The sequence below is a fragment of the Hemiscyllium ocellatum genome, chromosome 1, assembly GCF_020745735.1.
Source record: "Hemiscyllium ocellatum isolate sHemOce1 chromosome 1, sHemOce1.pat.X.cur, whole genome shotgun sequence".
In the NCBI taxonomy this organism is placed as follows: Eukaryota; Metazoa; Chordata; class Chondrichthyes; order Orectolobiformes; family Hemiscylliidae; genus Hemiscyllium; species Hemiscyllium ocellatum.
This window is the reverse complement of record NC_083401.1, coordinates 77072151-77144239: the sequence shown is the minus strand read 5'-3', so window position 1 is coordinate 77144239 and position 72089 is coordinate 77072151. Positions and strand designations below refer to the sequence as shown.

Genomic DNA, 72089 nt, shown 5'->3' with positions numbered 1-72089 from the left:
CTCAAAATCTGACCCAAATCTTACAGGGGTGGGGCAATGTGAGCTTATGCTGAGAGGTCAGGTGAGAAGTCCAGTTACACCTGTCTCAACATCGGGAGTTTCTCACACCACCTTCATTCAAGGCAGTGGCAGATTGCCAGTTCAAGGGGATTATTGCTTGTTAAACACTTTGGCCAAACCCACATCATTGATATTCAGCTTTCTTCCTTCCCAAGCTCGCTAAACGTTGAGGAAACTCAATGTGGAAGCCAGAGTGTGTCCCTGGCGGATGCAGCTCACTGCCTGCCCCAGATGGCCTCCATGTTGCATTGATCAAACTGCAGGTCAATCTACCAGCACCAGCCTCATGCCTCCTTCATTCACAGACATTGGCATCTGCCAGCCCACCAAGACCATCACGACACTTCTCCGAAGCATTGGCAGGGTGCACTGGGGGCCCTAACCACCAGCATTTAAAGGTTGCTGCAAGGACATTGTGTCCGCAGGGAAGGACACTCAACTCACGGGCCAGCCTGCATCTCAGGACTGTTCACTTGCTGTCATCGTGCTCACTCAGTTACCTACTTACTCTCAACATCCGTTTTTGGTCCCGCCACCCACTTCCTCTGTGTGTTGCATCTCCCCTGCCACAGACATTGCTGAACAGGTTGTGGACAGCTAGACAGAGGCTCCAAAAGAATACAGATGTTATAAGGGGAAGGCCACAAGAGTCTGCACAAAGGCTATAATGGGTTAGTGATGTGAGAGAGGAGTATGCGAGTGGGTGGAGGAAGATGATGAAGGATGTAGTGAGAGAGGTAGAGTGTGAGTCTTGGTGGGAGGTGGGTGTATTAGCGCAGATGGAGAGAGTATGAGATGGCAGACTGCGGCTCTTATCCTATCAGAGTGGAGAAGGTTATTAATGTTCTTATGCCAGTCGTGGCTGTATTTTCACAAGGTGGAGATGACACTGATCGGAGTGGTAGCCTCAGACCAGGCTGCCAGGGTCTAGTGGTGTGATCTCCTCTGCCTATCCTTCAGGAAGACAATGACCCTCCTTTGCACCACCCACTGTGTCAGAGGATCACAGTGCCATTTTCCCCTTCTCTGCCATAATCAGAATCTGTCCCTCAACAAGCAAGCCAGCTTTGGAATGCCAGAGTTCATCCACATACACAGTGGATTTTAAAGATGGTACAGATGGATGGGACGCCAGTCTTTGGGGGGTTTTGACTGAGTGGCGAGTCATTCTGGGAACAGTTCATGTTTAGATAGGGCTAGAATCGGAATGAAGGACACCACAGGCAGGGTAGGTATTTAATGTGGTGCAGTTGGTATGATTCGATAAGAGACCTTGCTAGACCCCCTGGTGAAAAAGTAACAAAACACTCAATGCAACTTGGATATTGTGAAATAACATAAGATTCAGCTCTTTAAGTCTACCAGATATGGTGAGCTTTTCCTGTACTTTCCTTTTTACACCAAAATGTTGCACCATTTTTAGAAGAAGACCTAGAAATCCTCTTGGAAGAGGTGGTATGCAAAAGGAATAGTCACTTGAGCATGCAGTCAGAGCACAGTTAGGAGCCAACTTGTACTTAGGCAATGCCTTCACTTCAATGGAAATACAAACTTCATCCAGGGGCTCAGTTCAGGGCAGTTTGGAACACAAAGGATTGAAATTTTGAGACTTTGGCTACTTTTATGTCTCACAGTTGGACAGATTTAGCCAGTTGCCATTATAGAGTCATAGTCTTAGAGATGTACAGGACAGAGATGTATAACTTCTCCAAGCCCATCAGATATCCTCACCTGATCTAATCCCATTTTCCAGCACTTGGTCCGTATCCCTCTAATACCTTCGCATTTATATACCCATCTAGATGCCTCTTAAATGTTGTAATTGTACCAACCTCAGCCACTTCCTCTGGCAGTTCATTGCATACACTCACCACCTCTGCCTGAAAAGGTTGTCTCTCAGGTCCCTTTTATATCTTTCCCCTCTCACCTTAAGCCTGTGCCCTCTAGTTTTGGATTCTCTACCCTGGGGAAAAGACTTTGGCTATTCACCCTGTTCATGCCTCTCATGATTTTATAAACCTCTATAAGGTCACCCCTCAGCCTCCAATGCTCCAGGGAAAACAGCCCCAGCCTATTCAGCCTCTCCCTTAGCTCAAACCATCCAACCTTGTAAATCTTTTTGAACCTTTTCAAGTTTCACAACATCCTTCCTAGAATTGCATGCGGTATCCTAAAAATGGCCTCACATTGTCTTGTACAACCGCAACATGATCTCCCAACTCCTACACTCATTGCACTAACCAATAAAGGCAAGTGTACCGATCGTCTTGTTCCCTACCCTATCTACCTGCGACTCCACTTTCAAGGAACTATGAACTTGCACCCCAAGATCTCTTTGTTGGGCAACTCTCCCCACTTACCATTAAGTGTATAAGTCCTGCCCTGATTTGCCTTTCCAAAATGCAACATCTCACATTTATCTAAACTCCATCTGTTACTTTTCAGCCAATCGGCCCATCTGATCAAGATCCTGTTTTACTCTGAGATATCCCTCTACACTGTTCACTACACCACCAATTTTAGTGTCATCTGCAAACTCACTAACCATACCTCCTATATTCACATTCAAATTATTTATATACATGACAAAAAGCAGTGGACCCAGCACCAATTCTTGTGTCACACTGCTGGTCACAGGTCTCCAGTCTGAAAAGCAAACCTTCACAACCACTCTCCACCTCCTGCCTTCAAGCCAACTTTGTATCCAAATGGCCAGCTCTCCCTGGACTCCATGTGATCTAACCTTGCTAATCAGTCTACCATATGGAGCCATGTTGAACACTTTGCTGAAGTCCATATGGGCAATGTCCATCACTCTCCCTTTAATCAATCTTCTTTGCCATTTCTTCAAAAGATACCAACTATCCAACTGACCAGTGGGGCTGCAGCTCCAGAGTCACTGAAATGGTAACAGCTTGTGGTCTTGTGTTTGATACATCCCACTCTGAGAACAGCAGTTTGTATCAAAACTCTGGCTGGCCCTATCAGCCTTGGTGGGCAGGATCAGGATGCCCAAGACCTCAGTCTAGCCATAGAGCAGCTCCCCAAAACCACCTTTGTCCAAGAATTCAGCAGAAGAGAGAATATAATAAGGTGTAAAATTGGCCATGCCCGAGAAGGGGAACGGCAAACTTATGAATATGTGTAAATGAATGCCCTCGATGTTCGAGAGCTAGTGTTTGTCTTGCCGACTCGTATTATTATTATTGATTAGTTATTATTTATTTATTTATTTAGGGCTTTTTTGTATATAGAAAGATTTATACATTTGTACATGAGTGCAGTTTTTTTTGTTCTTTCTTTGTACTGTTTTGAATTGTATTGCTTTGCATTTGTTGCAATATCAAAAAGTCTATTTTTAAATAAAAATATGTTTAATAAAAAAATTTGCCATGCATTTACTGAGCCATTTTGGATTCTCTGTTGTCCTTTATTGTACTATCATCAAAAGCTAATTTCACACTTTAATTGCAAGTGTAAAATATGTACTGCATTGGAAGGTCCTTCCGAGAAATTATTTCTGTACTCTTATGGTATTTTGTTTTTGTTATTGCACTTTTCCTCCCTAAATATTCAACACTGATTACCTTTGCACAAGATACACTATAGCTGCCAAGTTGAAAATGAAACATGTAGTGCAATTTAATGACTGAACAGAGTTTTGAAATGTCTCAGTCATATCTCCTGAATTACCATCACTGATAGAATAACGCTTGCTTAGATTTAAGCAGGTATAGACATGAAATAGCAAAGTAACATGCAAAATGCCTGAAGCAGAATAAAGCCTTTCAATCTTAATCACAAGCATGGAAGCTACTTTTTGTTACAAACTTCTCTGCTGCTTAACTTGGCAATGACTAAATACCAAGGTCGAGATTTTATGACTGGATTCATGTAAGGGCCAGTTCTGTTAGTTGCATCTAAAATAAAACAAAGAACTGTAGATGTTGGGTTCTTCGAGTTCTGGTGAAGACTCATTGGACTCGAAACATTAACTCTGCTTTCTCCCCAAAGTTGCTTACTGAATTTCACCAATAATTTCTGTTTCTGTTACAGGAAACCCTCTGTATCTGCAAAATCACAAGTTGCAAATTCGCCCATCCATGCTAAAAAGTAAGTAACAACAAAAATCAATGACCACAACTTTCAATCTTTTTTTTAGCAATGCCCACATTCTCAAATTTCATCTTTTGCACGGGGTTCCAGGAATGACAGCAATTGCATATTCAGGCATGTTTCTCCCAGCTTAATATTGAAAGCATAGGCTGCCACTGGCTGTTGTAAGTACATGTAGGTGATTTCCTTACAGCTAACTATTAAAATAAATTGGTATACATCATCCCAAAATATGGTCCAAGTTAACGTGACTGGTAAGCTGTTGGAACACTGTTACAGTCATGTCTGTAAAGTCTGAAGGTAACATGAAATAACATGTATAACCATAATAACTGTCACAAAGTGGATTCTGGAAAGTTAGCTGACTTCTTTTGTACTTTCTAGATGCAGAGCCAAAGGCAAAATCTTCCAAGAGCAGCAATCACCATCACTGCTCTCACATACACATTTTTACCCTCCTTCTGTCCTCTGAATTTCGGGTCTGACACTTGATGCTGAGGGCCTCAGAAAGACAGAGTGTATCTTTAATCCAACTGAATCCTCCCACCGGAGGACACTTCTTAAAGCAGTGATTGCCATATTGTGATAAAATTTATTAATTTCCTAACCCACTGAGACATCAAGCAATGTTTTAATGTGTTTGTGACTAAGTTTGAGATCAATTAAGTGAGCATGGGGATAAGCAAGAAAGTGAGAATTATCTGACCAGCCATGATCTCATTGAATGACGGCATGGACACAGTGGGTCAAATGGCCTTTTTCTGCTCCTATGTCTTACGGTTTAATGGGATGTTTGTTGTAGTAGAGAAAGGAGAGACTGGTAAGGTGGGTTGAGTGGCAAAAGGGTAAGATGGCAAGATGAACAGGGCGGAAAAGGTGGCAGAGTGGGTGCACAGATAGGTAGCTTGGCGTCCAGTCAGATTGGATTAGGGGATGTTAGGGGGTCAGGGAGTTGATGGGCCTGGGGTGATTGTGGTGTCAGTGTGAGTGATGTGGAGGCTGGTCAGTATCATGGTTGAGGAGTTAAAGCTAGTTTCCTAGCTATCAATTCAGGTAAACAATACAAAATCACCTGAAGTCACTGCCTTAGATTTGGGAACTTTGTGGTAGGGTTCCACACATTGGGTACTTGCCCATCAAAAGTTCAAACTTTCCAAATAATCACCTCATAATTTGCTGGTTGGGTCTTCGGAGAGAACCTGCATGCAATTTTCAGGGAATGTCTTGACTCTGACTAACCAGAGGCTGGAAGATGTGGGGCAAAGTGTCTGAGAAATTAAGAAAATACTAATAGATTTTCCAGAAGTTAATTGACTGGTTCTCATTATTTCAGTGGAAGTAGTTTAAAGGACAATGTTGGCTGCCTGCCTTTTAAGATGGATTTTTAATCAAAGACATTCAGTGAGATGATCATAGCTGTGATGTTACAAAAACAGAAATTGCTGGCAAATCTCAGTAGGTCTGGCAGCATATGTGGAGAGAGAAACAGAGTTAATGTTTCAAGTCCAGTTACCCTCCTCCATAACGTATAATGTTGCTGGGCTCTCAGTTGTGCCACCATAATTTTCAATTACATTGCCTCCAATCCATTGTGTGGGGAAGGGAATTAGTTAGAATTTTGTCACCAATCCTTCTTCGTATTTTGATTTTAGGACTTTCTACTTGTTAGTGGTGAAGGATGAGCCATGAATAAGTACTGCAGAAGCGGAACTTATCTTAGATCACAAGATAAAGTTTATTACAACTTAATGGATAGAAACACTATTCAGACAGTAACTTGAAGAGTAGAAGACTTGACCATCTCTAACTACAACTACCCAGAACTCTTCTAGACCCCTTAAGACTACCTGAGTGGCTGAGCGATATATCAGAGAGGCAGAGATTCAGTTTAACTCCCAGATTAATGCTTTTCACAACTACTACTTTGTGCAACACCACATACAGATGTAAGGCTGAGGTGGATTACACCCGAACGTTCTTCCATTAGATCCCAGTGTCAGATGATCTGATACACTGATAAAGCCATCTAATTACTGCTCACCATCCTTCCCCTCCAATTATTTCATTCTGCTCAATAACTTACTTGGATTAATCTCTGTCCACTTCCTCCCAAATCATTGATATAATTCATGAGTAACAGAGATGGGTGCCTGGTCCTGATCTTCTATAAGATTGAGCCAAACTGTCCAAAAGCAAACACGAACACTTATTAATGTAACAGTATTTGGTGGTTTCTTCTTCAACCTGCTGGTTAATCAGAGTGGCATTGACACCACTGCCATCCAGCAGTGCTCTAACCTGATTCTGATCAGATCGAGGCTAAAGATGGTTTGTTACTTGTTGGCTCTGCTGTTTTACTGATCCAGAGCACAGACTGTTCTGCTACCACTATCTTCTGTCAGGGTAAGGAACTGCTCCGCCTTGCAATAAGAGAGGGAAGTTAATTGCTTATCTAAACTCTTTAAACAAGATTTAGTTTGATGAAGATAAGCAATGAAGTACAAGTTACACTGATATGATAGATCTTGTTATAGAGACTAAAGTGCTCTTTCGCCAAGTGTGTATGGGGGCTGTTGCTTAAAGAACTCCTCAGTACTAATTCTTTTAGATCCTTATAGAATATTATATCTCCCACAACACGCTGGAAGCCTTAGTGTTTTCTTACCTTGAGACTTAACGTCTCCAGTGTTCTCTTTACTAGCCTTTGTAACTACTTAACACAGGTGTAAACCTCACAAAACTCCATCTCCCACATTCATTTCTAAATCCCAATCACCCGGCTTTCCAATCGCCAATGGCTTCCCATCTCTCATCTTTTGAATTAAAAATTCTTATTTTTATTCACAAATTTCTGCATATCCACACTTTTCTAACTTCTGCAGCCCTCAATCCTAGATCTTCAATCTTCCAAGCCCCCTATGTATCTCACCTCCTTCCACTCCAACATTAACAGCAACCCATCTAGCAGTCTCAGCCTACTTTCTGGAGCTCCAGTTAACCCGATAATGCAACTTTTAAAAAAAAGTTTTGTCATTTACACATGAAGAAAGTGAAACTATCATGGTATTCGAATAGGTGAAAGACTCAATGAACAATCAAGGTATTTTCCAATGTATAATTTCAGTTACATCGCACTGTAAACTTTTTCTATAAATTCTGTGCCTTACAATTGTGTCCTCCACAACCACCTGATGAAGGAGCGGTGCTCCAAAAGCTAGTGCTTCCAATTAAACCTGCTGGCCTATAACCTGGTGTTGTGTGATTTTTAACTTTGTACACCCCAGTCCAACACGGGCATCTCCAAATCATAGCTTTGACCCAACTGTCTTACTGCAAGATTTCAGAAATCTTCTCTAAATTTATCTCTCTGACCCTGTTTCCAGTTACAAAACTCTCCTGTCAGTGCTCACAGCACATTTCACTTCAGTGAACGGCCTTGGGCCATTTACATGACATAAGGCTGAGTTGATGTAGACACATACACTATTTTGCTTGGTTTTTCAGCTTCCAATTCAACTACTAAGGGAAAACATTTCCATACAAACACGAAATAAAGAAACAAAATCTTGTGGATTTTGCTAATGAAACCACAGTTTTTTATTCCTTACCTCAATTATTTATAATTTTTGCAGTAGTTATAAATAATCTGACAGAATTTTACGTGCCTGCTTTTTCTTGGCTCAGACTTAAGTTGAAGTTACATTGGGACAGATTGAATCTGTTGGTGCTGCAAAGGCTAGACCTTCAATGGAGTATTCTTCTGGCTTTTGTTTGCTGGAAAATCTTGAACATATACAATCAGATGCTGTTGTAATGTTTACAGTAAGTGGAAAAGAATGTCAATCTAGACATTCGTGTGTTGTGGCCTAATTTACTGGAACTGAAAGACATTTTAACAAAATTACTTAATGGCAGTTTGGCAGAGGGCAACATAGACATTGTTGTAATCTTCTCCCGCTACACGTGTTATCAGTAACCAGAATCTAGACATACATTTCCATAGATTCCATTAAAGCTGCTTACTCCTAATGTTCAATGCTACATATGCTGTTGCATCTGTTTCCAAGCTAAACAAATTATTAAGATTCTAGGTTTATTCCCATTCTAATCTCAGATACCTGGTTTCAAGATAGCCAATAGTTTGGATATTGTAATTTGTCCGAGGCGCCCTGAATAAGCAATGGAAAATATCTAGGTGCTTTTCACCGAAAGAAGGAACAGCGCTCCGAAAGTTATGATTTCAGATAAACCTATTGTACTATAACCTGGTGTCATGTGACTTCTAACCTTATAAAATCACTGAACAGTTTCAGGTCAGAAGGAGGCCATTTGTCCCATGTCTGTGCTACTCAATGAGCTCCACTTCCTGACTTTTCGCAATAGCTCTTCAATTATTTTCTTTTCAGGTAATCATCCAGATCTCTTTTGCAAGCCAACTGAACCTGCCTCCACCATACTCTGAGGGAGTGCATTCTATATCCTATTAACTACACAAAATGTTTTCTCATCTTGTCATTGTCGTTTTTTTTCAGTCCTCTCAATCTTGACCCTGCTACCAATGACAGCAGTTTCACCTTACCTACTTTGAGCAGACTTCCCATATTTTAATATCTCTATCAAATTCATTCTTCATATTCTCTTCACTGAAGAGAACAATGTAAGCTTTACCCATCTATTGCATGTCCTTGATAGGTATGTCAGGCAAGGAGGAAGTGATAAGGCAAGGGAACAGTGGTTTACTACAGAAATTGCATCTCTTGTTAAGCAGAAGAAGGAGGCTTATGTGTTAATGAGGCAAAATGGTTCAGATGAGGCAATGGAGAGTTACAGATCAGCTAGGAAGGATTTAAAGAGAGAGTTAAGAAGAGCAAAGAGAGGACACAAGCAGTCTTTAGCAAATAGAATAAAGGAGAACCCCTAACGCTTTCTGTAGGTAGGTGAGGAATAAAAGGATGACTAGGGTAGGAATAGGGCCAGTCAAAGAAAGAAGTGGGAAATGAGTGTGGATCCTGTGGGGATCGGAGAGGTGCTAAATGAACATTTCTCATTGTTTTTCACTCAGGAAAAGGAGAACATTGTAGAGGAGAAGAATGAGGTATGAGATATTAGACTAGAAAGGATCGAGGTTAGTTCCAAACAGGTGTCATCAATTCTAGAAGGAGTGAAAGTAGACATCCCCTGGGCTGGATGGGATTTATCCGAGGATTCTCTGGGAAGCTAGGGAGGAGATAGCAGAGCCTTTGGCTTTGATATTTGAGTCGTCATTGTCTACAGGTTTAGTATCAGAGGACTGGAGGATTGCAAATGTTGTGCCCTTGTTAATGATGGGCAGTAGAAATGATCCAGGTAATTATAGACCAGTGAGCCTTACTTCTATTGTAGGAAAAGTTTTGGAAAGGATTATAAGAGGTAAGATTTATAATCATCTAGCAAGCAACAATTTGATTTTAGATCATCAACATGGTTTCGCCAAGGGCAGGTCGTGTCTCACAAACCTCATTGAGTTTTTTGAGAAGGTGACCAAGCATGTAGATGAGGGTAGGGCAGTTGACGTGGTATACATGGACTTCAGTAAAGCCTTTGATAAGGTTCCACATGGTAGGCTGTTGGAGAAAATGCAGAGGCATGGATTGAGGGTGATTTAGCAGTTTGGATTAGAAAGTGGCTTTCTGAAAGAAGTCAGCGTGTGTGGTTGATGGAAAATATTCAGCCTGGAGTCCGGTTACTAGTGGTGTGCCACAAAGATCCGTTTTGGGACCACTGCTGTTTGTCATTTTTATAGATGACTTAGACACAGGCATAGGTGGATGGATTAGTAAATTTGCAAATGACACTAAATTCGGTTGAGTAGTGGGCAGTTTGGAAGAATGTTACAGGTTGGATAAACTGCAGAATTGGGTTGAGAGGTGGCAAATGGAGTTCAATCCAGCTAAATGTGAGGTGATGCACTTTGGGAAGAATAAGAGGAAGGCAGAGTACTGGGTCAATGGAAAGATTCTTGGTAGTGTGGATGTGCAGAGGGATCTTAGAGTCCATGTACATAGATCCCTGAAAGTTGCCACCCAGGCTGATAGTGCTATTAAGAAGGCATACAGTATGTTAGGTTTTATTGGTAGAGGGATTGGGTTCCAGAGCAACAAGATCATGCTGCAACTGAACAAAACGCTAGTGCGGCCACACTTGGAATATTGTGTACAGTCTGGTCGCCATATTTCAGGAAGGATGTGGAAGCATTGGAAAAGGTGCAGAGGAGATTTACCAGGATGTTGCCTGGTCTGGAGGGAAGGTCTTATGAGGAAAGGCTGAGAGGCTTAGGTCTGTTCTCATTGGAAAGAAGAATCTAAGCGGGGATTTGATAGAGACATACAAAATGATCAGAGGATTAGATAGGGTAGACAGTGGATGTCTTTTTCCTAGGATGATGACATCAGCTTGTATGAGGGAGCGTAACTACAAATTGAGGGGTGATAGATTTAAGACAGATGTCAGAGGCATGTTCTTTACTCAGAGAGTGGTAAGGGCGTGGAATGCCCTACCTGCCAATGTAGTTATCTCAGCTACATTAGGGAGATTTAAACAATCCTTGGATAAGCACATGGATGATGATAGGATAGTGTAGGAGGATGAGCTGAGAATAGTTCACAGGTTGGTGCAACATCAAGGGCCGAAGGGCCTGTTCTGTGCTGTATTGTTCTATGTTCTATGTTCTGTTCATGTAACTGGATCTGGGACCATTTTCATAAATCTTTTCTGAATACTCTTCAAAACTTCATACCTTTCTCAAAGCGAGGTGCCTCGCTTTGGATATAATACCCAATTGAATTTGAACCAGAGTTTAGTAAAGATTTAGCATTGCGATAGGTGTTGCAAAGCCAAACACTACCTGTCTGTGCTTCCCTTACTTGACCTAAGGGCCCAATTGGTTTACAGAGGTGGAGAAAAATAACATAGCAAGGTAGGTGCTTAGAATCTCTTGCCTTAAGCAAGATGTAGCTTGTCGCATAATAATAATCAAGTACAAATTAAGGCATTGTTACTAAGATTATGCAAAGACCTGTGAACTTCAGTCCACTAGATCCTAAGATGCTCTGTCTAAGCCCACCCAAGCCCTTATACCATCATCACAGAGGGCAGAGTCTTATGTGGTCTTCAAAATTAACTATTTCTGAACGATTAGAAGAAATATATTGGACTTGAAGCATTAGCTTTTTTTCTCTGTGGACAGATGCAGCTAGACCTGTTGAGTTCTTCCAGCACTTCTGATTTATATTCCATCATATTGAACATCTTTTCTTCCCCCATCATTAACATTTATACATTTATGTATATAATTACATTTATCAATCTCTGAATCGCCGTGAATCTCTGACTTCACAAATTCAGACAGTTTGGATATTTTACACTTCTTTTAGAATGCATTCTTTTTGGACTTGAAAGGTCTTTGGCTTGAGGATTGTTGATCTTGATTCTGTTGCTGATCTTCCTTCTTTATAATCACTGAATACCCAACTATCAACATTCAGCAGGTTACCATTGACCAGAAACTGAATTGAACTCCCCATATAAATAATCTGGTAGCTCAGAGGCTAAGAATACTGCAGTGAATAAGTCACCTCTCTACTCCCCTAAGCCTGTCCACCATCTACAGGTCACCAGTCAAAATTGTGACAGAATACTCCTCACTTGTCTGTATGAGTGCAGCTCCAACAGCACTAACGAATCTTGACACCATCCAGGACAAAGCAGCCCACTTGATTGACACCACATCCACAAACATTCACTCTTTCCACCACTGATTTAGAACGGCAGCACTGAGTACGCATCCATGAGATGCAAAGCAGAATTTCTCCAGTGCTTTCTATATAACACCTTCCAAATCCACAATCATTTAGAAGGACAAGGGCAGCAGATACATGAGAGCACTGCACTGAAGATCACTTCCAAGTCACTCACTTTCTTGACTAGATAATACATCATTCAGTGGTTACTGGGTCATAATTCTGGAAATCTCTCCCTAACAGCATTACAGGTGCACCTATGCCAAGTAGATTGCCATGGTTCAAGAAAGCCACCTTCACCACCATCCCAAGGGCAACTGAGAATGGGTAATAAATGCTGGCTCAACCAGTGACGCCTGTATCCCAGGAATGAATTAACACAAAGATGGCTGCTAGGCTGAAACAAGTATTTTAGTTTTTACATTATCCTGGATTTTGGACCAGGTCAATATTTGTATTCTGGATCTGTGGATGTTGGTCATTCCGCCATCAATGCTTTCTCTCATGAAGTTGTCTGCAGCCCAAACAATCTGTGTTGACAATTCTTTATTCTTAATCTGTTTACATCTCTGTTGAATTATGTAAACTCTTCATTTCAACTTGTCCATCTCCATTTGGCCTCTATGGGTATCTTATTGTTGAACCCAACATGTACACACCCTCAGTTACACTGCTTCAGGATGCTGTTGACGTATGTCTGTCACTACTGCTGCTTATTTTCCTTGGGAGGCGATGAATTGAAACATTCCTCTTGATCCTGTGCAGTTTTATTCTCTGACATCAACATTTCCTTAGAATTAGAATTCCTCCAGTGTAGAAACAGGCCCTTTCACCCAACAAGTCCACACCGACCCTCCGAAGAGTATCCACCCCTACCCTATTACTCTAAATTTTCCCTGACTAATGCAACTAACCTACACATCCCTGAACACTATGGTGATTTAGCTTGGTCAATTCACTCAACCTGCACAGCTTTGGACTGTGGGAGGAAAGCAGAGCACCCGGATTCTTATTATACATTGTTCACCAGGCTGTATTAAATGGTTCACCATTTAAGTTAAAGATTAATTATTTTCACCTCATCTCTAACCCCTTAAATTTCTGTCATCAGAATGTTCCTCACTGTTGATGGGACACAGTTACAGAGCAGCAACGAATGAATGGCTACTCATTGAAAGATGTTATTGCCGCAGAGCTACCAGTGTAAGAAAAGATACCCATTGGCACTCTATGGGAAATTGTTGATTCAACCAGTTCAAGATTGAGGGAACATTTCTGCCGAACTGTGTAGTCTCAGACACTCACTCCCCTAAGCCTGTCCACCATCTACAGGTCACCAGTCAAAATTGTGACAGAATACTCCTCACTTGTCTGTATGAGTGCAGCTCCAACAGCACTAACGAATCTTGACACCATCCAGGACAAAGCAGCCCACTTGATTGACACCACATCCACAAACATTCACTCTTTCCACCACTGATTTAGAGCGGCAGCACTGAGTACCCATCCATGAGATGCAAAGCAGAATTTCTCCAGTGCTTTCCTTTGACATAAGCAGGGTTTTGTCAAAGCAGAGATACAGGATTTCATCTTTCCCCAGTGCCAGCCATGGGGTTGCCAGGTAGGTTAGAGTAGTGTCAGCCACCTGGCGGAATGCCCAGCATTGTAGGAATAAGTTCAATAACCTTCTCCACTCTGACAGCGTAAGTGTCACCAGCTTCTATCCAATGCCTCACACTCACTCTCTCTCTGCCACTGTACCCACTTCCAACTGCTGTTTTCGCTCTTGCAATCAACATATTCTCTCACTCTCACTCTCTCCAACCCACAGCACTACTAACTCTATATGCCCTCTGTGCTGCCCTATCACTCGCTCAAGACATCTTCTCACCCATATCAAAAATAACAGCTGTTATTTTTCATTATCATTGTCCTTAATACCTGGCACTATCTCATTCCAGGAGGTAAAATATCTCAATAGGGCAGGAAAAATCAAGATTCTGCCGTCCATCTCTTATGTGGTGAACATCCAGATTTGAACAGCCCCCAAGAGGCTGACTGAATATGTCCAAGCTCCTGGGTTGATGTGAAAGGCTGCTCTTGGCTTATTGAACCAGGATCTCCTGAGCAAAAATGATCCCCTTGACTTGACTGAGACCTGTTGACAACTATAACAAGCTTATTCCCTTTATGGCTGCATTAAAAAGCAACATAGGCCAGCAGTAATATGAACCCAAATCTCTGGCTAAGTGTAAAAATGACAAAGCAAAGTAATGCAGGCAGGGATGCTATCAGCATCCAGATATGGTCAAACTGAGTGAGCAATATGACAGCAAGTGAAGAGCCTGGGGAAACAGCCTGGTCCTATGCATGAGGTGGGTGTATGTTCTTAAGCACAAAGCATCATTGCTGCAACATTACAATGCAAGTTGCCAGTGCAGCACCATTGTGCCTAATTGTCCTGTAATAGATTGGAGATGTGTCATGAAGGTTGTTAGAGGCAAAGCCCATGTCAGATACCAATATCCATGGATGTGAAATGCATGTGGCTGGTGCCCATGGAATGTGCCCTGAGATGTTGATGCCCAGTACCCAACATGGAGATCCATTCTGCAAGCACTGTTGAATTCAATAGGTAAAAAATGAGGTCTGCAGATGCTGGAGATGGATGCTGCCTAACCTGCTGTGCTTTAACCAGCAACACATTTTCAGCTGAATTCAGTAGGTACCCAACCTGATTTCTATGTCAGATTTTCTGCATCCAGCTTGTTTGGTGCATTTGATAAGATCAGAAGCTGAATATTAATGAGGTGAGTTGCTAAGGTGTTTAACAAGCAATAATCCCCTTAAATATTTGTGGGTGAGACAAAATTAGGGGAGCTGCACATAGTGAGGAAGATTGTCAGTGGATACAGCAGGACAGAGCTGGATTGTAGATATGGGTGGAGAAATGGCAGATGGAGGTTAATCCAGGTAAATGTGAGATGATGCATTTTAGGAGATCTAATGCAGGAGGGAAATATACAGCAAATGGCAGAACCCTTATCTGCATCAACATACAGAAGGATCCAGGTGTATAAGTCCACAGTTCACTGAAAGTAGCATCACAAATGAATAAGGTGGTCAACAAGGTATATGGCATGTTTGTCTTCATCAGTCAGGGAATAGAATATAAAAGCTGGCAAGTCATTTTGCAGCTGTATTGTACTTTAGTGAGGTCATATTTGGAATATTGTGCATAGTTCTGGTCACCACACTACCAGAAGGATGTGGAAGCTTTATAGAAAGTATAGAAAATATATGCCAAGATGTTGCCTGACTTGGAGGGTTTTAGTTATGAGAAGAGATTGGATAAACTCAGTTTGTTTTCACTTGAACCTTGCAGGATAAGGGCTGATAGAAGCTTATAAAATTATGAGAAGCATGGATACAATCGAGAGTCAAGGTCTTTTTCCCAGGGTAGTAATGTCAATTATTGGGGCCATAGGTTTAAGGTAAAAGGGGATACATGAGACAAGTTTTTTTACAGAGTGAGATAAATACCCAGAATGTGCTGCCAGAGGAGATAGTGGAGTGGGGAAACAATAGCAACATTTAAGAGACATTTTGACAGATACATGAATAGGCAGGGATAGAGGGAAAAGGACAGCACAGATGCAAAAGGTTTTTAGTTTAGAAAGGCATCATGTGTTGGCAGAGTCCTGGTGGGCCGAAGGGCCTGTTCTTGAGCTGCTCTGTTCTTTTTTCTAAAGTGTCGACTCACCTCTGCCTAGTGAGAAACTCAAAAATGTAAAATACGGAGCAAGATACTCCAGACATCAAGATCCACCGTGCTGGCCTCCTTGTCTGATTCTGCCACAAATCTTTCTATTGCCCATATCGCTCATGCCCCTATAAAATTCTACCCTGAATTACTTTACATCTGTGTATATGGGTATGCATGTGAGACTGAATGTGTGTGACATTGCATTTAATTTGGTATAAAACAAGATAAGAAATAAGTTATAAATTCCTAAACTCACTGCTAAGTTATTTAATTGAGACACACACTCAAAGTGGTAAGAAAAAGCATACTTTTTCCAATATGTAATATATTTATCAAGAGCAGTAAGAGAGCATGTACATTTTTCCCAGACTCAGTTGTAAATGATGGATAGCCTGATAGAACTCACTGTCTTGGGTCATTAATGAATTCTGAACTTTTTGGTTTCTAGTATGCACTCTTATTATGAAGCAAAGCTCCAAGAAAGAAGGAAGACTAGTGTAAACAAAAAATAACTCTTGCCTGTATAAACCTAACCGTGATAGATTGTGCCATTTTGATGTAATTTAATACTAGGCTTCCCCGTAACTAACTTTCTGCATCTGGCCAGGCTTTACTATTTTAAACTTTATGTTAGCATGTGTGTTCATGGTTTAGCTTCCCAGATTGAAATATAATTTAAAAATAATCTTGCCAGGATTCACTAGATCTTAAACCATGAAGCTAAATAAATCTTACATAGGATCATAAAGACTATGAACAGGAGAACACCATTTGGCCCTTCTCGTCTGGTCTGCCATTTAATAAGATCGTGGGCGATCTGATTGTGGCCTTACCTTCACTTGGCCACCTTCCTCACTTTTAACCCTTGACTTCCTTGTCAGTCAATAACCCAGCCTATAGAGCTCTCTGTGAAAAAAATTTGCAAAGATTGACTATTCTTTGCAAGAAGAAATTCCTTGTCATATTTTTAAATAGGATGGTGTATATAATACAAAAACAACAGTGCCCATTCTGTTGTAATTTAGAACATGCTAAATCACATTGATTTGATTTACATTCAGTTTAGCTCACAAAAAATGCTGCATTATGATTCACAAACCACCAACTGTTACGATATTAAAAATATTGCATTGCTATCATGTTACAAAAGCACTATATGTTATTAGAAAACCTACACTATGCTTTCTTACGGTATGTTTAATTGTGAGGTATGTGCCCTGACAACTAAAAGGAATTACCAAAAGTGAAACTATAGCAACATTTCTTCCCAGAAATAATGATAACGTATAGCTATTGATGGAAAGAAACACAGCTGTTACTGGAAATAATGAAGCTGCTGCCAGGGCTCCGCCACTTTTTTTTAAAAAGCCTCAATCGCAGCCAGTTATGGGAGGTGCCACTAAACTATAGCTTGTGTTGATTGATAGTTGTACACAGCTTCCTATTGGTTAAACACAGAATTCCTAAAATAGGAACTGGTCCTTTTGGAATAAGCTTTTGAGATCGTTTCATGACTTCTGAAATCCAGCTATTTTTGCAAACCTGACTGACATAAGATAGAGGTTTGTAGCTTTTTTTGTCATTTGACTATACAGTATTTCTTTAACTATTAATAATTAACTAGTACTTCTTGTAGCTATAAATTAGTTTTATACTTTGTTGGAACTCCAGCATTTTAGTGGACAACTGCCTTAAAATATTGGTGATTTTCTCTAAAATATATTGCAACAAAGAATTGAAGTGAAGCCATGTCAACTGGGAAGAATAGATAGGTACTCCTATCTTTGCTACATGGCTGCTAAGAATGTTTCACTGAATGTCCAAGACTTCATCGATTTTACTTCAGGCCGTCTGGTTAGGATCTTTCAGTACTGTTTTGGCTCAGAAATTATCTTCTTGGACTGGAAAATTGCCAGTACTATTTATCTCGCCTGCCCTTCCTAAATAGTATAACAAAGTTAGAGATGTTATTTTACAGTCATTTTTGGGACATTATTGGACCGTGCTATTAAGGACAGATTAAAACTTAGACAACAATGAACTTCAATTTGGAACAAATAAGTCATATCAAATTAACCTAGTTGGATTATTAAAAAGAATTTAACAATAAAATATAACTAATTAGTCAATCTTAAGGATATAAGCTTCCAGAAGCCATGCAATATGATTCTGCTTCGGAGACTGTTGACAAAAATGAGAGATTGTAGATTTGGAATAAACCTATGAATATGTATATGTGGAATTAGTCTGGAGGTAGGAAACCCAGATTTGGAATCATGAGTATGTTCTCTAATTGCCAACTTGTTGAATGGTGTCTGTATACAGACCTCGACTTTTCACTTTATCAATAATTGAGTTAGAATGGCGAGCTATACAACCAAATTTGCTGCTAATGCCAGGTTTGGCGTCAGAGTAAATAGTGCATAAGAGACTTCCTACATGAGGAAAAACTAGGAACTGTGCAGGTTGAGAGAAATTTAAGAGTTAAAGTAGAGAAATAATAAACTTTGCAGACAGCTCCAAAACATTATTAGAATGTTGACCTCTATCTCAAGTGAGCAAGTATAGAGAGAGTTGGAAGAAATGTCAGTTTCTTAAATCTCCAGATCCCATTTAAGATAGTGCATCCAGTCCTGCTTGCCACAATCTATCGATATTGAACTCAAAAGTGGTCACACCATGGATTCTTCTGAATGTTACATATACCAAAAGAGTTAACTTATGAGAAACTATTGCATAAATTAGGTTTGTAAATCTTTTGAGAAGATAAAGGGATGTTGCAAACTGTAGTGATTGTAAAGAGGTCAGCCAGGCGGACCTCATAGAATATCAGTTCCTTGTTTGGGGCTGTTAATCTGGTTCGATCAGGGTGACCTGGCCAACAGGTATAAACAGGAGCATGAAGTGAAGGAATAGTTATCATCCTCTAATGTGCTGGCACACAATGATCCAAGCGAGGTCTGGTACTGACATGCGATGCCTCCCCGTATGGCTTCGGGGAAGTAATAGCTCATAGGTAGCCCAATGCCCAATAGTGTGTGCAATCATGACATGCAGAATGTAAATATGGCCAGAGAGAGAAGGAAGGTTTGATGGTAATACTTGGAGTCAGGAAGTTCCATCAATACCTTTACTACTAAGGCCTACTCATAGAAGACAAACAGTGCAGCCCATAGCTTCATGATGAATTCAGCACGGGCTCTAATGCGAAGTGTGAATAATTGCAAATTGGAACACCGTCCATGAGGCTAAGTAGCACATGTGCATGCATTGAGTCATACTGACACATACATCACCGGTGATATGACCATTGTAAGAATCCGGGACAGTTTTAAATTTTCTGGACACACATCCGGTCGCAGATGACAAATATTAGATTTTGGATGCAGAAAGATCTGGTCCTGGCAAAACTGAAACAGCTAATGCTGACGGGAGAAACAAAAGGGCCATGACAACCAGAATCGAAACCTTTTTGGATCCGGAAATACCAGTTCACAGTAGAAGACGGCATATTATGGTAAACAAGAGTGATTGCACCGAACAAAGGTCCTTGCCAGATCCTGGCTGAACTCCACCCCAGGATCATCCAGGAGTTTCCAAAATGAAGAAATGCCTGGTGGTCAGGAGTTGGGAGGTCATGTTGCAACTGTACAGGATGTTGGTTAGGCCACTGTTGGAATATCGTGTGCAATTCTGGTCTCCTTCCTATCGGAAGGATGTTATGAAACTTGAAAGGGTTCAGAAAAGATTTACAAGGATGTTTGCAGAGTTGGAGGATTTGAGCTATAGGGAAAGGTTGAATAAGCTGGGGCTGTTTTCCCTGGACCTTCGGAGGCTGAGGGGTAATCTTAGAGAGGTTTATACAATCATGATGGGCATGGATAGGATAAATAGACAAAGTCTCTTCCCTGGAGTGGGGGAGTCCGGAACTAGACGGCATAGGTTTAGGGTGAGAGAGGAAAGATATAAAAGAGACCTAAGGGGCAACTTCTTCATGCAGAGGGTGGTATATGTATGGAATGAGCTGCCAGAGGAAGTTATGGAGGCTTATGCAACATTTATATGAGCCGGGTGCTGGCAGGTGGGACTAGATTGGGTTGGGATATGTGGTCGGCATGGACGAATTGGACCGAAGGGTCTGTTTCCATGCTGTACATCTCTATGACTCTATGACACGCATATGCGATTGGATGCATTTGTGGGGCAGTGCCCAGAATGCCATCAAGATTAAAAATTACGTCCAGCAGCTCCCCAACGTTTGTGGGAATGGCCGATACACCGTGGACTCAGTTACACATCGATTATGCGGGTCGTCTCATGGGCTTGATGTTCTTAGTCATTGTAGACACCCACTCAAAATAGCTGGAGGAGCATAGAGTTTATTTGTCAAACACAGGGATGACAAATCGAAAAACTTTATGCATCATTTGCAATAAACAGACTCCTGGAAGTGTTGGTTACATATAATGGGCCATCGTTTACCAGCAGGGAATACCAGTATTTCCGAAAGTTTAATGATATTCATCATACAAGGACAGCTCTATACCATCCATCATCCAATGATCTGGCAGAAACAGCAGTCCAAACTTTGAAGGCAGGCTGAAAGAAACTGCCTCCAGCTTCACTCCATACCAAACTGCACATCTCCTATTGATTATGGGACCATCTCTCATGCAACTACAAGGATAACTCCAGCAGAGTTAAATCTGATCTTCCCAGATCTTGGGGGAGGGGGAAGCAGCATCAGGATTACCAATGCCAGACACAAAACCCCGCTAAGCAAGAAAGACAGTTTACTTCAGGGGATGAAGTTTGGATTAGAAGCCATGCGAATGGGCCTACATGGGTAAGAGGCATGGTCAACACAAGGTCAGGTTCAGTGATGTATAAAACTTGGGTAGGTGTGATGTTTTTTAAAAAGGGTACAAAAGAAACACCAAACAATCATTGGTTGTTAGTTAACCTTACTTCAGTAGTGTGCAAATTGTTAGAATCAATCATGAGATTCCAGATAAATTGTCACTTAGAAAGGCGTGGACTAGTTAGAGGTAGTCAGCATGATTTTGCTTAGGGAAGGTCATGCCTTGCAAATTTGATTGAATTCTTTTAATAAGTGACAAGGAGGATTGATGAGGGTTGTGCAGTAGATATTGTCTACATGGATTTTAGTAAAGTATTTGACAAGGTCCCACATGGCAGACTGGTCAAAAAATTAAAATCCCACGGGATGCAGGGTAATGTGTTGAATTGAGTTCAAAGTTGGCTTAATGACAGGAAACAAAGCATAATGGTTGAGGCTGCCCTTGTGAATTGAAAGCTGTTTTAAATGGTGTCCCACAGGGCTTGGGGGACTCCTGCTGTTTGCTTTGGACTTGAATGTTGGGGCACAATTGGGAAATATGCAAAAATTGGCCATGTAATAGATAATGTAGAATATGGATATAACTCCAAAATGTTATAGATCGGTTGGTGAAGTGGGCATGGAAGTAGCAGATGGAGTTCCAACTCTGCTACGTGTGGGGTATTGCATTTAGGGACGTCAAACAATAAAAGGGAATGCACAATATATTGAGAGGGGTAGATGAAGTGGAAGATATTGATGTGCAAATGCACAGGTTCTAAAGGTAGCAGTACAGATAGATAAGATTGTAAAGAAGGCATACAGTATGCTCTCCTTCATTGGCGGAGGTATAGAATACAAAAGTAAGGATATAACGACGAAAATGTGTAAGACATCGGCAAGGCCACAACTGGAGTATTGTGTGTAGTTCTGAACACCACATCATAGAAAGGAAGTAATTGCTCTGGAGAGTGCAGAGGAGACTTACTCAAATGTCGCCAGGGCTGGAGAATTGTAACTATGAAGAGAGATTTGAGAGGTTAGGGTTGTTTTCCTCAGAACAGAAAAGGCTAAGGGGGTGACAGGATTGTGATATACAAAATTGTGAGGGGTAGAGAGAGAGTAGACAGGAGTAACCTGTTACCCTTGGCAGACAATTCAAAAACCAGGAATCATAAAATCAATTTAGGTGATTGAAGGATTAGAGGACATGTGACGTAAAACATTTTTATTCAGAAGGTGATGGGTGTCTGGAATTCGCTGCCTGAGTTGAAAAAGGATGTGGATCTGCACTTTAAGTGCTGTCGGCTGCAGGGCCATGGGCTGTGTGCAGGAAGATGGGATTAGGAAGAGCATCAGGGTCAGTATGGATAACTTGGGCTGAAAAGTCCCCTTCTGTGCTGTATCATTTCTATGTATCTCTGGTTTTAATTATTTCCTCTGGTTCAGCAGACCAGAACAAGTGGACACAACCTAGAACCTAGAGATAGGCCATTCAGGACTGATTGCCTGTAGTACACTTCTTCACACAAATGGTAGCAAAATCTGGAATATTCAGGCCTTTCAATTCAAAATCTTACCACTGAGATGGATAGAGTTTTCTTAGGCAATGGTATTGAATATGGTCAAGGCCATTATAGAGTTAGGATATAGATCACCCATTATGTTACTGATTGGCAGAATAGGCTTGAAGGGCCGAATGGTATGTTCCTGTTTCACAGGAACAAAGAAAATAGGAACAGCAGTAGGCTATGTGGCCTCTCAAGGTCTACCATTCAACTCTATCATTTAGGCTCAATTCTATTCAACTAGATCATTTAGGCTCAAGTCACTAGCTACCTGAAGAAGGAGCAGCTCTCTAAAACCTTGTACTTCCAAATAAACCTGTTGCACTATAACCTGGTGTTGTGTGATTTTTAACTTTTTCTACCCCTGTCCAACACCGGCACCTGCACATTATAACTTCTAAAGGGCCACCCATTATTTTAATACTGTTTTCCCGGGTTCTACACAGCTCCAGCAAACCCAACCAGCAGAAACATCCTTCCTTCAGCTACATTGTCAAGCCAAGTAATAATTTTACATAGAAACATGAAAACATAGAAAATAGGAGGAGTGAAGGGCCATTCAGCCCATCAAGTATGCTCCACAATTCAACATGACCATAGTTGATCTCTTATCTCAGCTCCATGTTCCTGCTCTCTCCCCATAACCCTTCACATCATTAATCTCTTGAAACCTATTTGATTTGAATGTTTGTGGTCACATGTACCTAAGTTCAGTGAAAAGTTTTGTTTTGCAAGCAGTACATGCAGATCATAAAAAAAAGATCATAAGGTGCTTGCAGCGAGGCATGCAAGGTTACAGCTGCACAGAAGGTGCACAAAGCAAGATCAACAATTATTTAAAATTGGAGAGTCCATCCAGCAACCTAATAATGCCAGGGAAGAAGCTGTTCTTGAACCTGCGTGTGGTTAAGCTTCTATATCTTTTGCCTGACGGAAGAGGTTGGAAGTGAGCATTACTGGGCTGGGAGGGGTCTTTGATGATGTCAGCAGCCTTTCCATGGCAGCAAGAAATGTAACTGGAGTCCATGGACAGGAGGTTGACTTCTGTAAAGGTCTGGGCTGTGGTTTCTGAAACACATTCAGTGATTTTGCATCCACAGTTTTCTGTGTGGTTCACCCACCCCCTGTGTGAAGACAGCCTTCCTCATATCAGTCCAAAATGCCCCAACCATCTATCCTGAGACCATAGCCTCTTATTGTGGAGCTCCCAGCCAGGGGAAACATTATTCCTGTACCTAGTCTGTCCAAACCTGTCAGAGCTTTTCTATGCTTCAATGAAATAAGACCATAAGACTTAAGACCAGTAGTAGGACCCCCCAGCCCATCAAGTCTATTCTGCCACTTCCAAAATCCTGGCTGGTCTGATAATCCTCAATGCCACTTTCCTGCCTTTTTCCTATAATCCTTAATCCCCTTACTAATTAAAAATCTTTCTATCGCAGCTTTAAATATACTTACAATCCAAAGATGTGCAGCTTAGGTGAATTGGTCATGCTAAATTGCTCATAGTGTTTAGAGATGTGTAGGGTTAGGTGCATTAGTCAGGGGTTAATGCAGAGTAATAGGGTAGCTGAATGGGTTTGGGTGGATACTCTTCGGAGGGTCGGTGTGGACTTGTTGGGCCGAAGGGCCTGTTTCCACACTGTAGGGATTCTATGAAATTAACAACTCAGTCTCTACTGCTCTCTGCAGTAAAGAATTTCACATAATCACAACACGCTGAGAGAAGAAATTCTTCCTTGTTAAATGTGTGACCCCTTATACTGAGATTATGCCCTCTGGTCCTCAACTCTCCCACAGCAGGAAACCTTTTTGTCAAGTCCGCTAAGAATCTTGTGTGTTTCAAAAAGGTTGCCTCTCATTCTTCCAGACGCCAATGAGTAGTTATCTTTACTCTATTCTAACACCATTAATTTGATTCAATCTTCTCCCTCTCAAACTGCAGGGTGAATTCTGTCATATTGTGGTCATTGCCTTTTAGGGGTTCCTTCACCTTCGGCTGCCTAGTCAAGTCTGCCTCATTACACATTACTAAATCCAGAATTACCTGTTTCCTAGTGGGCTCTACCACAATCTGCTCCAGAAGAACAACTTGTAGACATTCCACAAATTTCTGATAGGAGGGCAGTAGTGAGGGGTGAGACAGGGTTTCAGTTTAATAGCTACCTAGGATTCACAATAAGTTTCTAATCCCCTAACATTTCCTGGAGTAACTATTGTGAAGTCAATCAGAACCCTCCAGAATCTCTTTAAGGATCTTTCTCAGGAATTCCAAACACAGAGGAATTCCCTGGCAAAAGTTTCAATTTGCTAGCAATTCTTTAGGAGGCTAAGGATTTCCATGCGCTTTCATTTGTTGGACAAGAGGTGGAATACAAAAGCAGGGATGAAATGCTGGGCTTGGATAAAGTGCTGGCTGAGCCAAGGCTGGAACTTTGTGTACAACTCTGGTAACCTCATTACAGGATGGGTATCATTGGTCTGAAGCAAATCATAGAATAATATGGTTTTACAGCATGGAGAGAGGCCCTTCAGCCCATTGTGTTGACAGACGTCAACCACAGATCTACTTGAATCCCATTTTCCAGCACTTGGCCCATAGCTTTGAATGCCAAGACACTTCAAGCGTTCATCTAAATACTTATTAAATGTTAAATGCAGGTTCTTGTCGTGACTTTGAGGTGTTGAATTCTACCCATCATCCTATTGGTTTAAAAAAGGTCCTTTGGCAATAAATAATGCTAGAGCAGACATTGCATGGTTAGAGCGCTGACTGAGGTGAACACTTCCATGCTAATGAGGTACTGGGGAGATATGCAACAATATTGCTGAGCTTGAAAATTGCAGCAAAGAGGAAAGCTTGAATAGCTAGAGTTGTCATCCTTAGATTTTCTTTAGTTCCTCCTTCATGTTTGGCCTTCTGTCCCTTAACATTTCCAGAAGGTTGTTTGTACCCACCTTTGTGAAGACAGATCCTAAGTGTTTGTTCAACTGATCTGCCATCTCTTTGTTGTCCATTATGAACTCACTTCACAGGCATTCAAGATTCCAAGTCTGCTTCTGCCAGCAAGAAATAGGAGGAAATATTCCCGAGCTATGTTCTTTTTAAATACTGGTTTCTTATTAATGTTGTCCATCAATTTACATTACAGGTAGCTGATATTGAATTTTTTGCAAAAACAGTGAATTGTGTTTTGCTTTTCAGTGGTTAATATGTGGCATCCAAGGGATTATGTCAGATGGCTAACCTGTCTACAATTCAGTGTATGCTTGTGTAGTGGTAAGTGCAACCCAAATAAAGTGGGTGCTTTCAATCTGCATCAAATCTGGTAGCTGAGTCAGTTAAATACTAGACAGGCTGCATAACAAGTCTTAACAGGAAATCAAGAGTGTCAACAGGTTAATACAAATAATGTGAGTAAATTGTCACCAGCTGAATAACAAGTGATCTATGAAATGATTACCGGCAAAGACTTATTATTCAGCTTTGTCAACATTCTACTTACACCATCTGTGCTTATCAGTTAATAATTTTAATTACCTAGAATTATCTTGCCATTTCTCTCTGCCTATATATTCTGTGCCTGTGCACTTCTCTTCAGTTCACTTGACAAAGGAGCAGCAAGCTGAAAGCTTGTGATTTTAAATAATGTTGGATTATAACCTGGTGTTATGTGACTTCTGACATTTTCCACTTTAGTCCAACACCAGCATCTCAACATCAGAGATGCAACAACTGTAATTCATCACCATTTCTTTTAAAATAAGCTTTACGATTTTCTGTGGCTGATAACCCTGACAAGGTATACATTTTCTACTAATTTAATAAAAAGATACAAAGTTAAAAATCACACAACACTAAGTCATCAACCACCTGATGAAGGAGCAGTGCTGCGAAAGCTAGTGCTTCCAAATAAACCTGTTGGACTATAACCTGGTCTTGTGCGATTTTTAACTTCGTACACCCCAGTCCAACACCGGCTGCACCAAATCATAAAAAGATACAGGCAGCTTTAGCAGAGTAAGAAAAGCACGATAGGAGAAAGTGTTAAAATACAAACTTTCTCAGTGCAAGTTAAAGGGACACATGCCTTAAGGGCAGGGAGCCAGAAAAAGATTGCTTGAGATGTGTAACAAAGGCTATTATAATAATTAGACGGCAATTCTTGAATCTTGCAATGAATATGTTAGTTTATTTTGTCTATCACATTTAATTAAAATATCAGCTATGTTAAATGGGTATTAACAATCAACTACAAAAACAGTCACTGCTGGAACAGCTCAGCACATCTCATAGTATCTATGGGGTTGATTTTGGGGTTGAGTGACCCTTTCTCTGAAAAACATTACAAAATATAAACTCTGATTTCTCTTCACAGATGACCTGTTGAGCTTTTCCAAAAATTTCTGTTTTTGTTTCTGATTTACAATATCCGCATTTCTTTTGGTTTTTATTAAAAATCAATTGTCCTTTCTCTCCAGGCCCACCCGAGAAGCCCTCAAATTTGTCCTGCATAACATATTATGATAAAAATATGACTTGTTGGTGGAATCCAGGAAAAGACACACACATCACAAGCTTATATCAACTGAAGTTGTTGTGGGTATTTAATTTTGCTACTTTTATGAACAAGCATGGAAATAAGGTCTGATGTAAAAAGAAATTGTACAGATAGTGAATAAAATTAAAGAATTTGTATGTATATAAAACCATTCACAATCTCCAGATAATCCAAAGCATTTATAGACATTGGAAGTGATCAAGGCTGCTGGCTTCAACGTAATAAATGGATCTCCTCTTCTGCAGTGGTGCTGATTCCTCTTGCTGTCTGTGCTGGCTATAGCAAACACCATTTGAACACAGGGCCTTTGACAGGTCAGGGCCAAGAAAAGGAACTCTTGACTGAGGATACTGCATTCCCAACCTGACAGGGCCCAATGTTTAAGGTAGTTGAGACGAGCAACTCCCTGTAACTGAAATCATAAGTGCAGACCCTTGTATCTGCAACTTTGTCAAATCTTTGCTCTTGCATTTCCATCAGACTTAAGACCATAAAAAAAATTGTTCAGCCCCTAAAAGCAGCTCTGCCATTCAATAGAATTATGACTGATCCGACATTCCTCACTCTCCTGCCATTGCCCCATAACTCTTGATTTCCCTCCTGATCTGAAGTTCCAAAGATTCACAAAACTCAAAGAATAAATTCCTCCTTATCTCAGTCTTACACTGACCACTCCTTAATTCTGAGTCTCTGCCCTCTAGTCCTAGACTTGCCCATGAGGGGGAACATACTCTCGGGGTTTACCCAGTCAAGGTCCTTAAGAATCCTTCATGTTTCAACAAGATCACCTCTCATTCTTCTAAACTCCAGTGAGCAGAATCCCAACCTGTTTAGTCTTTGCTCATAAGGCAATCCCTCCAGCACAGGGATCATCCTTGTGATCCTTTTCTGAACTACCTCTAATGAAATAATATCTGTCCTTTTTAAATAACGGCCCCAAACCTGCTCACAATATACCAGCTGTGATCTCCCCAGCACCTTGTACAGTTGAAGTGAAACTTCCCTTCCCTTATACTCCAACCCTTTGAAATAAAGCTGTACATTCATTATCCTTCTTCATTGCCTGCTGCACTTGTGTGCTAGCTTTCTGTGTTTCATGCATAGATAACCTGCAAGTCCCTCTTTGTTGCAGCTTTCTGCAGATTTTCTCCTATTTAAATAACACTCTTCTCTTCTCCTTTCCAAAATGAGCAATTTAAAGCAGGACTGAACTGGAAGGTCAGCCTATTTTCAGAATCTCATTCCTAAGCTCATTTTTGGAGAATAGCGCCTTGAGTGTCAAGACAGAGATGGCTCTGGGGAACATTACCCCACTTTGGCCAGGATCTTGAGGTGCCTTTAAAGGACTGGTTGGTGGTCTACTGATGTCCCAGGACCGGCCAAACCGATGCCAATGATCAGAGGCTTGAACCCTCCAGTCATGGTGTCATGGTCACCTGAAGTAGCACTTCGTGCTGTTGGGTTCCTTCATTGAGACCTAGCACCTCCAAAAATGAACCCTGTACCCACCTCCGCGGAGTTGATTGGAATACTACTCTGATGTAACTGGTGGATGCTACATGCAGCAAAGGATTTTTCTAATGATGACAAAATGCCAACACCCTAGTAAAATGGCTGCCAACGTGCCAATTAATTAGCTGCCCCCTTCTCATTGGTGGATGCCTTTCTGCTGCTAACATATCACCAGCTGGCATAAATATTTTTCTCCTGGTGTCTTTTTCCACCCTTCCTGCCTCCCAGCCTACTTCGAATGGCCTTCTAAATTCATGGCCAATGAATCAAAAAAATAGAAAAGTGAATTAGGGGAAACTTCACACAGGAAAAGATATGCATCCATTAAACAATGAAGATGTTAGAACAGGTTGACTCCTACCTACTATAGTCAAGATTAAATTGTGATCTTTCTGAATTAGATGACAAATCAAAAAGTAGAGCCAATGTTACTGTAAATCAGTCCAAGACATATTTTGTAACCATCCATTTACTCCTTTTTTATAGCATTCCTTCAATTCCTTTACAAAGTTGCATTCCAGAAAATTCCAAGAACTCATGCACAATTTTTTATCCAGATCTTCGTTATTATGTTGATTATACCATTTGGGTGGAGGCAAAAAATAATTTTGGGAAAACGGACTCAGATCACCTAGTGTTGGACATAATGAATTCAGGTAATGTGGTAACTGTATGTAATGAGGAGCTATCCCAGAAATGACAACCTGCAAAAGTGTATTATTGTGATATTGTATATAATATACTAAATTAATAGAAACATAACAAGGTTTAATGTGTCAGTTATTGTAGTGTAATAAATCTTATGGTTATATACAAAATATTGGACGAAATCTTTGAAGAGTTGGCACTCACTGTGGGATTGCCACTCTGCTCTCAATTGTTTATATAACAACAGAGGTGTGCACTTCCGGCCAGGACTTCTATTCCTGGCTCCTTTTAGAGCATTGGCTGCCATATTGTAGAAATTTTTCATTTATGATCATACTGGATACTTTGAGGCTTTTAAAAGCTTTACAGTGTGTCAGTGAATGTGAGTGAAATAAGTGGTAAATTAGCAGGATAGAATGGTGAATAGGTTGGTAGTATTTTAAAGGCAGAGTGACAGGGTGCTAGGATGTGTTGGTTAATAATATGGAAAGCGTCATAGAGTAATAGGAGGGTGAGACTGGATCAAGAGGCGCCATGACATCATGAATGAGATGGAGGGTTGAGGATGTTAGAAATACGGGTGTATTTGGTGGTATGGGGAGGTCGATGGTCAGAAGAGGTTGGTGGATCGAAGCTTCAGAGAATTGCATGGTCAAGGGACTCAGGTGGGAGTCAGGGAGTCGATTGAGTGTGAGGGAGGAGCAGGAGGGTCCTTGCTGCGACGCAGTGAGGAATCGGAGATGTAGTTTGTTTAATTGTCCAGGAGGTGGACATTACTTTAATCTGTCTAATGTTTCCTGGGTAACTGGGAGAAAGTGAGGACTGCAGATGCTGGAGAGCCAGAGTTGATAAAGCATGGCGCTGGAAAAAGCACAGTAGGTCAGGCAGCATCCGAGGAGCAAGAGAGTCAATGTTTCAGGTGGGACCTAAGTCCTGAAGAAAGGTCCTGCCCAAAACATTGACTCTCTTGCTCCTCGAATTCTGCCTGACCTGCTGTGTTTTTATTCAGCACCATGCTTTATCACTTGCTGGGTGACTATCCAGGTAAATAAGTGAGATCTCTTCCAAGTCTCCAAATTTAACTCAAGCTGGACACTTTCACTCAGGGTGTCAGGGTGTCAGGGTGTCAGGGAGCTGGGAGATTACCTATCAAACACTTCCCAAAAAATTTCCATGGAGCCATGGATGGATGTCCATGACGTTCCGATACATATCTTTGAAGGTACATTTAGTCTCCAGCTATCTGTGGATGGAAGATTTAGGCCAAAATGCATTTATGATAATAACCATCATTTCAAGGCTTTAATGTATTATCTTTTGGACTCACTTTATTTAGTCAAGCCTGAACCCATTTTTATTACGTCAATACAACCTGGTCATGGTTTGAGCAGATCATTGATCGTGAAATGGAAAAACCCTTTGAAATTACCAAAAGTGTTTCCACTGAAATATCACCTCCGATATCGAATGGCTAGGATTGCAGACTGGATTGAGGTACAGTACTTCAACTGTTCATCAGTGGGAAAAGAGTTAATGAAAATGCTGAAGTTAAGAAAACTTTTGTTTATTAATAGATCTCTGAAATGTTTAATGGCTCTTAAAGGCACTTATTTTAAGAGTAATTAATTGTCTCTTGTAGCTATAAAGAATTGAAATCTTAAATGTTAATCTTTCCTTTACTGTGTATTAGCAATGTATCTTCAGACTTGCTTTAATAGTTATGGTTGAAAAATTGAGCTTTCTATCATTCTGCTTCTTTCAACTGAGTGATCTACTTTCTTCTCCTCGTGACCATGGATATTTAGACACAGTTTTACAAACAAGTGGTGCATGCGCTGAAGGAAATTTTCATCCAGCCAATTTGGTTTTGGTTTGAAAAGGTCAATCTATGTCCTAATGCACAATCCAATCCCCTTTAGATGGTCACTGAGACATCATTGTAGAAATACAAATTGGAATGCCCTTCAACCATTATGACAGTTTTGTTTTCCTTCCACTTTAGGCTGATCAAAATGAAACATCTCATCATGCAGAGTTTTTCATGATTAAAGGCCTAAGGCCATTTACAAAGTATATTGTGGCAATCCGTTGCATGAAACAGGATGGAAAAGGTTATTGGAGTGATTGGAGTTTGGAGGAAACAGGAACTACTTCTGAAGATCGTAAGTAAATAATAAAATCTGTTTCTATTGACACCATTTACATTGTGTTTGATGGAATTGAAAACTGCAAGTAATTCAAAGACAACTAGAATTTTAATTAACATTTTTTTAGAGTCATATTACAGTCTAACATTTAAAGTCCCTAAACTAACATTGTTGGCTACGTAATAATGGAACAGCAAACCCAATACTGCAAACTGGCTGACATAATTACCGTGTAATCAGAAATCTCTATTTCTGCTCAAAGATTGACTGTTCCCAATTTTGTACTGAAATAACATGTGCACCACACAATGCCAATCAATGACTATAGTCAACAAAAAGAGTACCTAAGGTTCAATAACCTTGACATTCAATGATATTACCATTTCAGAAGCCCCACTATCAACATCCTGGGTAGTACCATTAACTAGAAACTCAACAGGGCTCACTATATTCATACTGAAGCTTGAAGTATGAGTCAGAGGTGAGGAATCCTTCAGCAAGTACTTTACCTCCTTATTTCCCAAACCCTCTCCACCACCCACAGTTTACAAGTTAGGAGCGTAATGAAATACTCCCTATTTGATCAGATGAGTGTAGCTTCAACAACACTTTAGAAGCTTGACGCCATTTAGGACAAAGTAGCCCACTTGATTGACACCACATCCACAAAGTTCATTCGCTCCATTACTGACCCTCAGCAACAACATTGTGTAAGATCCATAAAATGCGCTGCAGAAATTCATGAAGGCTCCTTCATGACAGTAGCTTCCAAACCCCTGTCATCTTGAAGGACAAGAGCAGCAGATACACAGAAACACCATGCCTTGAAAATTCCCCTCCAAGTGTCTCACCACCCTGACTTGAAAATAAAGCACCATTCCTTCAGTACCATTGGAACAAAATCCTGGAACTTCCTCCCTAACAGAATTATGTGTCTACTCACACCAAACAGACTAATGCAGATCCAAAAAACAGCTCACCAACAATTTCAATAGCAGTTAGTGGTGGGCATTAAATACTGCTACCTCCTCATTGATGCTCACATCCCATGAGCAAATAAGAATAGTTAGCATTAATTTTCTATTTATCATATTTCTATTGGAATGTGTAACAGATATATAATTTGTCCTACTGTTCTATTTATTGCCTTGAAACCATATCCGGGGGATGCTGACTTTATCTCACAATGCAATCTAGCCAACCAGAGCATAGAGTCATAGAGATGTACAGCATGGAAACAGACCCTTCGATCCAACCTGTCCATGCCGACCAGATATCCCAACCCAATCTAGTCCCACCTGCCAGCACCCGCCCCATATCCCTCCAAACCCTTCCTATTCATATACCTATCCAAATGCCTTTTAATGTTGCAATTGTACCAGCCTCCACCACTTCCTCTGGCAGCTCATTCCATACATGTACCACCCTCTGCATGAAAAATTTGCCCCTTAGGTCTCTTTTGTCTTTTTCCCCTCTCACCCTAAACTTATGGCCTCTAGTTCTGGACTCCCCGACCCCAGGGAAAAGACTTTGTCTATTTATTCTATCCATGCCCTCATGGTTTTGTAAACCTGTATAAGGTCACCCCTCAACCTCCGATGGTCCAGGGAAAACAGCTCCAGCCTATTCAGCATCTCCCTATATCTCAAATCCTCTGACCTGGCAACATCCTTGTAAATCTTTTTTGAACCCTTTCAAGTTTCACAACATCTTTCCGATAGGAAGGAGACCAGAATTGCATGCAATATTCCAAAAGTGGCCTAACCAATGTACTGTACAACTGCAACATGATGACCCAACTCCCTACTCAATATTCTGACCAATAAAGGAAAGCCTTCTTCACTATCCTATCTACCTGCGACCCCACTTTCAAGGAGCTATAAACCTCCACTCCAAGGTCTCTTTGTTCAGCAACACTCCCTAGTGTGTAAGTCCTGCTAAGATTTACTTTCCCAAAATATAGCACCTTGCATTTATCTGAATTAAACTCCATCTGCCACTTCTCAGCCCATTGGCCCACCTGGTCAAGATCCTGTTGTAATCTGAGGTAATCTTCTTCAATGTCCACTACACCTCTAATATGGTGTCATCTGCAAACTTACTAACTGGACCTCCTATGCTCGCATCCAAATCATTTATGTAAATGACAAGAAGTAGAGGACCCAGCACCGATCCTTGTGGCACTCCACTGGTGGAGATTCAACTAAATTTAAAAACTATCCTTGTTCCTCAACATCCCCACCAAAATTGTATCCCATAAATCAGCAATTACTTAGACAACAGTTTTGGTTTAGCATCAAATGAAGAGAACATTTTCAATATTGTTTATATTGATCATAATTAAGGTGAGTGATTTAGAGTCATAGAGTTTTTGCAGCACAGAAAGACGCCCTTTGACCCATCATGTTCTCTCCAATCCTTAAATATCCATCTCCTCTAATTTATTTTGAATTGTGGCCTGATGTGCTGTGGTGTGTCAAATGTTCATCTCAATGCTTCATAAACATCTTGAGGGACCCCTGACTTGTTATGTCATGGTAAACGTCATGGTGGATCCTATGAGATCTCATGTTGAATCTTCTGACCTTGACATTCTGCAGTTATAGGTTCAATTTTATTTAGTAATCCTGTGAGTTTTAAAGACCACACTTTTTTTGGTAGATTAGTTGGAAAGATTAGTATCAGGCCTAGAGATCTATATTATTGTTGGAGACTATCAATTGGTTATGAAGACTAAAGCCTACAAAGTTCATTGACACCATTCAGCTCTCTGGCACCTAGGACTCACCAGATTGTTCATAACCATGATGCCATATTTGACCCTGATTTGAATTCCTAACCACACACCTGGCAGCATCATTTATACAAACCATCTCTGCCTCCATAACATTGTCTGACGCAAGTGCTCCTTAAACCCTCACCAATGCATTTTTTAGCTATAGGTTTCACTGTTCCACTATGCTTCTGGCCAGCCTCTCAGGATCTACATTGTGTAAACTTGAGGGCATTCCAAACTCTGCCATCTATGTCCCAATTCACACCCAAGTCCTGTTCATCCATCATCCCTGTCATCAGTTCGACTGACCTTGGATTACAGTGAAGCAAATCTTCTGTTTAGAACTTCTCATCGTTGTTTCAAATCTCTCTATGACTTTTCCCCTCTGAGTTAATAATCTGTTCAGTTCCTCATTCCTTGATAGAGATACCTGTCTAACTCAGAGCTGTTGAGAAACTCTGATTTTAATCTCCACTATTTGTGACCATACTTCCAGCCTTTAGGTCTGGAACACTCTGAAAGTCTCTGTCTCACTTCCTAAATGATGATGTTGAACATCTGCCTCTTTGACCAAGCTTTTGGTCATCAGCTTTAATGACATCCGTGTATTTCATTCTCCAAGACCTTGGTATGTTTTAATACATGACTGGGACTGCAAAATAAAGGTTATTGTTATCGCTACATAGACATTAACATTTATGAGGTAAAAGGCAATAATGGAAGTTAGAAGATGGGCATTTGTTTCCGTGGGAGACATGTAGTTGTGATGCTTGCTTCATTAATCACCCTGAAGTGCTGCATATGCGTGACTAAAATTCAGTGTAAGTGGAATAGGGAAGGATATGTTACTTAGTCTCATTAAAGTTGGTTTTCAGTTGGAAAATTTTTCCTAATTGTATTTGCCGACAGCCCGTAATTTTGCTTGCTGCTTACATTTTTCAGTAATTCTAGCCTATTTTGCATGTTATTTTCCTGCGCTTAAAAATTTTGTCAGGAAATTATGTATCTAAACTTCCAGGGTACATCTTAGTGGTCAAGGCACCACATCAGGAACAAAACATTGGAATATTACTCTTTTATGTACACATTAGCACTTAGGTTTTGTGTATCTAAGTAATTTTACAATCAATCCTGTTTAATATTTTGTTGAAAAAAAATCAGTAAAGTTTCTGTCTTATACTTTTGTCCTAGGACCATCTCAAGGGCCAAAACTGTGGATAATAAATAAAAATCCAAGTTTACAAAATAGACCAGTACTCATCATGTGGAAGGTAATGATTCTAACTTTTTCCCTGGATATTAGATTTACTGAAACATTTCTTTAAATTATAAAGTCTCTGGTTTTGATTTTTTTTTAAATCCCACAAGGATCTTCTTATTACATCTACTGCTAAAGGTGCTTCATTCTGCCTGTCACAAAAACAGAAATTGCGGAAAATCTCAGCATTTGTGGCAGAATCTGGAAAGAGAAATCAGAGTTCGCATTTCAGGCCACACCTGCTGAGATTTTCCAGTAGTGTCTGTTTTTGTTTCAGATTTCTAGCATCTACAGTTCTTTTGTTTTTTTTTCTCCGTGTCATTTGGTGGTGTTTTGAGTATTGTTGAGAAACGACACAATTTGCCAAACTTTCTGTCTTGCATTCATCAGGACAGTGTGGAAGACATGCCAATGAAAAGGGAAAACTATTTTTTTGTATTGTATAAGATGATAGTGCTAAATTGTTGACAAGTGAACTCTGATTTGGAGAAGCATTGCCATGGAAAATGTACCAAATAGATTATGACTGACAGTTAACTGTCAAGGTTTGTTTAAATTTTAAATCCATCAAGTTGATACTGATAGATAAAGACCTTGCCTGAAATATAAACCAGCTGTTACTCTTGTTGAGTTGACACAGCCACAATGTTTGTTTATTAATGCACATCGTTTCCAATATGTGCAAGTGTGTCACAACAGAACCCAACTGACAACTTTAATTTAGTTGACAGCGTGTTTTGGAGCACATTGAAGATTATTTAGCAAATTCTGTCCCATCACAGAATCACATCTCATGTTGAATACTGTGTGTTGAGTTTTGTTAGCACAACCTAATTGCTTATGGTCAATATCTCACTTGTTATGAGCAAACAAAGGGAGATACTGTGCGATACATTCCTATTGTCTTTGGAATCATCAACTTATCTATCATATAAGCACTGAAATTCATGTACCTTAATATTCTTAATTTTGATAGGCTGTTTACAACAAGCAGGGCATTTCACTGGCCATTTTATGGTCAATTTCAGTGTTTTTTGGTACAAAACTGAATTCCGTTCCGAACGTTTGTCACAATTGCACAAAGTCTGGCCAACCTCTGTGGTGATTGATTGCTTTGTTCATTTTAAGTCAAACAATTTTCCTTTCCAAGATCATTTCAATCTATGAAACCCCAGGTAAAGAATATCAGATTATAGATTTGAAAACCAATATTCCATACATTAATACTATCATGTCAAAAGACTTTTGATACATCAGGACGTTACTGAGGAATGTGCTGGAAGGTTGGAGTTTCTATCTCTGAAACGAGAAGTTAGGGCACACAGATTCTTGAGTTATCAGGTCAACAAGGTCTTTTCCCCAGGGTGGAGGAGTTCAAAACTTGAGGAGAGAGGTTTAGGTGAGAGGAGAAAGATTTAAAAAGGGACCTAAGGGGTAACTTTTTCACATAGAGAGTGGTGGGTGTATGGAATGAGTTGCAAAAGGAAGTGGTGGAGGCTGATACAATTACAACATTTAAAAGTCATCTGGATGTGTATATGAATAGGAAGGGTTTAGATGGATATGGGCCAAATGCTGGCAAATGGGACTAGATTAGGTTAGGATATCTGGTTGGCATGGATGAGTAAGACCAAAAGGTCTATTTCTGTGCTGTACATCTCTATGACTCTATGACACATGTAAGATCAACATTTTAGTCATGTCTTTTGTTTGTATGTTTGTGTCAGTGGTGTCTATAAAGGTGACCTCTGGAAATTGCAACATTTGGCTTATAAAATGTACCCAGCTTTGAGTCAGTAGATTCTGCCTAGCAACAGGGATGGAACCCTTTTGGAAGATGTAAACAGAACAGATCACATCAAGGTTCAGTAAACAGATAAAGAGACGGTCAGCAGCATGCAGCTGAAATGCAGCAATTAACTTTGTGCTGCTGAATGGACTGGGACTCAGGGAAAGCCAGGGAAACATTGGTAGCTTCATTCTGTGAAGAGTTTGGGCTCAGGCAATCCCAGTTGTAGTTGTTTCTAGTAACATGCGTGAGAAGCTGAGATGGTGTCTGTGTTGAGAGACTGGAATATAGCAGGGTCAACACAATGGGTTATGGTATCAGTACGAAGTCGGTTCAGTGGGAAAAAGAATATCAAAGTTAGTTCTCTGAGCAGGTATTAACAAGATTTAAAGTGTTTCAATCATGGTATCTGTAAAGTTAAGACAAGAAGAAAATAAGTTTTTAAATCCCTGTAAATCTTTAGGGTGTACTGTTGGCACTTGTTTTGTGAGTTCTTTATTGATTAACTGAAGTGGTTAACTCTTCCAGCAGCTGAGAAGGCTTCTATAGTTGAATAGTGGTGTTTTCTTGTACGTAGTTTCATCAGAACAGCAGACTTTGGGAGGGAGAGTTTTCTCCAGCAGTTCTGTTGTTTTTGGGACCATCTGCCTGGCTTTCCCTTAACCAAATAGTATTTGGTTTATGAGCACATTCTTCATTTTTTTTGCCTTGGTCATAACTCCCCTTTGTGTTCAGCTTTGTATGTGTCAACTTGCAAATGATCTGATTCAGACTGATGAATCATCTTTCCAGTTATGATGGCTGATTCGTCTCAGTTTTGGGGCTAAACTCAAGTATTATCTTTCAGCTGAAGCAATCAATGCTTCAAATGCATAGTTAGCAATTTGAAAGGCATCCACTTTGATGTGTGTTGAGGCAGGAAGCACTGTTTTGCCCAAGGCTAGGTCCATTCTAAAAGTCTCCCTCTTGTGATTTCAGATGAAATGGCAGATTTCAATAGATTTTGAAACAGTCCACATCCATCTGTTATGCTCTCCCTGAAACTTAATTTCCATTGCACAGATTTTAAACTGAAATGATTTTCTTAAAAACCTACAAATACATTTTTAATACCATTTACCTTTTAGCACTGACCACATGCAACAGTTACACATTTTTTTAAGTTTAGATCAGAGTGGTGCTGGAAAAGCACAGCAGGTCAGGCAGCATCCGAGGAGCAGGAAAATCGACGTTTCAGGCAAAAACCCTTCATCAGGATTCTTGATTAGGGGCTTTTGCCCAAAACGTCAATTTTCCTGCTCCCCAGATGCTTTTCCAGCACCACTCTGATCTAAACTTACAAAATGTGTAACTATTCCAGCACCACTCTGATCTAAACTCTGGTTTCCAGCAACTGCAGTCCTCACTTTTGCCTACACATTTTTGAAGTGACTACATTCAGAAAATTCCTATTGATAAACACAATTCAGTCCACCATTGATTTTTCCAGAACAACTCTGTCCTCCACCCCATCTATCCCAACCAGGGTTACATCTCATTGATTTTTAAATGATTCCAAGCTTTTCACATCCACCATCCTGAAAACCCAATCTAGTATTGATCCTTTTCTTTATGAAAAGAAGATTCTTGCAATCCTAGACTCCTCGCACTCACTGCTTTTCTTTGTATTGCTGCTAGTGTTTGCATGCTATTCTTATTTTGTACCTAATTAGTCGAATGTTCACTCATTTAACAGATGTAAACATAATAAAAATATATATCTATTTTAAATTTAACTTTAACTTAAACATACAGGAACTGAGCAAGTCTGAGGCTAATGGTATCATAAAAGGATACCAATTGAAGATAAAAGAAAGAAAAAGTCAGGCAGTGATGTGCATCAACAGTACTAACCTGGAGTATAGTCTCATTCTTTCTGGAGAATCATGCGTAATATCAATTACTGCCTACAACTCAGTCGGAAACTCCCCCGAGTCTGTGCTCTTACTGCCGTCAGCAAATCAGAAAGGTAAGTGTCACAATTAAAAGACAAAAATTGATGATTCAGTTGGTGAAAGAATTGTAACGGTGAGTGATGCTAACCAAACATTGTGAGAATACAATTAACATTCAATGCTAAATAAGTTGTCTTGGTTGATGTTCCAACTGGCATGGTGCCCCTATGTAAAGGATGTGACTTTGTTTCTTTCCATTCATTGCTGTTGATGCATATCCATACAATGTGAACAGGGCTGACCTCCAATCTGACCTGCCTTTCCAACAATACCAGATGAGGCAGGTCGGGGTAGATGGCAATGTTGGGACACCAGAAGGAACATAAAGGCACTCTCTTTGACTATCTTCTGGGTTTTAGGTTTTGATCCAAGACTGAACCCACGGATCATACTCATGATGGCCAGAGGACCCAAAAGCAACATTTTATGTGCTTCATCATTTAACTTGACCATGACTTCAATGACTTTTTACAGTTTCACCTTTACATCATTGCTATTCTGAAAGCTATTCCATGACTGAGATTTCCTTTTTGAGGTACAGAATTCTTCTGAGTAAAACATTCTCCTCATCTTCAACCTTAATGGCTTCCCCTCTTTAAATGTTTCTGTAATGATACTGTGGTTTTAAGATGTATATTTTGTCCTTAGCTTTATTTTTGAAGAGAGATTGAGGCAGAGGAGATGAGCTGGCTGTTCCAAACAGCTTGTGACGGTTTAGGTTTTCTAAAGTTGGAACAATAGAAGCAACATGAAGGGGTCAAGCTCCTACAGAACAAAGATTTTAGTTTAACTTTCAGTATTGTTGGTGTTTGGAAGGTGCTATATGTGTCTCCCTGCTACAGCAAATGCTTGAGTTCTCTCTCTCTCCCTCTCTCACTCTGAGTTTTCTCTTGATTTTCTTTCCTCCTGGATTAGAGAATTGCATGGGTGAGACAATCTATTTTACTAAATTTTCCTTTGCTGGGAGTGTGTTTATGAGGTGTTACTACCTTGCAACAGTTGTTGTTTCGTAGTTAAATAATCTATTATTCTGTTAGGTTTTCCAATAACATTACATTATCCCAATTCTTCTTCCTTTTCTTTATATTTTAACTATATGTATAGTGTAAGAATAATGTGTGTTTTGCTTCAGGCCTGGTAGTTTGACCAATCAAATTGCATCCAGAATGCAACCCTACTTGCCTTTAAAAATAAGAAAAAGTTGGTGTCTAGGCCATCGTTTTAAAATATTTTGAAGGATTTGGCCTAGTCCATAACAGTATTCCCCTCTCCACCTCAGTTATAGATCCCCTAGCCTGGGAGATCCCAACCATAGGTTCCACGGAAGGAATAACCCGGGAAATTGAATTTTCTATTGGGCAATTCATTTCTGTCTGAAGTCTTTCAAAAGTTTCCATTTAAATCAAAGACTTGGGAAAATTCTGAGGAAATTGCTCAATAAAATAGTTACTCAGGAGAATTTGCATGTTTATAAAGACAGTCTAACTCCTGAGTAACAATTAAACTAAAATCATACTTACCTCATAGATTCAGCAATACACCTCCCCAAGAGTCCAACCTGCCAGCATCTCAACACCCAACCAGACCATTCCTGCCACCAGAACTGACCTCTCAGCCATATACAGCCAACCCCCTGTCATCACCTTCACTGAACCAACTCTCCATCAGGCTGGACCCAGTGTGATCCAACCCAACCAGGCATCTTGACACTCTACTTAACTGGCACCCTGTAGGTTCATCAGCTGGCATCCATATCAGATGGCACTGTACTTACCCTGGAATCCTGCCACTCGACCCACCTGACACATTAACTGCCATTATATCCCCTACCTATCTGGCATCCTCCCCTGCTAGTGCCCGCACATCACATTTACCTATTTGATCTTAGACAGCAACTGTCAAAATGGCCATCTGAGCCTTTACATTTCAGGATACAGCTGCTGATGCTGGAAAAATGGGACATGGTTGCCGTCCTTTGACAGAATGGAAGTATGGCTCTACATTCCTGAGGGAGCCCCACACAGAATCTCTTCTCAGAAATGCAGAGTTCCCTTCTTTCATAAAAAAGAAGGGCACACCTCAGAAAATCTGGCCATTAACTTAAAATTTGAGTTTAAAAGTCTAAGGCAAGATCATTCTTTGTGTAAGACTGCTGGCTGTGAGCCCATTTCCCTGCATGGTGTTGACCTTGTAAATTTAGAGATCGGTGCTGACCTCATTAACTCATTCCTGAAATTAGCAGAGGCTGGGACAAGGCATAGAAGCATGAGGGGGATCTCACAGAAACATGTAAAATCCTGGGACTGAACAGGCTAGATGTGAGACGAATGTTCCCAAAGTTGGGGAAGTCCAGGAATGGGGGTCACAGTCCAAGAATAAGGGGTAAGCCATTCAGGACTGAGGTAAGGAAGAGTTTCTTTACTCTGAGAGTTGTGAACCTGTGAAATTGTCTCCCACAGGAAGCTCCTGGGGCCAGTTTGTTACATATGATTAGATTGGGGCAGCATGGTGGCTGGGGCAGCATGATGGCTCAGTGATTAACATTGCTGCCTCTCAGCACCAGGATCCTGGGTTCGATTCCTGCCTCTGGCAATTGTCTGTGTGGAGTTTGCACATTCTCCCTGTGTCTGCGAGAGCACCCTCCGAGTACTCCGGTTTCCTCCCACAGTCCAAAGATATCCAGGTCAGGTGAATTGGCCATGCTAAATTGCCCATAGTGTTAGGTGCATTAGTCAGAGGGAAATGGGTCTGGGTGGGTTACTCTTCGAAGGGTCTGTGTGGACTTATTGGGCCAAAGGGCCTGTTTCCACATTGTAGGGAATCTAGTCATATATTCAAATGGAAGCTGGGCGTGACCCTTGTGGCTAAAGGAATCAATGGGTATGGAGAGAAGGCGGGAATGGGATACTGAAATTATATGGTCAGCCATAATTGTACTGAATGGTGGTGCAAGCTTGATGGGCCGAATGGCCTACTCCTGCTCCTATCTTCTATGTTTCCACAAATAGATTCCTACCTAGTTTCTGCATACCCTGCTCACTCTGGTCAAAATTATAGCAGGAGAGAGACAACTGATTTTAATAAATTATTGTATACAGAATAAATCCAGAATTGATGAAGAAGCAATTGCTTTGATTTTCAGATGTAAGTTTGATTCGTATCAAATCAAATTCTCTAATGATGAATTTTGTTTTGTTTGTTTTCGCTTATAGAACTCCCAGCTGTTCAATATGTCAGTGCTGTCCCACATAATGACCAACTAATGGTAGAATGGAAAGCTCCTAGCTCCACTGTAAATACGTACATAGTTGAATGGTGTGTGGCAGATTCAGATAGTAATGAGTGCAGTGGACTAGTAGACTGGATATATAAACCGAACACCACAAACAAGGCATTTGTGAAAGGTGAGTTGTCAATGTAACATAGAGAAAAAATATCATTGTTTCATGAGTCATTAATGTTGCCTAAAGGTTTTGATTACTTGAGGGTCATCTAAAATCTGGGATTAATACATTTATTTTTAAGAATTTAATGCCAATAATGAAGCAATTGGAAAATTTAACTTGAAACTCCAAATCCTATAGAAAGAATTGCTTTTCAGTGCCACAGGGCAGGAGCTTTATTTACTGCAAGGTTATGTCCCTGAAACAAAGCTGACTTTCTGGGCTCAGGGTCAATATTGGGGAGGCTCAGTGGTCTAAGAAAGAAGGCTAAGGCAGACTTCAGAAACCTCTGCCAGTGTAGCACTGTACTTTGATTCTTTCTGATCCTTTAAATTACCCCTCAACTACCAATATCAATATCAGACAGAAAATAGATGTGCCGTAGTGCCATGCTTTGAATCAGCCAAATTATAGAAAATATGTCATATGACACATTCTGATCATAAAAGCGCAATGATAAGATGTCTTCCCATGCTTGAGTGGATGTAAAATGACCCAGAGAAAATATACTTGACAAAAGAACAGTACAACATAGAATCACTGAAATCTGGCAATTATCAATGTTTACTTAAACCTTCACAGATCAACTACAATATCAATAAACAGTGTGGTTTTCAAATATTTCATCAATCTACATGTTATGCCTTACAAAAAGAATGCTAAGATTAATCTTATAGATTAGAATTGCTAGAAAGAAACTCACTGAACAAGAAATGTGATACTGTAAGTGTTTATGTAGACGAGCACAGCAGCTAATCTTCACATTATTAACATTCTTGAACTCAGCCAGATAGGACGTCCAGAGACTAGATTACAGTGGGTACTGGAAAAGCACAGCAGGTCAGGCAACATCCGAGGAGCAGGAAAATTAACGTTTCAGGTAAAAGCCCTTCATTAGGAATGAAGGCTAGGGGCCTCCGGGTTAGAGAGATAAATAGGAGGGGGTGTGGGGCTAGGGAGAAGTAGCCAAGAGTACAATAGGTGGATGGAGGTGGGGATGAAGGTGGTAGGTCAGAGAGAAGGGTGGAGCAGATAAATGGGAAGAAAGATTGGCAGGTAGGACAGGTCATGAGGATGGTGCTGAGCTGGAAGGTTGGAACTGAGGTAAGGTGGGGGGAGGGGAAATGAAGAAACTAGTGAAGTCCACATTGATGCCCTAGGATTGAAGTGTTCCGAGGCGAAAGTTGAGGTGTTCTTCCTCCAGGCGTTGGGTGGTGAGGGAGCGGCAGTGGAGGAGACCCAGGACCTGCATGTCCTCGGCAGAGTGGGAGGGGAGTTGAAACGTTGGGCCACGGGGTGGTGGAGTTGATTGGTGCGGGTGTCCCAGAGATGTTTCCTAAAGCACTCTGCCAGAAGGCGTCCAGTATCCCCAATGCAGAGGAGACCATATTGGGAGCAATGGATACAATAAATGATATTGGTGGATGTGTAGGTGAAACTTTGATGGATGTGGAAGGCTCCTTTGGATGGAGGTGAAGGGGGAGGTGTGGGTGTAGGTTTTGCAGTTCCTGCAGTGGCAGGAGAAGATACCAGGAGGGGAGGGTGGGTTGTTGGAGGGGGCGTGGACCTGACCAGGTAGTCACAGAAGGAATGGTCTTTGCGGAAAGCGGATAGGGGTGGGGAAGAAAATATATCCCTGGTGGTGGAGTCCGTTTTGAGGTGGCGGAAATGTCGACGGATGGTGCTGTTTATGCGAAGGTTGGTAGGGTGGAAGGTGAGCACCAGGGGCGTTCTGTCCTTGTTACAGTTGGAGGGGTGGGGTTTGAGAGCGGAGGGTCGGGATGGCATGAGATGCGTTGGAGGGCATCTAACCACGTGGGAAGGGAAATTGCTGCCTCTAAAGAAGGAGACCATCTGATGTGTTCTGTGGTGGAACTGGTCCTCCTGGGAGCTGATACAGCGGAGGCGGAGGAATTGGGAATACGGGATAGCATTTTTGCAAGAGGTAGGGTGGGACGAGGTGTGATCCAGGTAGCTGTGGGAGTCAGTGGGTTTGTGAAAAATATCCGTATCAAGTCAGTCATCATTGATGGAGATGGAGAGGTCCAGGAAGGGGAGGGAGGTGTCAGAGATGGTCCAGGTGAATTTAAGGAGCGGGTGGAATGTGTTGGTGAAGTTGATGAACTGCTCAACCTTCTCGTGGGAGCATGAGGTGGCGCCAATGCAGTCATGTAGCGGAGGAAGAGGTGAGGAGTGGTGCCGGTGTAATCACGGAAGATGGACTGTTCTATGAAGCCGACAAAGAGACAGACGTAGCTGGGGCCCATGCGAGTGCCTATGGCTACCCCTTGCATTTGGAGGAAATGGGAGAATTCGAAGGAGAAATTGTTAAGGGTGAGGACCAGTTCGGCCAAACGAATCAGAGTGTCGGTGGAAGGGTACTGTTGAGGATGTTGGGAGAGGAAGAAACTGTGGGCTTGGAGGCCCTGGTCATGGTGGATGGAGATGTAGAGGGATTGGATGTCCATGGTGAAGATGAGGCATTGGGGAGCCAGGGAAATGGAAGTCTTGGAGGAGGTGGAGGGCGTGGTTGGTGTTTCAAATGTATGTGGGGAGGTCCTGGACTATGTGGAATAGGCCAGTATCGAGGAAGGTGGGGATGAGTTCGGTGGGGCAGGAGCGTGCTGAGACAATAGGTTGGCCAGGTTGGTCAGGCTTGTGGATTTTGGGAAGGAGGTAGAATGGGGCGGCGCGGAGTTCCTGGTCTACAAGGTTGGAAGCTGTGGGTGGGAGATCTCCTGAGGTGATGAGGTTGTGTATGGTCTGGGTGATGATGGCTTGGTTATGGGGGTTGGGGTCATGGTCGAGGGGATAGTAGGAGGAGTTATCTTCGAGTTGGCGTCTGGCTTCAGCGGTATAGTGGTCAGTGCACCAGACTACCACTGCAGCCCTTTTATCTGCTGGTTTAATGGTGAGGTTGGGATTGGAGCAGAGGGAGTGGAGTCCTGCACGTTGTGAGGGTGAGAGGACCTCCAGAGAACCGCACCTACAACAATGTAGTTTTACTTCAGTAGAGCCTTTCATGATCAACCTAGGTCTACACACTAGTCTAGATTAAGTGAACAAATGTCGCAGTGAGACTTGAACTCAGGAGTAGATTTTCCAATCATTTTAAATACTAAGAAAGAAAATAATAGATTCATTCACTCTCGAATGATTACCATCATCAGTCTAATTAAAATATTTGAGATGAATTCTAGACTTTAGATTCAGAACTCATCCATTTTTGAAAAGAGGCAGGGGCATTGGTACAGCTATTTAAACAGCAGGTTTGTTCTATTTCTCCAGGGTTTCAACAAATGTTCCCTGATTTTATCCTGGGAGATTAGAATAACCCTTTTGGAAATACTACCAAAAGTTTTTTAATTGTATACAATCTTATTAAACACAATGAATACTGAAGAAACTCAGCAGGTTTGGCAGCATCTGCAGAGAGAGAAATAGAATTCACATTTTGAGCTCAGTCATGCTGGACTCGAAACGTTAACTCATTTCTCTCTCTACAGATGCTACCAGACCTGCTGAGATGCTTGTTTCAGATTTCCAGCATCTGCAGTATTTTGTCTTTACATCTTTTATGACCTAATAAAAAGTGATACACCCCCTGAAACATTGTCTTTAGCTCAGTGTATCTTTTTCCCACAGAGAACATATTGCCATTTAAGCGCCATAAGATATCAGTTTACCCTTTGTACAATGATGGTCCTGGATCTCCACTTTCAACAAAGGCATATCTACAACAAGACTGTAAGTGGATTCCAACCGTGTCACTCTAAAACTTGCACGCTTAAATGAATTGTATTAATACCAGGACTGATACCAGATTCTAGTTGACTTGTTTTCAAACACTTCTACAAAAGGTTTTTTTCATTCATTCAGAGGAAAAGGGCATCACTGGCTAGGCCCTTCCCTAATTGTCCAGAGGCAGTTAAGGACAACCACATTGCTGTGGGGCTGGAGTCACATGTAGTCCAGTTGTTTTCTCTTCCTAAAGGAAGTACATTAGCAAACCAGGTATGGATTCATAGTCATCATCAGTTTCTTAATTCTAGATTTTATTGAATTCAAATTCCACCATCTACTATTGTAGGATTTGAACCCAGGTTCCCAGAATATTACTTGGGTCTCTGGATTAATAGCCCAGTGACAATACCACTAGGCAATCACCTCCCCTGCGTTTGAAGCTGGGTTTCAAATATTAAGTATTGGATTAGCTGCTATTGGAAGAATCAACCGTGAGCATAATATGAATTGTGGCTGTGGAACACCATAGTTGTGTCAGTACAATCACTTCACACCTTCCTGTTCTCAGAAACCACAGGAGATATTGTGATTATCACAGTCACAACAACTATGTAATATCTTATAACCACCATCTCACGTGATTGGAATGTACAAGGATTATGAAGCATAAGATAGTTTGGTGCTGCCACTTCTTCCCAATCTGCATCCTTTTACAGCTCCAGCATTTGGTCCCTTTGTTCATCTGAAGAAAACAGGAAAAACAACAGCTCAGTTGGAATGGGATGAAATTCCGGTAAATGAAAGGCGTGGATTCATCACAAATTACACCATTTTTTGCAAGAACGCTGGTGAAAATGAATCATGTGAGCTGAAAATAACTTTACCTTTCTTACTGTTATTGAAATAAAACACCCATTCAATGATAGGGCCAGTGATTGTCATTTATATAATTATGCCCAAGTCAAGATTAAAATGGTCAGATTTACATATGTGGTAATGATAATATCTAAATTTAGGCACAGCGATGAACCCCTTTGTTAAATAAACAAAACACCCAGAAAAGCTCACCTCGTCTTGTAATCTGTTAAAATATGAGTGACAAAGAATTCCCGCAAAATCCATTACAGTCATAGAGTATAGAGATGTACAGAATGGAAACAGACCCTTCGGTCCAACCCGTCCATGCCGACCAGATATCCCAACCCAAACTAGTCCCACCTGCCAGCACCCAGCCCATATCCCTCCAAATCCTTCCCATTCATATACCCATCCAAATGCCTCTTAAATGTTGCAATTGTACCAACCTCCACCACATCCTCTGGCAGCTCATTCCATACACGTACCACCCTCTGTGTGAAAAAGTTGCCCCTTAGGTCTCTTTTATATCTTTCCCCTCTCATCCTAAACCTATGTTCTCTAGTTCTGGACTCCCCAACCCCAGGGAAAAGACTTTGTCCATTTATCCTATCCATGCTCCTCATAATTTTGTAAACTTCTATAAGGTCTCCCCTCAGCCTCAGACATTCCAGGGAAAACAGCCCCAGTTGGTTCAGCTTCTTCCTGTAGCTCAGATCCTCCAACCCTGGCAACATCCTTGTAAATCTTTTCTGAACCCTTTCAAGTTTCACAACATCTTTCTGATAGGAAGGAGACCAGAATTGCATGCAATATTCCAACAGTGGCCTAACCAATGTCCTGTACAGCCGCAACATGACCTCCCAACTCCTGTACTCAATACTCTGACCAATAAAGGAAAGCATACCAAACGCCTTCTTCACTATCCTATCTACGTGTGACTCCACTTTCAAGGAGCTATGACCCTGATCTCCAAGGTTTCTTTGTTCAGCAATATTCCCTAGGACCTTACCATTAAGTGTATAAGTCCTGCTAAGATTTGCTTTCCCAAAATGCAGCACTTCGCATTTATCTGAATTAAACTCCATCTGCCACTTCTCAGCCCATTGGCCCATCTGGTCCAGATCCTGTTGTAATCTGAGATAACCCTCTTCGCTGTCCACTACACCTCCAATTTTGGTGTCATCTGCAAATTTACTAACTGTATCTCTTATGTTCGCATCCAAATCATTTACGTAAATGACAAAAAGTAGAGGGCTCAGCACCGATCCTTGTGGCACTCCACTGGTCACAGGGAAAATAACATCAATCTTTTTAAGTCTAAAAGTGAACATTAAACAGCAACTATTCACAACTTTAAGCCCCCCTTTCTCTTAATTGCTTATTATCTGTTCTAGCTCTATAACAACATGCTGTTCCAATAAGACACTTATTAAATTTACATCAACTTAATTTCAAAACCACACAGCCGCTGCCATCTTCAGTGTCTGTCTTCTTCGGCTGAAGATCTCCCTGGGTCATCTTCTTTCTTCTTATTGTGAATATGTTTCATATGAAAAGGTGCCTTTGATAGAGAGTGTTTCTTAATTTCTTGGATTTCTCTCGATGGTAGTTACTCTGTCTGATTTTCAAAATGCCTGCATTTTTATATCCCCAACATCAAATCATCTCATTGATTCAATGTTGGCAAATCAATAAATTCAAACTCAATTGGGTCTTAATATCCTGTGGCATAATTTAAACTAGTTGGTTAAATTTGAATTGTTGTCAAAACTGCAGCCAACTCAGGTATCCATTTCACAGCCAAATGTTATGTTTTTTTCAATTTTCCACCACACCCTGACACTGCCATCTAGTCATACCACAGGTGCTTGTAAGATCTCAGTTCAGAACAGCATTCACTCTCTCTGAAAGGTACAGTACATGCCTTCAACTTCATAACACAACGCAGAGAGAAAGAGGCACAGATCCATCACACCAGGCTGAAATAAGTTGAAAGCTGCACTAAATATAGGCTAGTTTTGCTGACCAGTACTAATGTTATGTAGGAAGTTGCAGCATGTTGATTCAGTAATGATACAGGGAAGGTGATATGTGTCCAAGTCGCCAAACAAAATACATTTGACAGTTATTTCCTGTACCTGCAATTATTATCCTGTGGTAGATACTTTAGGTATATAAGATACAAATTCAAACCACAGTCACAATACACCAGTCATCATGGATTTAATTGATGTAAATAGGAATCAGAGAGGAATTCATACCTGGTTTCTGAAGGTCAGTACATTGGACAGGACATTGTTGCAAGGATCCCTCAAGGTAGTGTCCTTTGGCTACTTCAACAATGACATTCTGTCCATCACAAAGTCAGAGGTAGGATTGTTCATTGATGATTGCACTTGTTCAGCACCATTCATAACTCCTCAGCTCCTGAAGTAATCCATGGTAATATGCAGAAAGACCTGGACAACATTCAGGCTCGGGCCGATAGTGTCAAATAAAATTAGCATTCCTCAACTACCAGATGTTGACTATCTCCAACAAGAGAGCATCTAACCATCTCCACTTGACATTCAATAGCATTACGATCACTGAATCCCCCACTATCAAAATCCTGAGTTTACCTTTGGCCAGGACTTGAGATCATAAATATCTTTGAATATTATGCAATGATTAGCAAACATCCTGACCTCTCAGTTAATATTTCAGGTCCAGTGACCCTTCTCAGAACTGACAGTAGCTAGGAAAAGGATTTGTTTTTACACAGAAGGTAGGGTAGGGAGAAGGGGGAGAGTAAACAATAGGTGGAGATAGAGCCCAAAGAGAGAGAAAAAACAGTTGGACAGACAAAGGAGTGGTTCAAGTTCAGTCTGAGGGAATGAAAAGCTGCTAATGGAAACAATTAATAGCTGAGCTTCATTGGAGCACTGCAGCAAGTCTGAGACAAAGATGCTGACCAAGGAACAAGGTGGGCTCTATGTTTATCTACTGTTTGCTCCACGCACCCCTCTACCATATCTTCAGTATAAAAACCAGTCCTTCCTTAGCTACCATCAGTTCTGAAGAAGGGTCACTGGACGCAAAATGTTAATATTTATTTCTCTCCACCAATGCTGCTAGACCTGCTGAGATCTTCCAACAATTTTTGCTTTGGTTTAAGATTTCCAGCATCTTCAGTTCTTTGGGTTTTTTTTAGCCCTACATCTGACCATTTCTCTCTGCACAGATGCAGTTTTCCCTGCTGTGTATTGTCAGCAGTTTTTGTTTTATTCTTGAATATAATAATTACCTGCAAAATGCCTTTTTGCTTGAATTTGCTATTTAGAACATAGAACATAGAAGGATACAGCGCAGTACAGGCCCTTCGGCCCTCGATGTTGCGCCGACCGAATCCTACCTAACCTATACTAGCCCAATAACTTCCAAATGCCTATCCAATGCCCGCTTAAATGACCATAAAGAAGGAGAGTTCACCACTGATACGGGCAGGGCATTCCATGAACTCACAACCCGCTGTGTGAAGAATCTACCCCTAACATCTGTCCTATACCTACCACCCCTTAATTTAAAGCTATGTCCCCTAGTAACACCTGACTCCATTAGCGGTAAAAGGTTCTTAGTATCTACCCTATCTAAACCCCTAATCATCTTATACACTTCTATCAGATCTCCCCTAAACCTTCTCTTCTCCAATGAGAACAGCCCCAAGTGCCTCAGCCTTTCCTCATAAGATTTTCCTACCATTCCAGGCAACATCCTGGTAAACCTCCTCTGCACTCGTTCTAAAGCTTCCACATCCTTCCTATAGTATGGCGACCAAAACTGCACACAATACTCCAGATGAGGCCTCACCAGAGTCCTATACAACTGCAACATGACCTCAGGACTCCGGAACTCAATTCCTCTGCCAATAAAGCCCAGTACACCATATGCCTTCCTCACAGTACTATTTACCTGGGTGGCAACTTTCAGAGATCTGTGTACATAGACACCAAGATCCCTCTGCTCATCCACACTACCAAGTAGCCTACCATTAGCCCAGTAATCCATCATCTTGTTATTCCTACCAAAGTGAACGACTTCGCACTTAGCTACATTGAATTCCATTTGCCACATTTCCGCCCAGCTCTGCAACTTATCTATATCCCGCTGTAACCTACCACTTCCTTCCTCACTATCCACAACTCCACCGACTTTTGTGTCATCCGCAAACTTGCTTACCCAGCTTTCAAGTCCTTCCTCTAGATCATTTATAAAGATAACAAAAAGCAATGGTCCCAAAACAGATCCTTGTGGTACACCGCTAGTAACTGCGCTCCAAGATGAACATAATCCATCAACTACTACCCTCTGTCTCCTTCCAGCCAGCCAATTCCTAATCCAAACCTCTAATGTATCCTCAATGCCATACCTCCGAAGTTTTAGCATTAGCCTACCATGGCGAACCTTATCGAACGCCTTACTAAAATCCATATACACAACATCTACTGCTTTACCCTCATCCACTTCCTTAGTCACCTTCTCAAAGAACTCAATAAGGTTTGTGAGGCACGACCTGCCCTTCACAAAACCATGCTGGCTATCCCTGATCACGTTATTCCTACCCAGATGTTCATAAATCTTATCCCTTACCATTCTCTCTAAGACTTTGCCCACCACTGAAGTCAGACTCACTGGCCTATAGTTACTAGGGCTATCCCTACTCCCTTTCTTTAACAATGGGACCACATTCGCTATCCTCCAGTCCTCTGGTACTATTCCCGTTGACAATGACGACATAAAAATCCAGGCCAATGGCTCTGCTATCTCCTCCCTAGCTTCCCATAGGATCCTGGGGTAAATGCCATCAGGCCCAGGAGACTTATCTATATTCATCCTTTCCAATATTCCCAAAACCTCTTCCCTGCATATTTCCAGGGCATCCATTCTAATTATTTGTGATTCCATATTCACATCAGCAACAGTGTCCTGTTCCTGAGTGAATACTGATGAAAAGTACTGATTTAATGTCTCTCCAATCTCCTCCGCCTCCACACACAACTTCCCACTACTATCCTTGACTGGACCGATACCTACCCTAGTCATCCTTTTATTCTTGACATACCTATAGAAAGCCTTTGGGTTTTCCCTAATCCTACCAGCTAAAGACTTTTCATGTCCCCTTCTCGCTTCTCTTAGCTCCCTCTTTAGCTCCTTCCTGGCTACCTTATAACTCTCAATCGCCCCTACTGAACCTTCACGCCTCATCTTTACATATGCCGCCTTCTTCCCTTTCACAAGGGACTCCAATTCCTTACTAAACCACGGCTGCCTCACAAGGCCCTTTACACCATGCCTGACTGGTACATACCTATCGAGGACACGCAGTAGCTGCTCCTTGAACAATCCCCACATCTCATTAGTGTTCTTCTCTTGAAGCCTGTTTTTCCAATCCACACATCCTAAGTCATGCCTCACTGCATCAAATTTCCCTGCCCCCAGCTATAGCTCTTGCCCTGCGGCGCACGATTATCCCTCTCCATCACTAAAGTAAAAGTCACCGAGTTGTGGTCACTGTCCCCGAAGTGCTCACCTACCTCCAAGTCTAACACCTGGCCTGGTTCATTACCTAGAACCAAATCCAATATAGCCTCCCCTCTTGTTGGCCTGTCGACATATTGTGTCAGGAAACCCTCCTGCACACATTGTACAAACACCGACCCATCTAATGAACTCGAGCTATAGCTCTCCCAGTCAATATCTGGGAAGTTAAAGTCCCCCATAACAACCACCCTGACCTATCCAGTAACTGACTCTTCTGCAACTGGAAACAGTTTCTGTTTACTTTAACAAAATTCATCAAGCCATCTCTATCAAACTGCTTGTAGGTTTTGATGCTATAGAGAATAATCCCACCTTCACTAATCTCCCAATGTAACTGAAGATTTTCATTCCTGGTGCTATGTGAGAAAATCCCTTTTGAAGTCCCTCAAGGTCTTCACAGCTATGCTGAATGATATTTTCCACAGTATCCAGTATCTGAATAACCAATGATCTATAAAATGGTTTAGAATAAACACACATATATTTTAGCAGGAGCCCTGGATACCAGTGGTGCACAGGATCCATAACATTTCTTTCCCTCATCCTTAGTTGTTACCAGGAGTATACTTAAGAGGGAAATCAGGAGGGCAAAAAGAGGATATGAAATCGTTTTGGCAAATAGAATTAAGGAGAATCCAAAGGGTGTTTACAAATATGTTAAGAACAAAAGAGTAACTAGGGAGAGAATAGAGCCCCTCAAAGATCAGCAAGGTGGCCTTTGTTTGGAGCCGCAGGAGATGGGGAAGATACTAGACGAGTATTTTGCATCAATGTTTACTGTCGAAAAGGACATGGAAGATATAGACTGTAGGGAAATAGATGGCGACATTTTGAAAAATGACCATATTACAGAGGAGGAAGTGCTGGATGTCTTGAACACCTAAAAGTGGATAAATCCCCAGGACCTGATCAGGTGTATCCTAGAACTCTGTGGAAAGCTAGAGAAGTGATTGCTGGGCCTCTAGCTGAGATATTTGTTTCACCGATAGTCACAGGTGAGGTGTCGGAAGACTGGAGATTGGCTAACATGGTGCCACACTTTAAGAAGGGTGGTAAGGACAAGCCAGGGAACTATGGATGAGTGAGCCTGATGTCAGTGGTGGACAAGTTGTTGGAGGGAATCCTGAGGGACAGGATGTACATATATTTGGAAAGGCAAGGACTGATTAGGGATAGTCAACATAGCTTTGTGCATGGGAAATCATGTCTCACAAACTTGATTGAGTGTTTTGAGGAAGTAACAAAGAGGATTGATGAGGGCAGAGCGGTGGACATGATTTATATGGACTTTAGTAAGGCGTTTGACAAGGATCCCCATGGGAGACTGGTTAGCAAGGTTAGATCTCATGGAAGACAGGGAGAATTAGGCATTTGGATACAGAACTGGCTCAAAGGTAGAAGACAGATGGTGGTGGTGGAGGGTTGTTTTTCAGACTGGAATCCTGTGACCAATGGAGTGCCACAAGGATTGGTGCTGGGTCCAATACTTTTCGTCATTTATATCAATACTTTGGATGTGAGCATAAGAGGTATAGTTGGTAAGTTAGCAGATTATGCTAAAATTGGAAATATAGTGGACAGCAAAGAAGGTTACCTCAGATTACAATGGCACCTTGGGCCAATAGGCTGAGGAGTGGCAGATAGAGTTTAATTTATATAAATGCAAGGTGCTGCATTTTGGGAAAGCAAATCTTAGCAGGACTTATACACTGAATGGTCAGGTTCTAGGGAATGTTGCTGAACAAAGAGACCTCGGAGTGCAGGTTCATAGCTCCTGGAGTCAGGAGTCCAGACCTAGAGGGCATAGATTTAGGGTGAGAGGGAAAAGTTATAAAAGAGAGTTAAGGGGCAACTTTTTCACACAGAGGGTGGTACGTGTATGGAATGAGCTGCCAGAGAATGTGGTAGAGGATGGTACAATTGCAATATTTTAAAAAACAACTGGATGGGTATATGGATAGGAAGGGTTTGGAGGGATATGGGCTGGGTGTTGGTAAGTGGGAATAGATTGGGTTGAGATATCTGGTCGGCATGGATGAGTTGGACAGAAGGGTCTGTTTCTGTGCTTTACATCTCTATGACTCTATGACCAGCTGAGATCAGTTTATACAAATACTTGAAACTTCACTGAAATATGTGACTATATTCTTGGTTCTTAAACACATTAGAGGAATGTTAGGTATGCACGTCTATCCTAGTTCAGTGGTGTCAGTAAGCAGTAAACAGTCATATGGAAGTTGATTGGAACTGCAATGCACTGACTTATACTAGACCATAACCCAAGGGGGAAACAATAGACCATCCTCTTGTACTGTGACATGAACTACATAACCATCTCTTTTAGACCTTCAATCTATTCCAAGATGAATAGAGTAAATGTGATGAGATGCAGCTTGGAAAACTCAATAAGAGGCTTGAATTCAGATCTGGAAAATGTAGAGTTACTGTAACTCATTGCAGTCAGTACTTTCCCTATAAATGTAATGCAAAGTGAAGAACACCCCATGACTCCGCAAAACAATGGTAATTTCACTGGACTTAAATAAGGTGATCTTGAATTATTCTTCAGCATTTCAATTTCTTTTCTGGCTGTGTGCTTTCCCATGTTTCTGTACAGGAATGTATAAAACCTAAGAAATGGGAGTACACGCAGACCATATCACTGAGCCTGTTACACTATTCACTGTCATCATGGCTGATCATTGATGTTAACTCCACTTTCCTGCCTGCTCCTATATCCCTTCATTCCTTGAGATATGTCTGTCTCAGTCTTAAATATGTGAACAATGGCAATGAATAATATATGAACAATGGCGCATCCACAATCCTTTAGGATAACAAATTCCAAAGATCTAAAACGCTTTGAGTGAAGAAATTGCTCCTTATTTCAGTCATAGAGTCATAGGGCTGTGCAGCATGGAAATGAACCCTTTGGACCAACCAGTCCTTGCCGACCGGAAATCCGAAATCAATCTAGTCCTGTTTGACAACATTTGGTCATTATCCCTCTAAAACCTTTCTATTCATATGCTCATCCACCTTAAATAACTCATTTTTCATCCTGAGACCATTACCCTGAAGTTTTATATTCCCCAGCCTGTGGAACCAACCTCTCAATCTTTATCTTAACAAGCCCCTTCAAAGCCCACCCTGATTAATGGACATTAGCTCTTATTTCTCACTGTAGGCTATTTCTATGAGTGGGTGCAGCAAAATTAGAAGTGGTGTACAAAGAATAAAGGTAGAGTCACCATTGTTTTATCGAGTCACAGGGGCAATCTTCCATCAGAGAGAAATGACTGGTGGTGCTTTAGCCCACCACACTTGGAGAAGGAGAATCCTTCATAGTAATCCCAGCCAGTACAGGAAGTGAATCCACATTGTTGGCATTACTGTTTATCACAAACCAGCCATCCAGCCAATTGAGCTAAATGACCCCTAATATCCATAGAATAAGGCTGTTAAGGGAAGCATATTATTGAAAAGAAGCATTGTTCACAGAAAAGGTGGATTAATATGTGAATGTTGCTGTATTTTTGGTTTAAACCAGTGTTGGCACTCTTGTTTCTGATCCTTTCACAGATGTAACAGTGGGCTCAGCAAGTCGACAACACACATTAGTTAACTTAAAAAGCAATACTTTGTACCGAGTAATTGTCATGGCTTCAACAGCAAAGGGAAGTACAAATGGTACAGCTATCTCTTTCAAAACATTAGCCTTTGGTAAGTTATGAGTGCTACGGGAATATGCTAATTACACTTTTCGTTCAGTTTAATGCAATGTTGTTCAATCATTTTATAAACAAATTAAAACTCTTACTGAATTCTCATTTCCATGTTGGGAATGCTAGAGTCAGGAAAATTGCTAGCTCAGCAAACATAATGTGGGAGAAAGTGCAACAGGATGTCAGATTTTTGTACTGAGGGGTGAGGGGTATGTGAACAGATGTTAACTGGAGTCGAACCTAATTTCTATTGACTATAGTTTTTGCTAAGACTCCTTGATACCACATTCAATCAAAAACAGCCTTGATGTCAAGTGCTGTCAATCTCATCTCACCAGTTCAGATCTTTTGTCTATATTTGGACAAAGGTTAGGATCTGAGTGGCCCAGATGGAACTAAACTGGGCATCACTGAGCATTGCTTAGCAGATGCTGCTTGTTTGAACTATTGATGACACCTTCCATCACTTTGCTGATGATTGAAGTGACACTGATAGGATAGCAATCGACCAGATCAATAGGTTTTCAGTAACATAGCAGGAACATTGTCAGCATCCCTAGCCTTTGCTGAATCCAGTATCTTCAGTCCTTTCATGATATCACGTGGAGTGAAGCAAATTGGCTGAAGACTGACATCTGTGATATGTGGGGACATCAGCATAATCCTGAGATACATTATTTGTTTTAATTTATTCATGGGATGTGGGCATCACTGGCTGGGTAAGCATATATTGTACATCCCTAGTTGCCCTTGAGAAGGTGGTGGTGAGCTACCTTCTTTAACCACAGCAGCTGTTTGTTTTAGATAGCTATTAGGTATGGAGTTCTAGGACACTGAAGGAACAGCGATATACTTCTAATATAGATATTTCCTCCATCATAATGTCAGAAGCGGGAATAATTGCCAATGATTGTACAACATTCAGCACCCTTTGCGAAACATCAGGTCCATGCAGTCCATTTCTGTACACCGCAATGTCTGGACAATATCCAGGTTTAGGCTGGTAAGTGGTAAGTAACTTAATGTCACACTAGTGCTAGACAAAAGCCATATTCAAATAGAAAGAATCTAAACATTGCCCCTTGATATTCAATGGTACTACCATCACTGAAACCTCATGGCTTGAATAGCATTTCCTACTTGTCAGCACAAATTTCAAAGCTGGATATTGTCCAGGTCTTGCTGTGTTTGGATGTGGACTGCTTCATTATCTGAGGTGTTGTGAATGGTGCTGATCGTTCTGCATTCATTGATGAACATCCCACTTCTGACTTTATGATGGAGGGAAGGTCATTGGTGAAGCAGCTGAACGTGGTTGGGCCTAGGAGACTGCTCTGAGGAATTCCTGCAGACCTGTCCAGGAACTGGGCTTCTAACACCATAAGATATAAGAAAAGAATGAGGCTATTTGGCCCACCATGTCTGCTCATTTCATCATTTCTGATGTGTTTCTCAACCCCATTCTCCTGTCTTTTCCCAGTATTCCTTGATTCTCTTACCAATCAAGAACCTATCTATCTTTGTATTAAGTACACTCAGTAACTTGGCCTCTCCAGCTCTCTGTGGCAATGGGTTCCACAGATTAACCATCCTCTTCATCTCAGTTCTAAAGGAGAATCCCTTCACTCTGAGACTGTGTCCTCAGGTTCTAATCTCTCATCTTCTTCATGCCCTCCCTTTCCAGGCCTCTCAGTATTCTGTAAGTTGCAATCAGATCAATCCTCATTCTTCAAAACTCCATCATTGCTGGGATCATTCTTGTAAACCTCCTCTAGATCCCATCTAACACCAACGCATCCTTCCTTAAATACAGGGCCCACAAATGCGCACAATATTCAAAATGTAGTCTGACCAGAGCCTGATACACCTCAGCAGCACATCTATGCTCTTATGCTTTAGCCCTGTTGACATTGCATTTGCCTTCCTAACTGCCAACTGAACCTGCACGTTAACCTTATCCTGAGATTCCTAAACTAAGACTCCTAAGTCTCTTTGTGCTTTACTTTTATGAAACCTTTCTGTGGTTAGAAAATAGATCACACTTCTATTTTTCCTACTAAAGTGCATAACCCTACACTTTCCCACATTGTATCCCATCTATTAATTCTTTGCCCACTTGCCTAGAATGTCCAAGTCCTTTTGCTGCCTCCCTGCTTCCTCAAAACTACCTGCCCCTTCATTTATCTTTGAGTCATCCGCAGACTTAGCAATAATGCCCTCAGTTCCTTCGCCCAGTTTCGTTAACAAATAACATGATTAGCCGTGATCCCAATGTGGATCCCTGCAGAGCTCCATTAGTCACCAGCTGCCATCATGAAAAAGACTCCTTTATCCCCACTCTCTACCTCTTACCAGTCAGCCAATCCTCTTTCCTTGCCCCTAACACCATGGACTCTTATTTTATTAGCAGCCTCCTGTGCAGCATCTCGTCAAAGGCCTTCTGGAATTTCAAATATATCACATCCACTGGCTCTCCTTTATCTAGCTTGCTCATTACCTCCTCAAAGAATTCTAACAGATTTGTCAGGCATGACCTCCCTTTGACAAAGCCATGCTGACTCAGTCCTATTTTATCATGCACTTCCAGGTACTCCACGATCTCATCCTTATTAATGAACTCTAAAATCTTAATGAAGACTGAAACCAATCAAACCAGCCTATAACTTCTTGTCTTCCGCTTCCCTCCCTTCTTAAACAGGGATGTTACATTAGCCATTTTCCTGACCACCTCCCTGAATCCAGTGATTCCTGAAAGATTACCACAAATGCCTCCACATTCTCCTTAGCTGTTTCGGAACCCTGTGGTGTAGTCCATTTGGTCTGGGTGATTTGTCCATCTTCAGATTTTCCAACTTCACTCACATCTGCTCCCAATTCTCTTCAGGTTCAGATATGTTTCTGGTGTCTTCCACTGTGGAAAATGATGCACATTACATATTCAGTTCATCTGTTATTACTTGTTCTTTGTTCCCGATTTACTGCTCTCTCAATGACCAGTCTTGCCTCCCTCTTATGTTTTAAATATCTAAAAAATACTTGCAATCTTCTTTCATATTGCTAGCTAGCTTACTGTCAATCATATTTGCATCCTTATTCTTATACTTTCCTCCTCTGCTGGTTTTTACATTCTTCCCAGTTCTCTGGCTTCACATGAATCTACACCACATTGGATGCTTTTCTTTAGCTTTTACATTGATTTGCCTTGTTAGTCATGGCTGCCTCATCCTCCCCTTACTATGTTTCATTTTCCTTGGGATGAATTTCTGCTGTGTCTCCTGAAATTCACCCAGAAGCACCTGCTATTGCTACTCCACTATTTTCCCTGCCAGGCTCCCCTCCCAATCCACTCTGGCCAGTTCCTCCCTTATCTCTTTATAGTTATCTTTGTAAGCCTGTTACATCTGATTCCAGTTTTTCCCTCAAACTGCAGGATGAATTCTATCATTTTATGGTCACTTTCAGTTAATGGTTCCTTCACCCTGAGCTCCCTACTCAAGTTGCATTGTTGGAGATGACTGACCTCTAAAAACCACACCATCTTCTTTTGTGCCAAGTATGACTCCAACAAGCAGAGATTTTCCAGTTTCCCATTGACTCCAAGGCTCCTTGATGCCAGACTCAAAGGCAGCCTTGATGTCAATAGTAGTCAGTTTCATCCCCCCTCATCTAACCACTCAGCACAAGAGGATGAAGATCAATGCAAATGCTTCTGTCTTCTCTTTTGCATTGATGTGCCTGTATCCTCCATTATTAAATATGAGGGCTTTGGATTCACAAATGCCCATCACCATTCACAATTGAATGTGCCAAGACTGCAGAGCCTTGATCTTATCTTTTGGTAATGGGTTCACTTAACTTTACTCATCACAAGCTCTTTCTGACATTTGGTTTGCCAGTAACCCTGTGTAGTAGCTTCATCATCTCATTACATATGATACTTGGAGCTGCTTGTGGCATATCCTCTGCTCTTCGAAGTTAATGCTCTATCTTGATGGAAATAATAAAATGTTGGGAATTTACTGGGCCTTGAAGTTACAGGTTGTAGTTGAATTTAAATCTGCTACTGCTGTTGGCCCATAGATATGCAGCTTTGAGTTGCTAGATCTGTTCAAAATCTATTCCATTGTAGGATAGTGGTAATGCTACTCAACACAATGAAAGGTATTGAGAGTGTGGTGCTGGAAAAGCACAGCAGGTCAGGCAGCATCCGAGGAGCAGGAGAATCACCATTTCAGGCATAAGCCCTTCATCAGAAATCCTTGGATGCTGCCTGACCTGCTGTGCTTTCCCAGCACTACACTCTCGACTTTGATCTCCAGCATCTGCAGTCCTCACTTTCTCCTCCACAATGAAAGGTATTGTCAATTTAACCATCCAATGGTTACTTTGAAAAAACCTATCTTGGAAGGATGCAGTCACAAGAGGTAGTTTGGTGAGGATTAAACATGTTGGTCTCTCTTGTTAGTTCGTTCAACATTTGCTGCAAACTCAGTCTAGCAGCAATGCCCTTTAGAATTTGATCAGGTCGGTCAATGGTGATATTATTGAGCCATTCTTGATGATCAGGGGAGTGGCATAGGTAATAATCAGGACAAAGATACCTTGCTTACGTTGGTCTGATACCATGAGATTTCATGGGGTGCAGTGTTAATGTTGAGGACTCCCAGAGTAACTCTCTCACAATTGTGTTTCCCCTATAATGGATCTGTTAGTAAGGTGGACTTTACAAAGTTGATCCTGTACTGGTTTTCCCATTGTTGTTTCTGGTGCCTTGGTAAATTTCAGCTGGCACACCAGCTTTCATACTTTTTCTTAGAAGTGCTAGAAGTGCCAATTTTGATACAACTGATTAGCTTATCAGAATGACAGATTTCCTTGTCTAAAGGTCACTAGTAAATTGGATGGGTTTTATAAATGATCAGCAATGGCTTAATTAGACTAACTTTTCATTCTAGATCTATTAATTGAATTCAAATCTCAGTCTAACCTATGGAACAGACCCTATGTCCTAGAGCCAGAGTCTCTGGATTAATGGTCGAGTGACAAGAGCACAGCATCACTACCTTCCCCTGATAAAATAATGAATCGTGGAAGGAAATAATAACATCAAGTGAATGTTATTGGACTACCTGTACTCATTCCCTGGACACCAGTCCAAATTCCGCTTCAGCAGCTGGGAAATTTAAATTTAATTAATTAATAAAGCTGAGGTGAAGTGTTTGTTTATTTATAATGAAATTATTGTATTGTATGGGGAAGAAACCAGTTACCTGACCTACACATGGTCCAGAGCCATGCTGATGTTGTTGATTTGTAACTGCCCTCTGAGAGCTATTCAGGTGGCTCACCACCACCGGCTCAAGGCCAGTTATGGTGGGATACTTTGCCAGGCTTTACAGTAAACAAGAAACCCATCATTCCCTTTATGAACCATTCACAAATCACTCTGAAATGAGCTTCAGTGATTAACTCAATTTTCAAGGAGAAGCCTTCCCATGTTTGCTCTGAGAAAAAGGCAGGGTGAAATTTCATTGTTGCTCCAGGGTTTCCAAGACTTTTCCTCTGAACAAGTGGCAGAAACCACTAGTCAGAGAGTAGTAAGAGTATGGAATGCTTTGCCTGCAGTGGTAGTAGATTCGCCAAGTTTAAGTGCATTTAAGTCGTCATTGGACAGGCATATGGACGTACATGGAATAGTGTAGGTGGGATAGGCTTCAGATTAGTATGACAGGGTGGCACAACATCGAGGGCCAAAGGGTCTGTACGGCGCTGTAATGTTCTATGTTCTAAACCCACCCTCATCAATTAAATATACATGCACTTTTTACATTTACAACTTGGAGTAATATGTTGGATGTGAATGTATGTGATATTAAAATCAGAGCTCTCTCTGTTGAATTTTAAAGAGCCAGTTACTGTATATCGTTCAGCGCTATTGTTATGTTTTCTGCTACTTTTGTTTCTGAATATAATAAGCAACACCACACAATTCTGTATTTTTCAGCGAAACAAGAAATTGCAGCTATCATATCATCCACCATCCTGGTTTCCTTGTCAGTCACTATTATGATGTTATTTGCGTACTTTATGAACAAGTAAGTACTGCTCAGGTTTTAAATCAGTTTTTCACTTCAAGTTACTAAATGCAATTATTCCAATGGGCATGCATTTCAAATCATTTGAGCACAAGCAGCTATAACTTATTTTTATTATTCAAAAATACTTTACAAAAATAGTGATTCTGTAAATAAGGATCTGAGGTCTTGTGGCGCAGAGAGTAGTATCTCTGCCCCTGAGCTCCATGCTCAAATTCCACTCCAGGAAATAATGACCAAAGGTTGACCAAATAATGACCTTGGAGCTCCATCACATGTACCAATGGTAGGTGACAAGACTGGGAGAGACCCTTGGTCAGCATTTTGTTGGAAGATAAAATTAGAGTTTCTACCATTGCTTTCCATAGCTCCAGGCTATAGCACGCACATGACCAACCAACTGGAATTCTCCTGGAGTGCTAGTTAGTTTGGATGGTTGTTGAGGATCAGATTTGATCTGTGGTTTGATCTCTGTTCTGTCTGAAGTGGATTTGGGACCTGCCTTTCTGGCCTACTAGTGGAGTATCTTTTGTTGTGTGGTTTTATGCCTATATCTGACTATTTGGGTTCAAGACAGGCTGGTCAAGGTAAAAGCAAAGTTAAGAACTGTCTTCAGGCTTGGACTTCTCTATGACAGTTTTTTTGTACACAAATACTAATTACTACCATACATGGCAATCTGAGATGTGCCAATTCTGATCTTAACTTTTACTTTATTAAAAAAAACTATCTCAACATGTACTGCTCTCTATCTAACCACTTTCAATCAATCTGTTCTCATCTCATCTCTCGGGTTGGGGCAAAACCCTGACCGAGTTGAGGTAAAGAGTCTGCTTCTGTGCTGTATGACTCAATGATGCTCACATTGTGCTACTTATACCCAGTGGGGACCATCTCCTTGACATAATCACAAAGTTGCTCCTGTGTCCGAAAGCCCTTATTGAACAGTGGGAATCACAGCCCTGCACCTTCAGGCAGAGCACAGCAAGTAAAGAGGAAGGAGTAGGACAAATGCGAACTGTTACATGGATTTCTTACCACATTGTAACAGTAGCTAATCCAATTGAATGGCAATGTATTCCAAACAAGGACTATCAACATTAATATTTATTTTTCTATTTATTACCTTTTCAAATTTCACTCTCTAGGACTCCTAAAAAGAATTGTCAGAATGTCCCAAATGCAGCATACAGCCATCTAACAACATCAAAATGTCAAACTAAGGTAAGGTTCTTCACTGCAACGTTGTTAATTTAAAACTATTGGCCACATCTTACTGTCTGCAGACCTTGGAGCTCAGACATATGGCCCAAGATGCATATCAGAACACCACAGAAGTCCCAATGCACTGACCTCTGTGGACATTGCTCAGGATCTATAAACCTCCAATGGCCAATTCCCCTAACCCTCCACACCTTCTGCAAATATCTCTGATTTTGAGAGCTGAATATCTTGGGCCTGCTAAAGGTGAGGAAGGAGGTGAGTGGCCCACATTAGGTAAGTTGTAATTGTGAATGATTCATAATGACTTCTTCCTCTGGCCAAGTACATTCCAGGTGGAAAGGCCAATGTGTGACAATCCCACCTCAAATCAAGACCCCAAATGGTCAATTAATGACCACTTAAGGATGTATTCTGCCATGCTGTAATCCAATGAGCTCCAAGTGGGACAAATAACAGGCAGTCTGCCCAACTGGTTAAAACATCATCTGGGAAGGGAGCTCATCCATCATAATTTGTGCATGATTGAGAGCATGGACATGGGCCTTGGGGTGGCCAAGGACAGTCCTTGACCCAGTTCTCCCCACCACTTCCCCTCCAGCAAGACTACCCATTCCAAAAATTAGATTAGATTACTTACAGTGTGGAAACAGGCCCTTCGGCTCAACAAGTCCACACCGACCCTCCGAAGCGCAACCCACCCATACCCCTACATTTACCCCTTACCTAACACTACGGGCAATTTAGCATGGCCAATTCACCTGACCCACACATCTTTGGACTGTGGGAGGAAACCGGAGCACCCGGAGGAAACCCACGCAGACACGGGGAGAACGTGCAAACTCCACACATTCAGTCACCTGAGTCGTGAAATGAACCCGGGTCTCAGGCGCTGTGAGGCAGCAGTGCTAACCACTGTGACACCGTGCCGCCCAATAATTACACTTAGAACATAGAACATAGAAGATTACAGTGCAGTACAGGCCCTTTGGCCTTCAATGTTGTGCCGACCTGAGAAACCATCTGAAGACCATCAAAACTGCACTACTCCATTTTCGTCCATATGTCTAGCTAATGACTATTTAACTGCCCTTAAAGTTAGCAACTCTATCATTGTTGCAGGCACTACTGCACACTACCACACCCCTACTACTCTCTGAGTAAAGAAACTATCTCTGATATCTGTCCTTTATCTATCACCCTTCAATTTAAAGCTATGCCCCCTCGTGCTAGCCATCTGAGGAAAAAGGCTCTCATTGTCCACCCTTCTGATTATCGTATATGTCTCAAATAAGTCACATTTTAATCTTCTTATTTCTCACGAAAACAGCCTCAAGTCCCCCAGCCTTTCCTCTTAAGACCTTCCCTCTATACCAGGCAACATCCTCGTAAATCTCCTCTGAATTCTTGCCAAAGTTTCCACATCCTTCCTATAATGCGCTGACCAGAACTATAAGCAATACTTCAATTTCTCCCCTCAAACCCTACCCTCATTAATTGACTCACACCACCACCCAGAATGCCCTGAGACCCCAAGCCAGCCCCAATCCATACGCCCTCCCACAATTCAAGCAGACATCCCACAACCAAACCTGATCTCTTACAATCCCTCCTGACCTCCCACTATATAACCCAACCTCCCACAGCCCAACATGATCTCCCACAACTCAATCTGACCTCTGACAACCCAACCTCCCACAATCCGACCCGGTCTCCCAATACCCAACCTGACTTACTACAATCCAACCCTATCTCCCACAATCCAACCTGACTTGCCAACATCCAACCTGACCTCCTCCAACCCAACCCCACCTCCCACAATTCAACCCAACATTCTAATCCAACCCTACCTTCCAATAACCAACCTGACCTCCCACAATTCAACCCAACCTCCTAATCCAACCTGACCACCCATTAACCAACCCAACCTCCCAAAAACCAATCTGACCTCCTGAAACCCAACCTGACCTCCCACAATCCACCCAACCTACCACAATCCAACCCAACCTCCCACAATCCAACCTGACTTCCCAAAATCCAACCTGACCTCTCACAACCCAACCCAACCTCCCAAACTCCAACCCAACTTCCCACAATCCAACCCGACTTCCCAGAATCCAACCTGACCTTCTAATACCCAACCTGACCTCCAACAATCTAATCCTACCTCCCACAATCCAACATGACCTTCCGCAATTCAACCCGACCTCCCACTAGCCAACCTGACCTCCCACAATCCAACCTGACCTCCCACAATCCAATCTGATCTCCCACAATCCAACCCAACCTCATACAATCCAACCTGAACTTCTATAGTTCAACATAGCCTTCCATAATCCAACCTGATCTTTCTCAGTCCAACCAGACTTCCTACAATCTAAACTGACCTCCTACAACCCAACCTGGCCTCCCACAACCCAACCAAACTACCCTCTGATCCAATTACCTACTAGCCCACTTAGCACCCTATCCAGCTGCCACCGTACCTACCTACCAGTCCAAGTGTTAACTGACACACTTCACTCATAGAGTCATAGGATCACAGAAATGTACAACATGGGAACAGATACTTCGGTCCAACCCGTCCATGCCGACCAGTTATCCCAACCCAGTCTAGTCCTACTTGCCAGCTCCCGGCCCATATCCCTCCAAACCCTTCCTATTCATATACCCACCCAAATGCCTCTTAAATGCTGCAATTGTACCAGCCACCAGCACATCCTCTGGCAGCTCATTCCATACACGTACCACCCTTGCATGAAAACGTTGCCCCTTAGGTCTTTTTTATATCTTTCCCCTCTCACCCTAAACCTATGCCCTCTAGTTCTGGACTCCCCGACCTCAGGGAAAAGACTTTGCCTATTTACCCTATCCATGCCCCTCAAAAATTCTTACCTGCTTACACGCCTACTCATTCACCTATTCACTCAGTTATACATCCTTTTACTGATACACTAGAAAACTGTATGTCGCACTGACATTGCACAGAACATAGAGGAAGTGATTCAGCAGAGAGTTCCACCTGGTCCATTAGAAGCTAGAAGAGCAAAACAAAGGGCTGCAATGGGATGAAAGAACAACAAAGACATGAAGCGGACTGCCCAAGTATCAGCTACCTGCAGGTGATGGGAGCACTGGAGATAGAACACACTGCAGCTATCTATACTGTTGGTATCAGACTTTTGCACTCTGGTCCAAAATGGCGTGATGTCCCACAGTCGCCATGGCTACAGCCACCCAAGACACTATTGCTCTGAACTTGTATGCATATGGGTATGTCCTGGGAAATCTGAAGACTGGAATGGCATGACACCAACAGGCAGTCATGCCACTCCAGCAATTTGAGATATCCCCTGCATAGCGTTCTTCCCTCTGGGTGGCATTTTCACATATATTCCACTTTTCTTCCCTATAAAATGCAACACATTACCATGACCATGACCCACACTTTCCCCAGTAATGTTCACTGCTGCTAGTAAGCCTCTTGACTTCAGGGTTGAGAGTGGCCCAGAGTAGAGATCCATACGTAAATTTTAAAAATGGAATAGAAATTTTGGTAAGCTTATCACAAAGATAGTTGTCTCTAATATGAATGTATAAAATTGATACAAAAGCAAAATGTTGCAGACACCACAGATCTGAAATAAAAACAGAGACTGCTGGAGAAGCTCAGCAGGTCCAGCAGCATCTGCGGAGAGAGAAACAGAGTTAATGTTTCAGGTCCGATATGACTCTTCTTCAGAATTAGGTTTCTCCATCACTTTCAATTTTAAAAATAAAACTGACAGTTGGGAAAAGACTGGCTGGTCCATCAAGACATTACCACACACCATGTTGGTTGGGGCATCAGAACAGTACAGCAGCACTCACCAACCCCTGCTCCCGTGTAACGTCAGAAAAAAGGTTTAAAAAAAAGACAAAGGACAGAATAATGTGAAAAATTACAATCCAAGTGACTCAAAGCCAGACACAGAGATTGTGACTAAATGCTACCTGTAAAATATATTCAAATGCATTTATACATTTGAAAGGATTCAAAATACTGAAGAATGAAGCATGACATTCCTCTATGTGAAAGGATTTCATTAACCCGTCTCATTTGAACATTTTTCATTTTGATCTTTTTACCCACAGAATAATTTTGAAGGGAAAGAACTGGGAAAGGCTTCTGTGAGCGTCAGAACTATAGAACAGCACCAGCAAAGCATTTTCAGTGAGGAGAATGAATCATATTGGATCTATTCAAGGAACACTAAAAATCCAGCTGAAGATCAAGCTGTGGTGGGGAGCTGCACAGGTCAGTTACCACCATCTCAGAACCTACAGTCAAACATGACTTGTCTGCTACTGAACTCTGAGGAGGAATTTCAGATGTAGGTTAAAAAGAAGTTGGAATTCTGAATCGCTACACATGCACAGGCAATAATATCGGAAAAAATGTTGAAACCACGAGTGAGACCTTCATGGCCTGGTGGCAACTAAAGTGAACTAGAAAAGTCTGACAGTAGATATATTATCATCATATTATTGAAAAAAATCCTAAATTGCTCAGAAGACAGTGAATCCCAGTGGACAGACACTGTAGTTAATCCTTCCTCAAGTTGAATCATTTCCTTCACTGTATCAAATGTTCTGGGCTGGGACTGAATCTTCAAATGCCTGAAACCTGCAGTTCAATGTCTAGAAGAAATGAAAAAGATATCAATCAAACCTATTTTGACGGATGTGCTCAATGACTGAATGACATGTGCTTAGAGTCCAACAGTTTGTTTCCTCGTTTCAAATTAACCCCTTCCCCGGCGACGTTTTTTGGCGAAAACATTTCATTATCAGACAAATTTTTTTACTGCTTTTTTAATAATATTTTTAATGCTGATTATGGAAATAACTTTTGTTTTTATCTATTTCCAATATTTTACTTGAAATTTTATTTTGAAGATACCATTTTTGGCAAAAAAAAATTGGTCTTTCAAGTAGTTCATCTTTCGACTAGTTCATTTCTTGATTTGGCATTTTCACAATACCCCCAAGCATTTTCAAGGCGAAAAACACACAAATTTCTGCCTTTGTTACAGGGCACCACAGACAATCTCTTTCTCCAGTTTGTTCAGCAAAGCGATTAGTTTTGTCCACAACTCGATCAATAATTCTGTTGTCACATAAAAGACTAAAAAAATCCAAAGGAGTCATATCAGCTGTGTCTTGATCAATTGATATTCCAGGATTTCCAGTGAATGGGAAGTGTGGTGGTGGAGGAAGCACGCATTCTTCCGACACCACGTGTCGACACCAAATTCGTCCATCCTCCTCCACCTCCTCACTTGAGAGAGAATAGCCATTATCAGATGAGCTTGCACTCTCATCTATGTATCCCAAGCTTCTAATAGAAAGTTCATACTCATTGTCATCCTCTGAGCTCGACATCTGGGCATAATTTGTCAAAAAAAACAGAAAAAACCGAATGACAGTGTGTGCCCAAAAGCGGTGCATCGACGTTTCTTGCAATGCCTGAGATGGAAGTGACACAGCTACCAGATGTATGAGTCTCCGAGTATACTCGTTTCTAGCTGAGAAGGGCCCAGAAATGCCAAGAATTGATGTATAAACTTGTCTGTGGCTGTTTTTGAAATTATATGTTTTGGACGAGTTTATTCGTCGCACTCTGAAAAAGACAAATTGGGTGAAGACACGTTAACCCGTCTTTACCGGGTAAGGGGTTAAATGCTAATATGAACATTGCTGAAAAACACGTTTTGTTGAAGCTTTTCATCTTGCTTTCATCAGGACAGATTTCAAGAATATCAATTCAAGAAGTAAAAGAAAATTAATACTGTATGGGAGGAGAGTGCTAATTGTTTGGTATTGGAGGGGCACTGATGGGTAGAGAGAGTGCAGTGGAAAAGGCACCAGATAATGATGATTGACAGTTAACAGTCAGACTTTGTTTAAGTTTTAAAGCTGGCAAGTTGATGTTAATTGGTCAGGGCATTGCCATGAGAACTGAGCCAATGAGTGGCTGTCAGCTGTTTTGTTGAATTGAAACAAGCGCAGTATATGTACATGTTCTTCCTGTCTATAACAAACAGGATCCTGCATATTAATACATTTAATTTACAGTCCATGCACATACACTGATGGATGGTTTGATGAAAGATCAAGCCTTCAGATCCGAATGAAGTGTAACAAGATTAAGTTATTCAAGCTTATACCACAGACATGCAGGAAAGGTCTTTCAAGTCAAGCCTGGAGACACTCCACAATTTACAGCTCACACCAGCATATTTATACATTTCACATCACAATAGTAACATGCAGTGTTGATATAAAATAAACTGTGTGTCAATCAGGTGTTACAAACTTAGGTTGCTGATTCACAATTTGTGACTCCTGCCCCTCACGTTCCTGCTGGTTTGTGCTACAGTCTAAGGTTTTATCAGAACTTCTGCTTAGGTGTTACTTTTAAGGCTTAACTGTCCTCACCATCTACTCTGTATGCCCTAAGTTTTTATTTACAATGCTGTGTAGTTATTTTGAGCAGTATAGGTGGTCTCTGACCCCAAGTGACTGATAAGTGTCTGCTTTTATGGTCATGTGATCAAACTGCCTAAGCTCCACTAGCTGTTTCCTGATATGTCTGTGTTTTGTTCTTAAGTCCTACTCTCTACTGCCTGTCCAAGCTTTATTATTACCTGTGTTCCATGTTTCATAGTATTTTGCTCCTTTCCTTCCATTTTTAACTCTGTCCTACCTTACCCTTTTTCATGCATCACATTGCAAGCCTTACTGACAATCCTAAATTAGCTGCTTATGTAATTTTTCATACACGCAGGATTATCCAACAAATTTCCAAATGCAGTCTTCCTCTAATGTTGGACATTGTGTTGCAAGTTTTACAAGTGAGGGCCAGTTGGATATGGTCAGTATCTTGCTTGTTGTGAAGAGAATATGCTATTTTATATGACTCACCAATCTTTGGGACATACTGCCTGTCATACCTGTCATCATGCCAGCACTGAAATTCTTTATACCACATTATTCAAATGTGTTATAGGCAGAATGCCTTTTAGGTTTGACAGCAAGATCATGTTGATGGTGAACAACACACATGTTGCTGCACAGTGACTGTGTGAAAAAGCTAACCCCACCTGTTGCTCAAAACCTTGAGATACCTTACCCTTCCAGGGTACTCTGAGGTAGACTGGACACTTTTCATAACTAAGAGTAATGGCCTTAAGGTCTTTCATGAATTTTCATGATAGCGAGAAATAGTCTGATCAAAGCAGCTATTGTCCTGCATTAACAAGATCATCAATAACATCAATATTATTGTGTATGGATTGTAGAAATCCCATAATGTATTCCAACCAGTGAGGATTAGTAGGAACCATCTGGTTGAATCCTCAACTAGGATATCCAGGAAAGGAAGTTCATTTGACTGGTCCATATTTAACGTTAATTTGATTTCAGGATTGCCCAGTAAGACAGGTATGCATGCAACTGCGGATTCACATTTAGCCAACATACCATTTACGTATTGACAAGTGGGAAAAGATTTATTGTCAATACACATTTCTCATGAAATCCAATAAAGATGTTTGTGAGCACTGGATTTGGCAGCGATCCCATGGCAACATTATTTATTCAGGCATACTTGATGTCATTGAAACTGAACTCACTACACAAGTTACAGAGTTCATGACTTCAATTAATACTGATTTATACAATGGTGGCATGTCTAGATCTGTCTTTATTATCAGCAGTACTCAAGTTCCATACTGCGACTATAAATATTAATTATTTCATAACAGCTGGACAGAATCTTTAATACAATGTTTACACAATAACTTGAGGGACGGGTTATATTACCGTTAAAGTATTTCTCACCACAGGAAGTGACTGGACGGAAAAAGAAAATGTTTATTCAAAGGCCAATCTGTCAATTTAATTATGATTTGTTAGTTCAGTTGGGAGTTTAATTTCAGATTAGTTTCTCAAACAAACAACCACAAAGTTAACCATTACTGTGAAAGTGTATGTAGTTTACGTCTGCTTCCAAAACAAAAATTGATTGACTTCATCTATAATTGTGGCTATAGAGTTGGTGAAGCAGAGCATCTAATGCTGCATGATTTAAACTTCACTCTGCACCCATCAGGTCACAAAATCATGCCCATAAAGTTGCTGAATTTGAAGGTGATATCAGCCCAGCAGGGCGGCACGGTGGCACAGTGGTTAGCACTGCTGCCTCACAGCGCCTGTAGACCCGGGTTCAATTCCCGACTCAGGTGACTGACTGTGTGGAGTTTGCACATTCTCCCCGTGTCTGCGTGGGTTTCCTCCGGGTGCTCCGGTTTCCTCCCACAGTCACAAAGATGTGCGGGTCAGGTGAATTGGCCATGCTAAATTGCCCATAGTGTTAGGTAAGGGGTAAATGTAGGGGTATGGGTGGGTTGCGCTTCGGCGGGTCGGTGTGGACTTGTTGGGCCGAATGGGCCTGTTTCCACACTGTAAGTCTAACAAAACTGGGCCTCTGGGACCTGAGTAAACAAAGCCAGCAAGAGAATATGTCCTTAATCACTGAGACTGAAGGGTTAAGAAATAAACTCAGG

The 72089-nt window shown here is 41.3% G+C and overlaps 1 protein-coding gene across 1 annotated transcript; it reads left to right on the top strand.

The window, feature by feature from the left end:
• Window positions 1–28800: 28800 nt before the first annotated feature.
• Window positions 28801–68182, top strand: LOC132805452 (interleukin-6 receptor subunit beta-like). Its single transcript, XM_060820915.1, has 12 exons — window positions 28801–28858; window positions 30187–30344; window positions 30853–31012; window positions 34965–35044; window positions 38615–38828; window positions 42027–42218; window positions 45903–46004; window positions 46718–46864; window positions 56022–56162; window positions 62169–62259; window positions 63408–63483; window positions 67615–68182. Exons 1-12 carry the CDS (start codon window positions 28849–28851, stop codon window positions 67855–67857), a joined length of 1614 nt encoding a protein of 537 aa, XP_060676898.1. The 5' UTR covers window positions 28801–28848; the 3' UTR covers window positions 67858–68182.
• The last annotated feature ends 3907 nt before the right edge of the window (window positions 68183–72089 follow it).

What these genes read in the sequence shown, in the direction of transcription:
- LOC132805452 (XM_060820915.1), top strand. An exon ending in GGCATATCTACAACAAGACT is followed by an intron (nt 46,005 to 46,717) that starts GTAAGTGGATTC and finishes ATCCTTTTACAG; the next exon opens with CTCCAGCATTTGGTCCCTTT. An exon ending in CGCTGGTGAAAATGAATCAT is followed by an intron (nt 46,865 to 56,021) that starts GTGAGCTGAAAA and finishes ATCCTTTCACAG; the next exon opens with ATGTAACAGTGGGCTCAGCA.